We start from the raw sequence: 71,802 nt of genomic DNA, 5'->3' as shown, positions 1-71,802 counted from the left end.
ATTTGTATTGAATATCTCATGGTTGCGACGGAGTACAGTAGACGTTCGGTCGGTGCAAACGGTTTAAGTGCAACGCTTTTTAACTGCAAGTCCGGTAAGTGCAACAAATTTGCAGTTATCGCACCGCCAAACGTCAAAATGGTGCGCCATGTTAGCCCAACGAAGCAGTCGGATCACGTTCACGGTTATTTATCGTCGTTTGACAACTTGTTGACATCTGTCAGTCGTTGCTGTTACCGAATTTAGTTCGCTAAGTGAAACGTAAACATGTTGCAGTTATCGAACGTCTGCTGTACTATTCAATTTTCACACAGCGCTCATAGTGATTGGGATTTCGTCCTAAGAAAATTATTCTTTCACTCTTGTGGGACATTTTCGTAGCCCTTACAAGGGCTGTTTTACTACAAGCGCGATTCAGCGGTGTAATTTTGTTGGCTTCTGCAAAGCTGCCCGGACGTCCGATGAAGCCAGAATGAAGAAAGCTTCCGCTCCTGCCGCACCAGAGATCTGATCCGGTGTGAACTGGTTAGCAGCCCCACTGGTACAGCGTACAGTGATGCGAAGACGACTAGCATGCAACAGCCAACGACCACCGCGCCCGGCTAGCCAAAGCATACTGAAAGGAGAAGCAAACGGAGAAGTCTTCCGATGCGTTCCCCTCGAGGTGTGATTCACACCGTGTGAAAGAATGATGAAAGATAAGAAGAAGTTTGTGTGACCCGGCGTCTTTCTTGGAAAATAATTCGGTTCTCTCTAGTGGAAAACATTTTCGAAGCCCTTAGAAGGGCTGTTTAAATCTATATGCTTATGCTGAACAATAACAATTATTGTTCAATTATTGCGTACATGAGGTAAAATCCGGTAGTTATGACAATCAAATCCAGAACGGCAGCGTTTGCTTTGCGTGACGGGACAACAAGCCCTCGCTGCTGCCGTGTCGTGTCAGTTTTGCCGTGCACCAGTGTGAACCGGTTGGTGGTGGCTCCAGTAGCACCGCGCACGACGACGATGCGAAGGTGAACACACAAGAGCGCAACCACCGACCGACCACCACCGCGCTTGGCTTGCCAAAGCATACTGAAGGGAAAAGCAAACGGAGAAACTAGCTAGCTGTCCACCGATGCGTTCCCCTCGAGGTGTTACGAAAGAATGATGGAAGATGAGAAGAAGACAATAACTTATATACTAGGCGGCTGTACAGCAAAGAGGTTCAAATTCCCCTCTCGCACGTGATTGGTTAGATGAAAGAGGGGTGAAAATTAGTGATGCCATACAGATTTTTGCACAATGCTTTCGAATTATAATTATCTCATTGAACTTTTGCAAATCGATCAGCACAATTATAATGTTTAACAAATAATTTCTATAAATCATGCAAATTTTTCGGCAAAATTGTAAAGAACATTTAAGTATTTTGCGAAGACTTACACACATTGAAATATGGCAACACTGAGTAATACATTTCATCAAAATGAAAATTTCTTCATCATCTAAGTTGAAGAAAATGTTTTCCAATTGCCAAACAACTAGCACAGTTTTCGCACATTAAATTTTGAATTGAATATCTCATTGTTGCGACAAAGCGCAGTTCAATTTTCACACAGCGCTCATAGTGATTGACACTTATGTGTCCCGGGCTTTCCTCCTGAGAAAATTATTCGGTTCACTCCCGTGGGACATTTTCGTAGCCTTTACAATGGCTGTTTTAATTTACTTGCAGTATTACTGCAAGCGCGTTTCATGATTATGTTAATTCCGATGTTGGCTTGTGCTGCCCGGACGCCCGATGAAGAAAATTTTAGCAGAGATCCGATCCGGTGTGAACTGGCTGGCGGCCCCACTGGTACCGCGCACAGCGTTGCCATGACGACTAGCATCAGCCAGCCGACGACCACCGCGCACGCCTAGACAAAACATACTGAAATTATTCGGTTCACTCCCGTGGGACATTTTCGTAGCCCTTTCAAGGGCTGTTTTAATTTACTTGCAGTATTTCTGCAAGCGCGTTCCATAATTTTGTTGATTCCGATAGTGGCTTAAGCCCAACTAACAATTGCAAGTCACAAACAAGCAAGCTTGCTGAATTGTTGCTTAATAATGGTTATGATAGCTGAACTAGAATTATGCTCTACACATTACTGTTTAAATGATTTTTCAATTGAGAAAATAGTCAATGTTCGACTTTCCTCATCCGTATCAACAATGATATCTTAAAACACTTTTCAAAAGTTTAACAAGAAATTTATTCGACAAGCATAGATTCCTTAACAAAAGAGTTTAACAAAACATTTGCTGCATCCTAGGGGCAAGACACTGTGCAATCCGGAGCTAGGGGCAAGACACTGTGCAATCCGGAGCAACTCTGAGCAATCCTGAGTAACATTTTTTGATCGAATCCATTCAGAAACGTCTCTACGAAGCGGGAAATCGGGCAAGACTGCTCGATTTTTCACTGGTATCAGGCAACATTTCGGGAAAACCAGAGTGATCCAGAGCTATCCAGAGGAATTCTGAGCAACACTTCGATAACAGAGTTACTCTCGCTGTATCTGTCTTGCCCCTAGATCCGGAGCAACTCTGAGCAATCCTGAGTAACTCTTTTCGCTCGAATCCATTCAGAAACGTCTCTTCGAAGCGGGAAATCAGGCAAGACTGCTCGATTTTTCACTGGTATCAGGCAACACTTCAGGAAAACCAGAGTGATCCAGAGCAATCCTGAGGAATTCTGAGCAACACTTCGATACCAGAGTTACTCTCGCTGTATCTGTCCTGCCCCTAGGCTGCATCTTATTAAGCTGATGTATCGATAAGCATATGCTCCTGAACAATGTGCTTTTCACTTGTCAAATAAACGCCTTCAGCCCGTCATAGTTTGACTCGGAACTTTGTTCGGATTATGGGATAAATCATGGCTAAAACTGTTTAGACAACCAAGTTATTAAAGAAACAATACTTTAAACGAATCACATAAAATAAAACAGAATAACATTGAGTGCCAGACGTAATCAACTTAAAAATGAGGCATTTATTTATTATTTTTAGTCTATAACAAGATATCTTGTACCTTGATTATTATTAGCGCATTTGCCCAAAAGTACACGCGGCAAATCCCTGACGAAAGGAACAGCCGCGTTTTTTGCTCCCCTTTTACTCCATTCTTATGGAAGATAACATTGCGGCGTTTCCTCAAGTACGGTTGTTCCTTTCCCAGGGGATTTGCCGCGTGGAATTTCGTGCAAATGCGCGTTTGGAACATTACAAAGGCCGCGCGGTATATCATATTTAGCAAACCAGTCAATATATTTTTTATCTTCCGCAGCAGTGCGATTGTACGAGACGCTTTCAGTGCTGTCGTGTTTACTGAATATTGTTCCCACAGTCACCTATATATCTATAGATAACCAAACGGCATTCATAAATCGACACATTTCAAGTATCCATAAACATCCTTATGCACTATTTATTGAACATAATATCAAGATTTCATGACAAAAGCATAAATAAAAAAATGCTTAACGGATCTTCGACTGAGCATGAGTAGATTACCTGAACAGATGCTGTGAATGCACCATGTCCATGACCATACCGCACCACATATTGCCATACGATTTTAAAGATCGATATTTAATAATAAAAATAAAAACATTCATTTCGCAATTAGTACGTCTGGAAACAATATCTTCAATAAGTACCAACACTTTCTGGCCGCATTGGATACAAGTTTTCTCACCGTGCGATAAAAATACTGACAGCGAAATCAGAATGGAAAACACGTGTTTTGAGCTGAACAGCCCTTGAAGTATGGGGCGTTGTTCAGTTGATTACCACGTGCTGTGCTAATTCACCACTGCTGAACACAAGTTTAGGAGTGATCGTTATTGAGTCATGGGAAGATTATGTTTTGCTTTGGGTGCTGCATCTCACCATCTCTAGGATGGCGCAGATAGGAAGGCATGCGGCTGGCAATCAACAGGTCTCGAGTTCTAATCCGGATTTAGATAATTTTATATGTAATTCTTATAGGTGTTCTCAACATGAGAGCAAATAATTACTCTCGTGAGAGTTCAACATTTTTGCATTTTATTTATTTTCAGTCATTTTTGCCAATGCTTAATAACAACTTCCTTGTACATTTGTAAAACGCTTTGAACAACAAAAAATTAAGTTGGTGCACAACAAGATGCTTTATAACTTCTCCAAATTTGTGTGAACAAAACCCGAACATAGGTTGTTCATGAAAGTAGTTCAAATGTTATTCAACATTATGCTGAATTAATTCGTCATAATGGTGCCTGTTAAATGAGTGATTGTTAGTTGGGATTATGCGTAATACAATCTCAAAAAGGGATTATATAAAAGTCAGTGCACAAATATGCTTGTTCGCGACCGCAATATGATTGACATAACTTTATATTTTTCTCCGTGTGAAAGTTGGCAATCAACAGTGGATTGCGTTTCATGTACCTCTATTCAGTCAGAACCCTATAAATGTGTATTAAAACTCGGGGAATATTTACAAGTTAAAATTCAACATGCAACACAAAGAACGCACGTATATTGAACTTTAAACACAGTAAACAATTATTCTGTCTTATTATTTATTGTAACAAATATTTATACCCGTAACACAGACAAACGGACGTCTCACTCTACTCACTTCCCATCGTTTCACTTTTTAACGGATTATTCAAATATTTCGTAGTTCGCAAATCGCTCGCTCATGGCGCTCGCATCGTTTTTGCTACTGTTTGACGTTTGCTCACTACCGCCATCTACTCAGTAGATTTGCGTACCACAGCATAATTAGCATTGGGCGATTATGTTTTCGTGACGATGATTTTTATCGCATTTTCCTCCAAGTGACACGTCTGTTTGTCTGTGCCCGTAACATAATCCAACGTTTGAGCGAGAATTTTTCGTGAATCGTTCACCGATTCACGAAAAATTCAGCTCCCATATGCTTCATATCCTTCATAACAATAGTGTTAAGGCCATATAATTAACACTACGATAAAGATAAATAACTTAACCTAAACTCAAAACAAAACCAAAATGAGTTGTGCTACCCGAAAGCCACAATGCTTTCCAGAAACATAGCGGTGAACAGGACTAACAAGTCCCCAGAAAACACCTTAACTCAAAACTAAAGATTGTTACCCGAAAGCCAAACTGCTCTCCAAATCACGTAACGAATAAATCCAACCTAAACTAAACTTTACTTTTATGGAGGTTAACTGTCCACCTAGGGGCAAGACACTGTGCAATCCGGAGCAACTCTGAGCAATCCTGAGTAACTCTTTTCGCTCGAATCCATTCAGAAACGTCTCTTCGAAGCGGGAAATCAGGCAAGACTGCTCGATTTTTCACTGGTATCAGGCAACACTTCAGGAAAACCAGAGTGATCCAGAGCAATCCTGAGGAATTCTGAGCAACACTTCGATACCAGAGTTACTCTCGCTGTATCTGTCCTGCCCCTAGCTGTCCACAAAAATAAAATGGCCCTAAGACTGAAGTTATATAATCCTTCCGACTAGCACTCAATTGCATACACGGGGTTTTTTAGTTGGGCGCCATGTTGCAAAAATAAAAGAAATTAATTATTATTAAAGGATCAACATATCACGATACACATATAACCTTACAAATGCACAAATTAGGAACATTACAAATTGACGCAGCACAACACATAACATAAATGTGCCCTGTTATCCAGATGGATAACTCCTTCCGATCACAGGATGACGAGGTTTTATGTATTGATTTGGGTCTGTCAGTCATCCTGGAATTCTGGAATTGTATTTTTGTTGGCAGTATGCCTTTTAGTTCACAGCATTTGTTGCTGTGTTCATAGCTTGGTTTTGTCTAGGAAAACTAATCCTAATCGGGCATCCCGTTTCAGGGTTCGATACTTAAGCTCAAGAACTTGAAGTCCGTGGCAGGGAAAGGTTTACATGTCTAGTACTTGACCGCTGCCCGAAATAGCCTGAAAGTTGGCAATCAACAGTGGATTGCGTTTCATGTACCTCTATTCAGTCAGAACCCTATAAATGTGTATTAAAACTCGGGGAATATTTACAAGTTAAAATTCAACATGCAACACAAAGAATGCACGTATATTGAACTTTAAACACAGTAAACAATTATTCTGTCTTATAATTGTAACAAATATTTATACCCGTAACAAAGTCACCCATTATCTCCTTAATTCAAATCGATCAATGCTTTTTGTAGAAAAAATATTTATGAAACTTTTCTTCGAAGACCGCAAAACGATTGGATGCTTGTGGGAAAAGTTTTTGATTTATTACCGATTAGTGATCCAACGAACGGCCTTTTGTTTTATTATGGCGCCAGCACCAAACCGAATAGCGACGTTTTGACTACCGACACTTTTCGACTAGCGACACTTTTTTTCAGTACCGGGTGGGTTGCGCTGAGTGCGTTCATTATGTACTATGATATTTACTAGTTTTATTAACTCTATTGTTTTTTTTCGTGTGTGCATTTTTATCGGGTTTCGCGCGCGCTTCGACGTTCGGTTCGGAAAGTCTTCGTGTTTTGTGTTTGCTTTTCTCGCAAAGAACAGTGCCAAAACCTCGTGAATATGTCCCTCAACGCGGTTCCGGTGTGCACCAACTGTCGCAGCTTGTCCGAATTGTCCATTGCGTGTACCGAGTGTTTCCAAATTTGCTGTGTGTCCTGCTTCAAGAAGCGAAGCGGCGGGAACGACATATTCAACATTTCATCCAAGAACGTTGACGATTCGCAAGCTCGTCCCTGTCCAAAGTGCATTGATAGAGGAAACAGTAGTGATTTGCCAGCGATGGAACCAGATCAGAATACATCTTCGTCGGCGTGTATGGTCCCTGAATTCTGTAAGATTCACCTTGAGAAATGTAAGTTTTACTGCACCCAGTGCCACGTGGCCATCTGTGCCCTGTGCGTCGACGAGGGCCAACCGCACGAACAGCACCACATCGACAACTACTCCATCGTCTACCAAGACAAAGTATCGGAAATGAACCGCAAGTTGGACCAGGTCGATTCCTCGGCTAAATGCAGCACCGTTTACGAATGGAATCTGCAAATGCTGGAGAAAGAGGAGGCAGCGGTGCTGAAGGAGATCGAAGCCTTGTCGGAGTCGTCAAAATTGAAGGTAACGCGAATGACGAGCATCCGGAAGGAGCGGCTCCGCGCGAAGCTGCAATATCCGTTGCAAGATGGAAAGATTGTAACCGAAGCAAGGGACATGATTAGGACCTCAACCATGGATGAGTTTATGAAGAGTCTGTCGAAGTTGGATCAAATCTGCACAAATCTGGCCTCGTCCACATCGAAACCCGATTTTTGTTTGGAGACGGCGGATGACATTGAGTGGTAAGTTAGGTGCTTTAACCCTCTAATACCCAAATTTTTGATTTTGATCTAAATATCATTTTTCGTCATCTAAAATCGATTTAAACATGTTTTGGAAGATGATTCTTTTTAATTCTCGATTTCGTGAATTTCAGTTTTTGATTTTTCTAATTTTTATTCTTGAACATCCCCACACTTTTATATTTTTCCTGGAAGCCAATTTGGGGAACGGTTTTTTTGAGATTTAAACATTTTGAGATTTTATGATAATTGTTGAAATATTATTATTTTAATTTTTTTCACAGAAAATTTTATTTTCCGTGTAATTTTATGGAAAATAATTTTAGAGTGTATTCGATTCCCTTAAACTATTAAACAAGGATAGAATGATTTGGGAAAAATTTAAAATATGTTAATTGTAGCGATTCAATACAAAATAAACAATGACTTCTAAAAGGTGACTAAAACATCAATTATTCAATGATTTTTCAAAAATGTAAATACGCTTTAAAATACACCAAAAACCATTTTGAGATATACAGAACAGTCCTAAATATCAGCCAAAAATATAAAATAAATGATTTTCCACGCAACAAAAATTATAAAAATGCTCAAACTATACCCCGTCTAAAGGCGGGATTGGGTATTAGAGGGTTAAAGAGAATGCGCTAGAAACACATTAGAGTTTATCAGTGTGATAAGGGAACATACATCGTAGTTGAGAACTTGGTTCTGTTTCTCCAGACAGACGATGGCATTTGCAGCATCACTATGCTTGCCCAAGAACACTAAAAGCACAGAACAGATGTGTATCTACGAACAAAATGTGAAGTTTCGAGCTGGAAGCAGGTTTGGGATAAGGCAATCCATGAGACAGATGCGATCAGCTAATTTTTTTTGTTTACCATGTATTTTTGACAATCGATGATCGGGGTGACAGTTGAACACAAAGGAATTTGTTAAGCACCGACGACACTTGACGAAACTTTGTTAAGTTGTACTCACACTGTGTTTACAGTTTTGGCTGTCACCCCCATCGCGAAAAGTCGTCATGGATTGCCTTATTGATCACCGTTAGTGGTCATATTCGATTAACGAATGACACACACTAAGATTCAGATGTTCCAGCTCAGTAATTTTTTCACTGAGTTCAGTATTTTTTCCATCTTTTTACTGAGTTTTCAACAGCAGATTTATTTCGGTACACTCGGTAATCGTATTTACCGTTCACCAGCAACGATATTTACCGTGCTTCAGTAACTTTTGACAGTTTGTGAGCTGAGCTCGGTAACTCATTTACAGAATATCTGCAAAATAAATAACCGAGGGTACCGAGTTAAATCTGCTGTTGAGAACTCAGTAAAAAGATGGGGAAAATACCGAGCTGATCTTAGTGTGCAGATTTCCGTCTTCAATGAGCCATTTTACGAGACGTTTTGGATCAGCTGATCGCTCATTTCATGAATGAAAATTTGACAGGAGGTTGCGCCCGAGCCCGTGAGTGTTAATATCAATATCAACACTGTTGTCGTTTCGTAAAATAGCCTATATCGTGCAATCGCAATAGGACAGATTGGTGAAGTACTAGATTTGTAGTAATGAGCTGAATTTTAGTATGGTGAGAAGGTCAATTCTCAGTTTCTGCAATGAAATGGCGCAAAAAGTGTGGGTATTATGATTCCTTGCCTAATTTTATGCTGTTTGAGCAAAACTTTGGGTAACAGTGTTGTTGTTTTTTCTATTTCTGTTGAGAACCACTGAACAATCTCTCAACTCTCGCCGCTCTGCTTGCTCACCGATAGCATTTCAATATGCGATGCCAATTCAATATGCGTTACAATTTCTTGTAACATAAACAATATAGTTATCCAAAGTTTTGCTCAAACAGCATCAATTCAGGCAAGGAATCATAATACCCACGCTTTTTGCCCCATTTTATTGCAGAAACTGAGAATTGACCTTCTCACCATACAAAAATTCAGCTCATTACTACAAATCTAGTACTACACCGAACGTGCCCCATAGGCTCATGAAATCATCAAGTACGTTGCTCGAGAACTTGTTGTGTAGTGACCATGCATTCGAACGTTCTGTTGTCATAGAGAATACGATTGAAGTTTTCCGAAAAATGACCTTCACTAAACAGTGAATCGATGGTCGTGTCGTGAGGGTCGTCACAGCAGTATGCTTACAATCCAGAACAGATAAGGTTTGTTCGTTGGGTTAAGGGAAAATGGGCTACATTTTTATTAGGTTAGTGATAAGTGGTTTATAACCCGCCTAAGTCGAAGACACAGATCATTGTTTGACATGAAACACCTTCTGCATTGGCATTTTCTCCAAATTAGTATAGTCCCTAATAGTTAGACTTAAGCATCAGTTTTCGCCATGGCTGGTGTTTTTGTTTAATAGTCCCCCCGGAGTTATAAATTTATCTGAGCTTTTCGACCTCCAATATTGTAAAAAAAGATTACTGGCGCCCGACCGGCGCTCGGCCCAGAATAAGGGGAATAGCTTGGGCTTAACTCTTCATAGGAAAAGCAGGAGTTCGTTTGAAATTGAAAGAGTAGTGTTTGTTATCCTGAATTCAATTCATGTATTATTATTAGTAGAGACAATCACAAAAATTGACTTCTGAAAACGGGTCGATGAAACGTTTGTTTTATTGGTTCACATTTGAATTCGTTTAAAAAGTCAAGCGAAATTTATGAATTATTTGGAGAAACACAGATCCAAGTGATGAGTAAGCAAGGCAACTGAGTCATTATTGGAAATCCAGAGGGCGTACGGTATCGGAGGAATTCATCACAACCTATTCGGGGAAGTCATTCAGTCTAAATGATTTAGGACATCTACGCGGGGGAAGCCATTCAGGAGTCCTGAATCAGGACATCTGCGAGCGTCTGTTAAGATATCCTAAGCCGGCGGTACCGTCTGGGTCAGCGTACAAACAGGCTCTTTCTGTGCAGTATAACACGGGGGTGAATCTTCGTCACGAAAAGCACTGCCCGTTTGATAGCTCAACACTAGCGAACCTGGTGGTGGAAGTCAAGCTTTAGCCTGCAGCGAGCATAGGGAGGCGGCGCAGCACGCTTTGATGATTTTTTATTTTCCCATGGAAATTCATTCCAATCTAGTTTTCCAAGTGACAATTTTACGACTTCCACCTCGAAACTTCACATTTGTTCGAAGATACACATCTGTTCTGTGAGTATAATCTTCACAGTGAAACGCCTACCGCAAAAATGGAGCATCTTTTGCAACCGGGAGCGGACGAAAACCTTTCCAAAGCCGTCTTCCATCTGAGGAGCAAGGTAAATTGTGTTACTGGCACTGTGTTAGACTGGCAAGATGAAAAAATTGAATAACAAACCTTTAAAAAGTCCATTTTACATTAGGTAGTAACGTAGTAATTCGAAAAGGTGCTAGGTACTGCTCCTTCAGTCTTATTCAATGACGGTGGAATAGCCGATGGTCAGACTGATGGAAGGTCAAATAGCAAAACAGATCATGACGGTTGCCCATGGTTTCAAAATCGTGAAAATGTGCTTTGCCTATGTGACCTGCAGTTGCTTACTTCGCGCTCAATAGCGACGCTTGATTCGAGTAAAAGCGTAGCATGCTTGTGAACTTCATGACCAATGCCAAGCCTGGCTGGAAGTCGTGAAATTGTCACTTGGAAAACTAGATTGGAATGAATTTCCATGGGAAAATAAAAAAATCATCAAAGCGTGCTACGCCGCCTCCCTATGCTCGCTGCAGGCTAAAGCTTGACTTCCACCACCAGGTTCGCTAGTGTTGAGCTATCAAACGGGCAGTGCTTTTCGCGACGAAGACTCACTCCCGTGCTAAAAGTGTACCTAACTGATTGATGGTTACACCAGGTTAACGTTTTTATAATAAATCTAGACTAAAATTTGAAAGGTGCGTAACAACCATTGCGAGTTCCTGCTTCTCCATGCCCTGAGCGTATTTCCCATTATGCATGTAATCTCTAACCAGTAATAGGTAGAGCAGACTTTCCTCTATCTGATAACGGGAAAAGTTTGCATAAATAATTTGAGATACATTTTAGGAGAGACGGTAGAAGCTGAGGCGCGCAATGGTTGTTCCTACCTAATACAAGCTATCTTCGATATAACGTACCCTCGATATAGCGAATTCGATATAACGTACATTTTGCTTTTCTCCAACTTAAGTGTTCTTTGAACACTTCCACAGTTATTAATTGGAGGGCTTTCTTTGCCAGCCATTGCATGAATTCGTATATTGTGAGGCAAGCACAATGATCCACTATGCCCAGGGAGTCGAGAAAATTTTCTCGACCGGAACGGGAATCGAACTCGCCGTCTCCGGATTGGCGATCCATAGCCTTAACCACTAGACTAACTGGAGACTATCACGTAACATTGAAAATAACGTTAATAACCCCCCAGATAAACTACGAAATCATTCAAATCAATGCTTTGTTGTAGCATTAACGCCAAATTGGCTTCTTTAGAGGTGTTGAGATCAGTGCTGAAAAATTCATTTCGTCATATCTAAATTCAATCACCTACAGCTTATTTTAGAAGCTGAACCTGAGAATATGGTAGGTATATGAAAAACTTGTGAGTCACGGAAAAACCGCTATTTTTCGAATATTTAAGGTAAATGTCACGGACTACCTTCGAAAAATGCAAATGATATTCACCGTGAATATCATTTGGCATTTTTTAAAGGTAGTCGGTGACATTTACCTTAAATATTGGAAAAATAGCGGTTTTTCCGTGACTTTCTTGCAGAACTGTTCTAGCCGCACAAGTTTTTCATGTACCATATTCTCAGGTTCAGCTTCTAAAATGAGCTGTAGGTGGTTAAATTTAGATATAACGAAAAGAAATTTTCAGCACTGGTTGAGTTAATTCCATATTCTAAATCTTCATGCCAAACTGAGCCGAAATCCATTTTTTTATGAATTTTGGTGGCCGGGAACCTAGTCTAGTCTAGTCTACACATACACAGCCATTCATTGAAAGAATCCTGGAAAATGATAGAATCGACTAATTCTACCATTTTTCTTGTCATTATTAATGTTTGCAGTACATCGAAAATGCATTAAAGCATTAAAGCGGCCAGGCCTACTGTGCAGCGTTATTGGTTTTACAATTGGGTTTTTAAATTTTGAAAAATGTATTGATTTTTTGTTTTTATATGAAACTAGCTGTCCCGGCAAACTTCGTCTTGCCAAGCTGTGGTGGTTTGACAATTGTTGAGGTCATCGCAGCAACGCACTCTAGATTGATTTCATTTCGATCACGCTGAATTTCTTCCCGACTCATAAAAAGTCAGTATTTTCACAATTTTTATACTTTTTTAAATGATTTTCGTAACTTTTTGTACATATAAACACAGCCACCATGAATACGAATCGAACCATGCAAGAGTCATGCTGATAGGTTCAGCCGTTCTTGACTTTTGTTGCCTCATAGGAACTTAAAACTCATTTTTATATATATAGATAGATAGATAGATAGCACCTTTTTCTGAGCCACTGTGATTTTTTTTTTCAGATTTTTAGAACTTTATTTTGGTACCTAAAATCAATTACAAAGAGATTTTTTGAAATCACCTTCTGACAGCTGCGCCCAGTATGCAATGCGACGAGGGGTGATTTGACAAATCGTTCCCATACAAACTTCAAATTGATTTTTGAATAGGTTCCCGGGCACCAAAATCCATGAAAATTTCGGCTCAGTTTGGCATGCAGATTCAGAATATGGGACTATCTCAACACCGCTTAAGAAGCCAATTAAGCTTTTGAATGGGGACATCTCGTACCAACCACTCACCGTTTAAGAAAGCAAAATACGTAGAAAACGATGGGGGTGACGATGCTAAGAAGGTTAATGTCACCCCTTGGTCCTTCGCTTCCTGGGATGGAACACAGGTATTTGGTCCGTGTCCTGGCCCTTATGCCAAGGCTTAAGCGCCTTTACTCGCTCTCTGAAATGAAACAAAATGGATGCGAGGGATACGTTGCCGTAACCAAAAATTAGTTTTCGAAGTTTATAATTGCACCCTTAAGGGAAACGTAGTTTGAAACGGTCTCACCCATTTATCTGGAAACTGCTGTTCCAGTATTAACGGGAACATCATTACAGCTCAGTCAGGCTTGCTCCTCGTCACACTTTCGTCGCGCATGCAGTCAGTCAACATTTGAACATTATGAATTTTGGTGGCCGGGAAGCTAATCAATTTGAAGTTTGTATGGGAGCGATTTGTCGAATCACCCCTCGTCGCATTTTGTACTGGGCGGAGCTGTCATATAGTTGCCCAGCTGTCAGAAGATGAATTCTGTTGGAGACTGTCAAGAAGTCGAAGCAGTCATTGATTTTTGTTAATTGTTGATCTTAGTAACACACACCTTTGCTCACACCTACCTAGCAACACTACCATATAAAAGTAAGGTCCCGCGCTGGGTAGAGTCATTCTGTATCTTCAAGTTGAACAATAAACACCTTTAATTTGTAATCAATCTGAAGTACATCAGTTGGCGACGAGGATTAATCACGAATTCATCGCTTTGGAGGAAGAGCTGCAGTTCCAAGATCCAAGATGGAAGAACTTTATCAACAGATCCTGTGGCAGAACCAGCAGATGGCGGAGCAGAACGCTCGTTTGGTCCAGATGATGGAACGCTTCGGCTTTCAAGAAAGCGGTCCCATTCGGTCAGCGGGCAACCCGGAATTCATACTAGAATCTCTGGCATCCAACATCAAGGAATTCATCTACGATTCCGAAAACGGCCTGGTTTTCGAACGCTGGTACAGGAAATACGAAGACCTCTTCCTCAAGGACGGAGCAAACTTGGACGATGCGGCTAAAGTTCGGTTGCTGTTACGAAGCCTCAGCGTAACGGTCCATGACAAGTACGTCAACTTTGTCCTCCCGAAGCACCCTCGAGACTTTTCGTTCGGAGAAACAGTGAAGAAGTTGACAGAGCTGTTCAGTACCCGAATCTCTTTGTTCAGCAAGCGGTACAAGTGCTTCCAGATTACCAAGAACGAAGCGGACGACTTTTTGACGTATGCTGGAACGGTGAACCGGTGCTGCGAAGACTTCGAGCTCAACAACATAACGGCGGACCAATTCAAAAGCCTGATCTTCATATGTTGACTACGATCATCAAAGGACGCTGACATCCGGACGAGGCTCTTGTCTAAGCTAGAGGCCAACACAGAAGGTGAATGCACCCTGGAGTCACTCATTTCCGAGTGCCAACGCCTTCAGAACCTCAAGCACGATACGGCCATGGTGGAACAGAGGAAACCGGTAAGCTCAATCTGTGCAGTCAAGCAGACCAAGCCCCGACCGTTTCCAACCGGTTCTAAGGAGAAGATGAAAACGAAATCCGATAGTCCGAAAACTCCCTGTTGGCAATGTGGCGGAATGCATTACGTCCGGGACTGCACCTATACGAAGCATGTTTGCCGAGACTGCAAGCAAACCGGCCACAAGGAAGGTTACTGTGGTTGCTACACATCCAAGGCGACGACGTCCAAGAAGAAGAAAACCGTCAACGGCATTTTCTGCATCAACCAGGTGAGCTGCACATCAAGGCGGAAGTTCCTGACCGTGGACATCAACGGGTCACAAGCTACTCTACAGTTGGACACTGCGTCGGACATTACCATCATTTCGCAGAAGGTGTGGAGGAAGAACCTGGGATCGCCATCACTCAAAACCACAACACGGACTGCCAAAACAGCGTCGGGAAATCAACTCCATCTTCTCGGTGAACTCCAATGCTCAGTCACGGTCGGAGGAGTCACCAAAACCGCAACTTTCTATGTAACCAAAAACGGCATCAACCTGTTCGGATTGGATTGGATCGAGCTATTCGAACTGTGGGATTCACCGCTGTCTTCAATTTGCAATCAAGTCCAAGCCACTTCAGATCACATCAATCAAGTCGATCGGTACAAAGCTGCGTATCCAGAAGTCTTCAAGTCCGGCCTTGGACACTGCAAAAAGATGAAAGTACGACTGTATCTCAAGCCCCATGCTAGACCCGTTTTCAAGCCTAAACGACCAGTTCCTTTCACGTCCATGGAGAAGATCGACGCAGAGTTGGACCGTCTCCAATCATTGGGAATAATCGAACCAGTGGATTTTTCACAGTGGGCTGCTCCGATCGTTGTCGTGAAGAAACCTGGAGGAAAAGTTCGAATATGTGCTGACTACTCAACAGGATTGAACGCTGTCTTGGAGCCGAACCACTATCCACTACCAGTTCCTGATGACATCTTTACGAAGCTCAACGGTTGCCGGTATTTTAGCATCATCGACCTCAGCGACGCGTACCTTCAAGTGGAAGTGGACGATGATTCAAAGCAGCTGCTCACAATCAACACTCACCGAGGACTTTTCCGATTCAACCGGCTCGCACCTGGTGTCAAATCTGCTCCCGGGGCCTTCCAACACTTGATGAATACCATGATCGCCGGTCTCAAAGGAGTGGATTCGTTTTTGGACGACATTTTCATCTACAGCAAAACCGAAAAGGAACATCACCAGATTCTCAACGCACTATTCAAACGACTTCAAGAATATGGTTTCGTTTTGCGCGAAGAAAAGTGCAACATTCTTCAGAGTCAAGTGAAGTTTCTGGCACACATCGTAGATGAGAAAGGACTCCATCCTGACCCAGCCAAAGTGGATGCCATTGTGAAGATGCCGCCTCCCAAAGATGTCACAACCCTACGTTCATTCCTTGGTGCAGTAAACTTTTATGCGAAGTTCGTGCCCGAAATGCATCAACTGCGACGCCCGCTTGACGCAATGCTCAAGAAAGACGCAAAATTCGTTTGGACCAAAGAATGCCAGAGATCGTTCCAGCGTTTCAAAGAGGTACTCCAATCGGATTTGCTCCTGACCCATTATGACCCTTCATTGGATATCATTGTTGCTGCCGATGCATCGCAATCTGGAATCGGTGCCTGCCTTCTACACAAGCTTCCGGATGGTTCAATCAAAGCCGTGGCGCATGCATCTCGATCACTCACTCCGGCAGAGGCAAATTACGGACAGATAGAGAAGGAAGGACTCGCACTGGTGTTCGCTGTAACAAAATTCCATCGAATGCTGTTAGGTCGCAAATTCACTCTCCAGACGGATCACCAACCACTCCTGCGAATTTTTGGACAAAAGAAGGGAATTCCGGTTCATACGGCCAACCGCCTTCAACGTTGGGCTTTGACGCTTCTATGCTATGATTTTGAAATCGAGTACGTGTCCACAACTCAATTTGGATATGCCGACGTTCTCTCTCGCCTCATCGACAATTACGTCAAACCAGAGGAAGATTTCATCATCGCATCCATTCAATTAGAAGACGACATCGAAATTCCGCTTCAAGAAGCTATCAGCTCGCTACCCGTGACATTCAAGTCGGTTCGTGATGCTACTCTCAAATGTCCAGTCCTACAGCAAGTGACAAACTTCATCAAGAATGGGTGGCCTTCCAAACTCGACAACATCACCAGCACGGCAGTACAACCCTTTTTCGCTCATCGAGACGCACTATCAGTAGTAAAGGACTGCATCATGATGTCTAACCGTTTGGTCATTCCGGAAAACTATCGTCAGCGTATCCTCAAGCAACTCCATAGAGGACATCCAGGAATGGAGAGGATGAAAGCTGTTGCACGCAGCTACGTGTATTGGCCAAGGATCGATGACAACATTTCCGATTTTGTTAGAAGATGTGAAAGCTGCGCTATCCATTCGAAAACACCGACGAAAGTTCCTCTGCAATCCTGGCCACTAACCAAATCTCCCTGGGAACGTCTTCACATCGATTTCGCTGGCCCGCTCAACGGTTTGTACTTTCTGGTAGTTGTTGACGCTTTTTCCAAGTGGCCAGAAATTCGCATCGTACGATCCCCGACAACAGCAGCAGTAACCGAGTTCCTGAACGAGCTGTTTTCACGTTTTGGAATTCCCAACGTAATAGTTTCCGATAATGGCACCCAATTCACATCGGAACAGTTCGCAGTTCTGTGCAGAAGAAACGGCATTCAACACTTCCGGATTTCACCGTATCACCCTCAGTCCAATGGTCAGGCGGAACGATTTGTCGATACTCTGAAAAGATCTTTGCACAAAATCAACGAGGGGGAAAACATGTCAGAAACGCTCCAGACTTTCCTTCAAGTATACCGGACCACTCCAAGTCGTGTGCTGAACGGCAAGACTCCATCGCAGCTGATGCTTGGTCGGAACATGAGGACAACTCTGGATCTGCTCCATCATGAACAACCACCACCGGCAATTCGCAATCACCACCAAGAAGAACAGTTCAACCGAAAGCATGGAGTAACTACACGAGACTTCCATCGAGGTGACATGGTCTACGCCAAGGTCTACAGCAGCAATACCAAGTGGCAGTGGGTTCCCGGCGTTATCATTGAAGCTATTGGTCGAGTCAACCATAACGTGCTACTGGACGACTGGCATGGACGAAAGAAGCTGATAAGGTCGCATTCAAACCAACTCAAGCTCCGTTTCAATGAAGCATCGGTCGCAACGGATTCAACCGCCTTGGACATCCTGGTAGACATGTTCGGCCTTCAAACCAGATCACCGGCATCGCAAGTCCAAAGGATTCAACCCGAGCAACAGATGATTCCAATTCCTTCAACCTCCAGTTTTGAACCACACTCTGAAATGGACGATCAATTACCAGCAGTTTCAAATCAACCAGGACGCACTGAGGACGGTTCCGAGTCAATGATAGAGCATGGTCGAGCCGAACAGCCAGAACTAATCGATGACATCAATGATCCACCGGTCGAGGTCAATTTCGCACCAGCACGATCAAGCCGCCCTCAAAGAACAATTCGGATGCCTTCCAGATTTGAACCATACCTACTTTTGAGATAAGAAGGGAGGAATGTTGGAGACTGTCAAGAAGTCGAAGCAGTCATTGATTTTTGTTAATTGTTGATCTTAGTAACACACACCTTTGCTCACACCTACCTAGCAACACTACCATATAAAAGTAAGGTCCCGCGCTGGGTAGAGTCATTCTGTATCTTCAAGTTGAACAATAAACACCTTTAATTTGTAATCAATCTGAAGTACATCAAATTCAAAAAAACCTTTTGAAATTGATTTTAGACACCAAAACAAAAATTATAAAAATCTAAAAAAATCAGAGTGGCTCAGAAAAATGTGCTCTTTCGTATAAAATAAAATCAGTACATTTTTTAAAATTTAAAAATTCAATTGACTAACTGGGACTTTTTCCCACTTTAATTCAACTTTATTGGTACATATATACAAATATTACCAAAATACCTATTTATTTTTTTTTATTCTATTTCAGCGATCTGGTGCCGGCGTACACTTTCGGACTGTTCACATCAGAGGGCCTGTTTCGAACGGGCAATTCCGAGTGCAAATTCACCCTGTACGCGTCTTATGACATCGTTTGGAACGTAACTCTTCTGAAGTCGGATCAACTTCAAATCAAGGTCAGACCCAATGATCCCGCAATGCTGAAATTTCCCCACAAGCTGGTGGTGATAATACCACATCCCAATTCGGAAGAAGAAATCCGTCAAACGTTCGAAGTAAAGGACAACGTTTCAACTTTCGACGTTATACAAGTGTCCCGACTGGTCCTACAGGGGTTCCAAAAGGACAACAACGAAGATCTGGAGGTGAAAGTTGGAATTCGTCCTGTGAACGCTGTGGTTGAGAAGCAGATGTTGACCTATCGATACGAAGAAGAGAAAGACATTTGTACCGAATTGACCGAAAAAGTGGACTTGTGAGTATTATGAATTAAGTGTTGTTGCGAGCGACGTCACGTTTAAAATTTGTAAACATGTCGTCACTCCCATAGGAATAGGAATGGAATGGAAGAGCCGACTAGTTTTCTATCGCCGCACCTATGGGTAATAGCTTGGTACACGGTTTATATTAGCATTAGCATTAAGCGAGTCGCACAAATTCGTAGGTGGTACAGTCCTAGACCGCTGTCATGAGGGTTGCCTCCTTCCCGTCCGAACCAAAGCACAAAGATTTGGAACTAATCTTGGGACTCTTAGACAAGACTGACGCAATCATCCAATGGATTACTGCACGAATTTATTCTGGTCTGCTTACTCTCACACGAAATTTGGCGTTTGAGCGGTGTCGGCACCTCTCAAACGTCAAATTTCCTGTGAGAGTAAGCAGGCTAGCATAAATTCGTGCAGTGGACCATGGTCGAGCACTGTCCTGGCCACGTCCTTGCGACTGCTGAGGAATGGGAAAGGATGGTTAGTTTTGGACACCTATGAAAAATGTAGACAACTCTACGATCTCTCAGGCCTAGGTGTCACGGGAATTTGGGTGTTGTTAGTGGATGGGTAAACTCTAAAGGATACGCTTGGTTAACGTTCAGGCACACCATTGTTAGACTGCTTCGAATCAGTTGTCTGCCCAATTCATCCTGGTTTCCTCGTCATCTTGTTGGCATTTGGTTGAATTACTAGATTCTTCGGTCGATAATCTGAAATATAAAATAATAAGGGTAATCCACATCGCTCCACGTGATCCATCGATCGCTGGCATATGATGGTCAAGATCGGAGTTACTCACCGGCCGAAAACAAGGTCGATGTGAAAAAAAGGTGCGCTGCATCCCGTAGGGTTGCTACAAGGTCGCTCCTTCTAGTATCATTGCCGAATTGTTTTAAGCGCCAAAACTGCGAATATCATCTACCCCCGTTGATTTGATCGCTTCTAATCTGAATACTTTTTAATTTGACCCCCACCGATCTTCATATTGTTTAAATTGAAAATGGTTTAAAGAGTTTAAACATCACTCTAGTCATGGAACGGGGTGAAATGAAACGCAGAATCAAAACAAAATTCTGTAAATGACAGTTGAAAGCTAATAGAAAATGGGATCACAAACATAGCAGGTTCGGTTATAAAGCCGGATCAAATTTAATTGAAAGCTATAGAAACCCAAAGAAAACTAACTGGGACCTCTACAGCTTTTATTTAATGAATGGAAATTCATATAAGGGTGAGCAGATCTTGTCTGTTTCACAGTTGGAAAATGCCTCTGATGAGATTATTGATAAAATGATTTCATCTTATCATGCTAGCTGCCCAATCCGACAGAGGTCATCCAACAGCGATGTCCCTTGGTGGAATGATAAGCTGGCAGATCTGAGGAAGAAATCAAGATGGTTGTTCAATAGAGCAAAAGTTACATCTGATTGGGTTCAGTATAAACAAGCCCTTACAGAATACATCAGAGAATTGAGACTAGCCAAACGGAAGGACTGGAGACGGGTATGTGAAGAACGCTGATCAATAACGCTCCTACGGCTGCAAGGCTTCATAAAGTCCTTTCGAAAGACAATTCAAATGGTCTTGGAAGTCTTAAAAAGGAAGATGGCAGTTTTACTGTTGATTCTTCTGAAACATTGGAAGTAATGATGAGAACTCACTTCCCAGGATCGATTCCTTATTCGGATGAAGAACAGGACTCGGATAAGGCAGGTGGGGCTGGCTCACCGACACTTCCGGTCCGCTTTAGTGCTTTATGCATCATTGTGGCCAAGTGTTGCTCTAGTTTTTCCAACTGTATTGTAAAGCATGAGCGGTGATCCTTGACATTCTTGTGTAAATTGGGGTAGGTACTCGAAATGTTGATCGATCACCGATTATTGCTGGCAGATGCAGTGGAAAGTTTGTCTTAATACGTATCAATCGTCTCTGACAAACGAGAAAAACTGACTTCACTGATTACCTGTCTCTGAGCCAAATTTGGTATAGAGTCTTCAGTCTCCGATTAATCGCTTCATGTTTGATGGAGGTTTTTAATCCAATGGGTTACATAGCCGCTATCCGAATGAAGAGAGTAATGTTCCGCGTAATATATTCTCAATTTAGTTGAAAATCGGAGTTTTACACTAGCGAAGTTGGATTTTCCTCCAAATCCATGCGTCGGACCTAACTTCGGAAGTGGTGCGCTGTATAGTAAACCTGGTCCGCTATACAGCGCACCACTTCCGAAGTTAGGTTCGACGCACGGATTTCGAGAAAAATCCAACTTCGCTAGTCGAAAATTCCGGGTTCCAACTACACGGACAATATCACAAATCGAAAGAGGCACGGTACATTACGTGGAGCGGATATACTGAATTGGGTACCAGACCAAGTCCCTGCTGGGTGGCGCTAAATAGGTGAGCCATAGACAATAGAATCGTCAATGTCGTAGGGCATAGTATGTGACTATTGTCGAAACAACACTATATTTGGTCATTGTCCAACTAAGCGCATAACTATGTTAGGGTTAAGATTAGGATGAAATCATTTTTAAAATATAATAACACTTTTTAGCTTGTGTAGTTAGATATTCGCATGGTTAATTATGTTATGAACAATAATTTTATTGACGAATCCGATTTAAAATAATTGAATAGTTATTTTGTTAAGCCATATTATATTAAAATAATCACTATCATTATCAATGAATGCTATCCGCTCAAGATCTTCGCTACATTGAATTTTGAATTATTGGAGGCTTCACTTATCAACAAATTTACAACAAACACGCTATAACAGTATCTAGAGAATCGTGGAGGGTGAGAAATCTGAACTAGTAGCAGTGTTCATATAGATTAACAATTATACTCTACTATTTTCAATCATTGCAACATTATACTAATATGTGCGGGCCGCCCATTTGCGGAGTTGTGCGGCCAATTATTCTCTTTCCATTCCAGAAACGACCGTTTTGAAGCAAGAAGTGTCCCAATGGCCAACACAAACGGGACTTGTCAGAAACACACAAGATAAGTACAACAATTTTATAATCAGGCACCCAACTCTTTCTACTACTTTGCTAATAGATAATGCAATATGCATACTTCAATATCAATTATTTGTTTGTTTGCGCGTTTATTTATGACACTATTGAAGCATTCGTGTCGCCGCGGAATAGGCCACTGCACTGTTTTGATTTTGTATGGGATTTTGACATTTCTTGGCCTTGTTGTTTACAAAACTTCTGTAAGAGTAAAAGAGAAGGAGAGAATTTCGTGCAGTGCCCTATAGTTTACAATTTATCTTTTTTTTTTTTTTTTTTTTTTTTTTTTTTTTTTTTTTTTCAATATTTCAATTCACTTTAAAGTTATCTAACATTGCTTTTACAATTGTGTATGCAAACTTGTATCTTAAATATGGTCATTATTAATAGTAGTCTGATAATTCAAGTCTAGTGATTTTTTTCCCAAGGAATAGAAAGAGTTGGTGCCATAATCAATACAATACTTGAAACTGGAAACTCCTTATTTCCCCCTATGGGTTATAGGGAGGAGCGGGACATTAGAGCCTACTCATCAGTGGAAAGGACTTGATATGCTAATCGGTTTAGCATAGGGCAGATACAAGTCTACTGGTAGACGTATCGCCCAGCGAAACAACGCAGATTGGCCACGGCCCGGGGGTGCGTTGATTATAACAGAATAACAGAATAACAGAAGAACAGGACTCGGATAAGGCAAGACATGCGTGGTCGACCAATGCCTATCAAAAAGCTTGTGAAATCTTCACACCGTCGAGGGTCGAATGGGCATTGATTTCTTTTCAACCTTTCAAATCTGCCGGGAAAGATGGAATTTTCCCAGCTTTACTTCAACATGGAAAAGAGGCGATTTGTCCGCTCTTAACCGAAATATTCAGAGCCAGTATTACTTTAGCTTACATACCTAAGGCATGGCGGAAGGTTCGTGTTGTTTTTATCCCAAAAGCTGGCAAATGGGACAAAACAACTCCAAAAGCCTTCAGACCCATAAGCCTTTCTTGTGTTCTGTATAGACCATGGAGAAAATAGTGGATGACTTTGTCAAGTCTACCAGCTTAGTAGAAATGCCTCTAAGCAAATTTCAATTTGCTTATCAAACAGGCAAATCTACTATAACAGCGCTACAGTCGCTAGTCGGCAAAATTGAGAAATCGTTTCAAGCCAAGGAAATAGCCGTGGTTGCTTTTCTCGACATTGAAGGAGCATTCGATAACGCATCCTACAGCTCAATGCGTTCTGCAATGGAAGCAAGGGGCTTGGATAAATGCATTATTGAATGGATAATATCGATGCTTAGAGATCGAGAGATCTCTTCCGTTCTTGGAGGTGCGCAACTATCAGTAAGATCTGTGAAGGGCTGTCCTCAAGGAGGATTACTATCGCCCTTACTGTGGTCTTTGGTAGTGGACGAACTCCTTAAAAAACTCATCAATCAAGGCTTTGAGGTTATTGGATACGCAGATGATGTAGCTATTCTGATACGTGGAAAATATGACGACACGATATCTAGCCGGCTACAATCTGCGATGAATGTTACCATCAAATGGTGCCGAGAGGAGGGATTAAACGTAAACCCTTCAAAAACTGTAATTGTACCTTTTACTAGAAGGTTAAAAATGAATCTTACTGAACCTTCTTTAGATGGAGTTCAAATTCAGTTCTCAGAAGAAGTTAAACATCTTGGGGTAACTTTGGACAAAAGACTGAATTGGAATTCTCATTTAAACAATGTTTTAACCAAGGGTACCACCAATGCCCTTTGGGTCTGCAGCAAAGCCTTAGGAAAAACCTGGGGTCTTAGACCTAACATGATTCATTGGATCTATGCTGCAATAGTCCGGCCTAAGATTACTTATGCTTCACTTCTTTGGTGGCCCAAAACAAATGAGGTAACCTGTCAAAAGAAGCTAAGTAAGTTACAAAGACTTGCATGTATATCTATGACAGGAGCAATGAAAAGCACTCCATCAGTTGCTTTGGATGCCCTTCTTAATTTACTGCCATTGCATCAATTTGTTAAACTACAAGCGGCAAAAAGTGCCCTGCAGTTTATAGGTTCCAATAAAGTCCTAGACGGGGATCTTGTTGGACATTTGAGGATCATCAAAGACTTCAAATTAAACATGGACATAAAAACAGTAGAAGATTGGATGATAACGAAGACCAACTATGATGTTCCATTCAAAGTGGTGAAACTAGTAATCCTACATTATAGAGATCTGCGGAGGCGGCCATTGTAAGCCAATCGTGCAGAAAGAACTGTCAAAGTGTGAGCCAAATGAACAGGCTGATCGTTCGTAAGAAGGCGTCGATTGAACAGTATTGCAATCCGAACTAAATAAATTAAAATTATTTATTTTTAATATCGAGAAATTGACGGTATATGTAAGTTTAGTAAAAAGATAGAATTTAATTAATTCTGCTTTCAAAAGCTCAAGCTTATGACGAAACTTTTGTTGCTGCACTTCTCGAAAAAACTTTCATTGCTGCTTCTTGCTTCATTTCTGCCGATATGTTTAGCTTAACACTTTGCAATAAATTTCAGATTTCATCGATTGCTCCGCTATTTTTTTTTTCAAAATTTTGAAAAAAAAATCTACCATAATTAGAAAATGTAAACAAAACAACTTGAACCACTACGAAGTCACGCACAAAGTTTGAACATCTAGCTTTGCAGTAAGTGTTGGCAGCTGATGTAAACAAAATGAACAGCGTTGCCGAATCGACATATGTAACTTCCGCTTATCTCTATGTAGAGGATTTCTAGGTGAAACCATGTCGCTATGTTTGGGATGCTGGTGGGCCAAGTTTACGTCCAGGTTCTATTGCATTTTATACTGATGGGTCCAAGATGGGAGAAAATACTGGAGCTGGTGTTTTTGGCCCCGGTATCAGTAAGGCTATACCAATGGGATGTAGTCCCACTGTATTTCAAGCGGAAGTTCAAGCCATTCTAGAGTGTGCCAACATTTGTCTGAAAAGAAATTATAGGTTTGCCAAGATCTGTATTTTTTCGGACAGTCAGGCGGCTCTAAATGCGCTAAAAACTTTCACGTGCCAATCAAAGCTAGTGTGGGAATGCATTATTTCTCTGAAGCAATTGGCCAGTAGGAACGAGGTAACTTTATACTGGGTGCCCGGTCATTGTGGAATTCTGGGAAATGAAAACGCCGACAATTTAGCTAGACAGGGTGCGGCATCAAGCTTTGTAGGCCCTGAACCTTTCTGTGGAGTTCCTGAGTGTGCTCTTCGGATGAAACTAAAAACTTGGGAAATGTCCTCGGTAGAATCTAATTGGAATGCCACGGATACTTCCAAGCAAGCAAAAAGGTTCATAAAACCCAGTGCAGAAAAAGCCAGGTCCATACTGAATCTAAACAAAAGAGATCTCAGGGTAATTACTGGTCTGATGACTGGCCACTGCCCGAGTAAATATCATCTAAGAAAGATTGGAAAAATCCAATCCTCAAGGTGTCGTTTCTGTCAAACGGAAAACGAAACTGCCGAGCATTTACTCTGCAACTGCGGAGTGCTGTACCATCACAGGTTGGCGATATTTGGTAAAGGGTTTCTAGAGCCCTTGGAAATTTGGAGAAGTAATCCCAACAGGGTAATAAACTTTATAAAACGAGTTATGCCTAGTTGGGATCAGGTGTTACATAAACCATTGTCCATCACAGCTCTATTGTGACAGGATACTTGACTAGCACCAAATTAAATATGGGACCACAATATTCCTAAATAATGGACGCAGTGGTTAAAAGGCTCTACAGATGAGGGAAAAAAATAGAAAATGGGTCATATTACCGCTCTCATCTTAAAATTTGGTCGACCCAATTTCCAGCGACACTGCCGTGAATTTATATTCATTTTTTAGATAATTTGGCAACTTTAAATTAAGTTTACATACAATTTTTTTTGGAGAAGTTTCTTTTAAATTATGTTCAACGTTTCTTTGACTTATTATCTTTTGAATGAAGCCTAGGGTTTTGAAAACGGACGCAAATTGGCGGAGATATGGGCCTAAAAAATGGCATGTTTTTGAGGGGGTGACCCCAAACTTTTGATCGGGAGTGTAAATATTTCTGTTATAAATGTGTACGCAGAGCGAAAGCGGTTTATTTATTGTTTGAAACTGTTTGCCTATCGATTTGAATTACCTTATGACAACTATGTTGTCGGGTCATTAATTGGCTCGGTAGCTTAGTTGGTAAAGCACTTGTCTAGCGAATAAGGGTCGTGAGTTCAAATCTCAGCTGAGCTGTGGATTTTTTCCCCAATTTAACCAATAATTTACCCATCTACATATGTACGTTGAGTTGTTTGAAATTCATAATTGACCGCACGGATTGGTATTGCCGAAAATTTGCACTTTGAGTGAGACAACAATAATTTTAATAAATAAATGTAAGAAGAATGTTCACTATAGGTGGATTAAATCGTTCTTTTTTTATCTTTACAGCAACCACCAATGTATGCATTACGTGATGAAAATGGACAAAACCACGAAGTATCCTACCCGGTCATCGTGCACAACGGACGAATCGGACAGAGAATGGCGTTTGAAAGTCTACCTCAACGACGATCTTGGAGCCTATATCGAGCTGTGCAAAGGTTCACCCGCCGAGATAAGCTGCTTTGTCGAGCTGAGACATGAGGATCCCATGAAGACGGTTGTTAAAACTCGCGAGTCATTGCACTTTGATAAGTTGGGCAGGGAACGGGGATGGAAATTAATGAAAAAGAATGAGCTGATGGAGGATGAAGGCTTCTATCGGGATGGATTTTTGCGCTTTCGGTTCGGCGTACAATTGCTACCTGATTGAATGCAAAGCATTTGGTGTCGGTTGATTATTGAGCTGGTTGTCATTTTATTTTCAAAATGAATTCGATACAGCAACTAATGTTATAATTTCGAAAATGTTCTTACCGTTATGTTTTTTTTACACTCCCTGAAATAATTTGTGACTAATGAACGTTCCTTATTTCAATAAAATTCTTCTATTCGATTTAGTCAAGCAAATGATTCAGAAGTTGTTATTAAGCACTATTTTTTGATTAGTTTTTTTTGTGGTCCAATAGGACGCAATCAGTGAAGTGTTAGATTAAAAGTAATGAGCTGGATTTTTGTTTGGTGAGATCATCCATTCTTCATTTCTGCAATGGACACGGAGCAAAAAATAAAGTCAAGTCAATCATATTGCGGTCCCAAACAAGCATATTTGTTCACTGACTTTTATATAATCCTATTTCGAGATTGTAATGCGCATAATATAATAGGTCGAAGAATAATGGAAGCTTGAATTAAGCAGAATTGATGATCTCTTTAGAACAAGAAGTATGGTTGATTCAATCATAATATGCTTACATCAACAATATTTATGGTTGATGATTTGACAGTTCACTTATTGTCATGGTAGATTCAAGCATGTTTGTGTTTAACTTGACCCTTAACTTGAGGCTTGCACTAACTATACCGGATGATTGATTTAAGGTGCTTCAAGCATACATAGAAAATCGCTGTTATTTCATTCAAAAAATAATGAAAAACTTCAAATTTTTGCATGAACGCTTCCGTAATAGTAGTATGTGTGTGCGATACGTTCTAACAAGTCTATTTAACCAAAGCTTACGCTCACTTCAACAACATATAGCAGGAAAATGGGAGAATCTTGTTGAAAGAATGACTTCGTCAAAAAGGCTCTTTCTCCGTTGCAAAGACCACTTTTCTCACTTTTTCTTATCGAAATATGCACCTCAGAGGATGAAGCAAGCCATTTCTTGAGATAAAAGTAAATTTTCTTCTAGTTGTGCTTGGATCCGATAAGTACTTGAAAACAAATTGGGGCAAAACTTGAATTCATTTTGAGAATGAAAAATTAAAATTCGATTTAAACAAACGATTAACTTTAACTTTATCTCACCATCTCACCTACCGTTTCTACAATGCAGGCGTTTCCTAATTCACATAATAAAATATACATATTGCACTAAAACTCCATATTAGAGAAACGTTTACACAATTAGCACAACCTTGGAGAACATCGTTGTCGATAGTTTCAATTGACGCCGCCATGATGAATCCTTGTAGCTGAGTAGATAGCATCCAAAGTAATGACATATATGCTTGGTTTAATTGCATTATGGTTGGTATTCAAAATTGTTGATTCAAACAAAACTTATGCTTACTATAATCATCAAATCGTTGTGAAACAACCATTTGAAATAATTATACCAAGAATATCATCGATGCTTAGGCGAACTATCAAAAAAGTTATATCAACCAGACGATATTTCTGTCCGTGTGGTACAAACAGCGTGGGTATTATGATTTTTTGCCTAATTTGATGCTGTTTGAGCAGAAGTTTGAGTAACTGTATTATTGTATTATTTATTTCTTGCATCTTCAACTTGTCGAGTTACATGATTTCAAGCATTTGGTCGAGTTTTGGTCGAAAATGTCGTCCTTTCAGACTTAAGGGCTGGTCACGTTATTACCGTTACTTACTTACCGATCAGACTAAGGCCGGGGTGGCCTCTGCTGTACATAGTAGCCGTCTCCATTCCACTCGGTCCATGGCTGTTTGTCTCCAGTTCCGTACTCTGCATAGGGTCTGCAGATCGTCCTCCACTTGGTCGACCCACCTAGCTCGCTGCGCACCACGTCTTCTTGTACCGGTCAGATGACTCTCGGGAACCATTTTAGTCGGGTTGCTATCCGACATCCTGATGACGTGACCCGCCCACCGTAGCCTCCCGATTTTCGCGGTATGGACGATGGTTGGTTCTCTCAGCAGCTGATGCAGCTTGTGGTTCATTCGCCTTCTCCAAGTCTCGTCTTCCATCTGCACTCCGCCGTAGATGGTACGCAACACCTTCCGTTCGAAAACTCCAAGGGCGCGTTGGCCGTCTGCCCTCTAAAAAATTATTTGATTCACATTAATGACCATCAGTAAAGCTAGTGCACATTTGATTCAAATAGCAAACAATACATATATTGTTTAATTAAGATATCAATTAAGAGCAAAACAAACGTCAAAAATAATAATCCTTTAAACTACAGAAGGATTTTTGGAAATCTTAATGTAAACATTCGGGACGAACATGGGAAACAGCAAATATTCACTCATATTTCGTTACAGACATCGATCTACACGTTATGGTGTCATGTGTATTATACGAGTATATAACCACATTTAGGCGGATTCTACACGTCTTAGTGAGCGAAATTTGAACCCTTTTTGAACGAAATTTGACACTTTCAAACAAATCAAAACTAATACTGTAACCACAGACAAACAGACGTAACATCTTGAACGATTTTCATCGAAATCCATCGCTCAGTTCACACTACCATCACCTGGTGGAAAAGTTGCACGAATCACTGTGTTGTGCCATATCGTCAACAGAAGGCGCTAGTGTGAAACGTCAAACGCATAAAAAAACGATGTGCGCGCCTCTGGTTGTGAAAGCCACAACTATGAAAATTTAAAATGATCGTTAAAAGCGTGGTCGATGGAAATTTCGCAAGTGTTACGCCTGTTTGTCTGTGCTGTAACTATCTCGTATAATGTGAAGTTGTCTAATTTATATTTTTCTTGGGAGCTACAGTGCCAGCACTAAATATTATTGAAGAAATTAATCTGATATACTTTATGGTAAAATTTCAGTCGTTCATCAAACTTCGAGAATTCTTAAGTGCACGAAATATGAGCACCTCGCGGTAGGTACTTAGTTAACTTGTTCTGCTAAATCACCAGAACTGGGGGCCTTCTAAAAAGTCAAACCAAACGTGGCATTATATTTCATTTGTTCATTATAATGTGTATTTCATAGTAGTTTACCTACACAATTTCTTACTCCTAAAACAAGTTAGTGTTCGGCAAATTTCACAGTTTACGTGTTGTGTTCTTTATAGTATATTTATATAACAGCTATGTACAATTAATAGGATTCGCTATTCGCTTCACTCTTCCATGCTACGTCCGTGGCTTCTAGCCTACGTGATTTCTCTCGAATCGCTCTTTGTTAACCTTTTGCTTGTTCTAAATACGTTTCGTCTTTGTTCTCTCATTGGAAAATCTTTGAATAAATAGATGGTTGCTCTGCTAAATGTGTTTTCTTTTCAACTCTGATTGATCCGCGCTGAGTTGCTCAAACGCTCGTCACGTGACGGTCCATAAATCTAGATTGCAGTACACGTTGGATAACCTCGATTAGATAAGAAAAATAAACTTTTCTCTAGTCATTGTAGTCTTACTAAAAAAGGAGAGAATACACTAGTCACAAACAGTGCGGTCCAAATTTTATACACTTTATGGTAGAATATACTTTAAAAGGAAGGAAATCTCAGCGTTCACTATTCCGCCATAACGGCACAAAATGGTCACTTTTTCCCCTCTAACTGATCTCCCCTACGGATTCGCTACTTCGGCTATTACCGCCGCTGTTGGGATTGATCGCAAACGAAAACAACGGAAATGAAGGGAAAAAGGAACCCAACTCCTAGAAGGTCGGTGCCGACAGGATAAACAGGCTGTTTTCCTCCTTCTTGATCCACTTCAGCAGCTTGTTGACCAGGTTGATGACATCGTTCCGGTGGACGGTCGGTTCGAACGCGGCGAACAGTTCGTACGCTTGGGTGACCTGTGAATGAAGAGAATGAAACGTTGTTAATACCTACAATAACCGATTTTGAAGAACCGTGTTTCCATTGATCTTCTATATTCGTTGGTTTTCATTCTCAAAACGGAGTTAAGTATTCCTTAAAATCGAATTCAATTTTGTGTTACTGTGATCTTGTGTTATCTTGCCGGTTTGTCAGGCTCTCCCCCAACTGAATAAATCCAATGATCAGTTCTTAACAGTAACAATTTCGTAACGAAGAAACTCCTTCAGTACAGTCATAGCACAATCATGGGTCACCCACAATAATGGGTCAATTATATTTGAACACTGGGAATGCCGGACAACTCTCCGACGGCAGCAGCATATTGTCACGCTCCGTATCATCCTGGAGCAAATAAATGAACAGAGTCTCTCTGCAAAACGGTGAGTCGATAAGGAGAGCGTCCAACATAGCTCTGGTCCTCACAAGTTCCTACCTCATGCTTCCAAGGGTCAAGCGATGACAAAGCTCGCCAGCTAAGAGTTGTGTGCTTAGCTGGTAGTGCAGCCTGGGCACCAAGGATGGGAAAAAATCATTCATTTATTGCGTATCCCTTACTCACATGCACGCACAATCTGATGCGAGTGTGCTTCTCCTCTAGCCAAGCAAAATCTTTCCACTTCCATTGCCCGTTCTTTCCAATCGCCGAGCACCGAGCGACGCAAGCAACGACGGCCGAATGAATCGCTACCGAATCTGAGTGCCGAAGGCGAATAAACCAAGATCGAACGAATGTTTGCGTTCTGAGTCGGGTGCGAGAGCATTCATGTTGGAACGTTCATTTAGCGTTCAGTGGAAGCATTCAGTACTGGGAATTGAATCAGTGAGTGCGTTTTGATTCAATCAGCTGAATGCCACTCGGTAGTTGAGAGAGCGAAAGTTCTTTCCGTTGTACACCGATGCAAGCTGATTCGTTTCGCACTCTATTTTTTTCTCTCCTGATTCGCTTCGGTGGCGTCGGTTGCGAACCGTTCGTGTTGCGTTCGTTCTTAGTGCGCCGTGCTCTCACTCAGTATTGGGTTGTTGGCGTTCTTTTTGCTATTTTGCATCGCCGGTATTCGGGTGAGCGAATGAGTTTTCCCATGCTTGCTGGGCACTGTTGTCCTTCTGACTTCAGCTAGATTGAGGAGGTGCGGCTCAAACAGCGTCTGTTCTGGCATCCAGCGGCTGAGTAAGAAATGCTACATCACGCCCAGCTAGATTCAAGGTGGTAGCCCCATTAGCGTGATCGTCCCAGTGTTGGTTGGGACGTTAAACAGAACTGGCACGATGGCCCTCCGGCGAGACAGGAGTGTTGGCGTAGGCTTAATAAGCCACCCGTAAAATTCCCATTGCGAATAACATAGGAGAAAATACGACTCGATACAATCGGAAAAGACCCACGCGACGAAATAAGGACTACGATTGGAAACTTGGAACATGGAATTGCAAGTCACTAGGTTTCGCAGGATGTGACAGGATAATCTACGACGAACTACATCCCCGCAACTTCGACATCGTGGCGTTGCAGGAACTTTGTTGGACTGGACAGAAAGTGTGGAAAAGCGGGCATCGAGCGGCTACCTTCTACCAAAGCTGTGGCTCCACCAATGAACTGGGAACAGGATTTATAGTGTTGGGCAAGATGCGACAACGTGTGATCGGGTGGCAGCCGATAAACGCAAGGATGTGCATGTTGAGAGTTAAGGGCCGTTTCTTCAACTACAGTATCATCAACGTCCACTGCCAACACGAAGGGAGACCCGATGACGAGAAAGAAGCGTTCTACGCGCAGTTAGAGCAAACATACGATGGTTGCTCGCCGCGTGACGTGAAAATCGTTGTCGGCGACATGAACGCGCAGGTAGGAAGGGAGGAAATGTACAGACCGGTAATCGGGCGAAACAGCCTGCACGCCGTATCGAATGATAACGGCCAGCGATGCGTAAACTTTGCAGCCTCCCGTGGTATGGTAGTCCGAAGCACCTTCTTCCCCCGCAAAGATATCCACAAAGCCACCTGGAGATCACCCGACCAACAAACAGCAAATCAAATCGACCACGTTCTAATCGACGGTAAATTCTTCTCGGATATAACCAACGTCCGCACATACCGCAGTGCGAATATAGATTCGGATCACTACTTAGTCGCTGTATGCATGCGCGCAAAACTTTCGACAGTTATCACCACGCGTCGAAGTCGAACGCCGCGGCTCAACATCGAGCAGCTGCGTAACGTAGAAGTGGCTCAAGACTACGCGCAGCAGTTAGCAGTGGCCCTACCAACGGAAGAGCAGCTTGGCGCAGCTACACTTGAAGATGGCTGGAGGGACATCCGATCCGCCATAGGTAGTACCTCGGCTACAGCACTAGGCTCCGCGACTCCGAATCACAGAAACGACTGGTACGACGACGAATGTGAACAGTTGAAAAACGAGAAAAATGCAGCATGGGCGAGAGTGCTGCAACGCCGTACGAGAGCGAATGACGTTGAGCACATAGAGGCTGAGGTGCGATGCGAAGAGATAAGAGATCGGATAAGCGTCAAAGCACACTCTGTGGAAACTATATGCAGAACGCATGAACCGTACATAGTAGATGAGTTGCGATGAGTGCGGAGATGCGATGGAGCTGCTTCGACGCATGTGATCGCAAGAGAACGCAAGAGAATGCTTGTCGGGTATGGATTTTATGATTGCGCTCGTTCTGTACGTAAAGCAATGCGGATTTAATGTGTTGGTAATGCTAGTAGGTAACATAAAATGCGTTAATATGTTGTTGTTTTTAAACATAACTCAATGTTTTTTTCACATGACATGCATTTTGATGGACCAGACGTAATAAAAATTTATCATACTGTCTATCGATCACCATGTAAAATAACATATTTCATTGCATATAAAATAGTATTCCATCAAATCGTTTAAGTTTTTTACAGCATAATTTTGTTTTTATAAGTGTATAAGAAAACATTTTATTTTCTTTGTTCGAGATTTGACTCAAGTGATCAATGTTTGATATGGTCGTATGTTCAGTACATGTTATTCATGTGCAAGTTAGAAAGTTTATGGTTTTATGTTATTCAACTTAATTGCTAAAAGGATTCTTATTGAAAAGTTCTGCTTTTTTTGTCAGGCAAATTTTGTCAGGATCCCTTAACGAAAAGAGTGTGACATCAATTTCGATTGATACTCTTTTACCTAATATAAGGACTGTATCGTTCATTATGAGTACACCTGAAAATTGCTGTATCTGAAAATGTTTTATTTGTTTTGTAAATTAAATTAAATGGTATATCATTTTATATTTAATTTTTCGTGGATCTTGCCAGCTCTCGCACCTTCTTTTTGATGTTCTTCATAAGGTTTTGGACAACCGTTCCGTCGATGGTTTTGCTTGGGTTGGCCCAGTTTTTCTTGAATTTGATGACGTCCTCTGCTCCTCTATCCTTTTGCCGTAGTTTCCCTTTCATCAAAGCTAATATGCCTAATTTGCGGGCAATTTGAAGGGTTCATTGCCTTTTCTTAAAATTGGACATTGTTTTCTTCATACCAGTCAAAGGTGTCACGCGCATAGTGGCAGGATGCCAAATCCGATTAAAATAATGTAGGACCTTTGTGCTTTCAGATGAGTAGCAGAATTGGTTTCTGGAGGCATTCTTTCCGGTATGTTTCGACGTGGGACGGTGAAGAAAGGTGATGATTTCATACCACTTTGGCCAAACTAATACATTTTCCCAACTTTTTTGCAAAAAATCGATTTCTCTGAATTCAGAACATCAGTGCCACGCTTCACAGTGAAAAACTGTGCCCCTGGAAGTGCCTTGTTGTCCAATGACATACGTTTCATCATCCATGATTATGCACATGTAATTTTTGCTCAAAACATCGTCGTACAGTTTCCGAGCCCGAGTTTTCACATAATCCGCCAGAATTTGACTGTTTTTGGACATTTCTGGGTAAGTCTTCAGGGAAGTACGCTCCTTGGCGCGCTGAACCATACCAATAGTCGTTCCACACTTTTTTGCGCAATCTATGATGAATACCTCCTTTTTTCTTTTGAAGATTTTGCAAATTTTGCTGTCCAAATTTGACTTGGACGCATCTGGTTTTCTGTCGCGTCCGGGTGAGTCTTCTATCAGTGTGTTATGCATACCGAATCGTTAGACAGCATTTTGGACAAGAAAAACGCTAACACCTCCAACTTTTGCTAATTTTCTTAGCGATAATTATTTTTCATAGCAGTACCTGGTCACAATCGATTTTCGCTTCTCATCCGTAAACACTCGCGTTGCTCCACTTGAGGAAAAACTTTAACTTTTAATGAAGGTTATCTTTTGTTTACAACGCTAGCAACACATAAACACACAGCAGTTGTCAAAATAAGACTTAGGGCCGATTTCTTCACCCTGGCTTAGGCGTTAAGCCAGGTTTAACTATATGGGTAAGCCTGGCTTACGAGTTAAGCCGAGGTGAAGACATTTTTAATACTGGGTCTCAAATGTGTACTCTTAATTAACGATACAGTCCTTATGATGAATATTGTGTACTTATTAGAGACATCTTTTCTCGTAGATATCGCCGAAAATTTTGTAATAAAAAAAACCTATACCCAATAATACTTAATTGCCGAATTTTTGTTTCTTTTTGCCGAGGTCAGCACAATCAAGTAATGTTTTAATGCCGAAAATCAGTATAACAGTCTCATATTAATTTAAATTGAAATCAACACTCAGATAGCCCAGTTCGGAAAGTCAAAACATGTGTATACATCGCTCACGCGGATATTATTACATGTCGTACAGTTACACCAGTTTTTTTTTTTAACTGGTCGGTTTTTGCTATTGCAACAGGATCAAAACTGACTAAGTTATAGCAAATAAAAAACGGCCCGCGCAAAACAAAAAGCGGATGCATTTTATCTTTCCGCTCTAAAAGATGAAACGATCATTTCACTACCCACATCCAAAGAAGCGCTTCAACATACAAGCGACTTCATCGATCAAATCACGCGAGTCGTTGATGCGCACGAAATAGGCGAAAAAGGATGTGAAAACAACATGCGCACCCTCATTAAAAACCTCATGCACTATGGCCTATCAAACATCCCTCTTCTCATCTCATAACTTATCGCATCCGATCGCATCTCACCTTACCCACTATGGTCACAGCCTGAGGCACGTTACAGACAGGCGCGGAACAGGCTGAGCTCAGTCTTCCGGATGAAGAAGCGCCAGCAGGAAGAACGAGATCGCGAAGCGATGGAAAAGCTGTATCGCGCTAAGGACACACGAAAGTTCTACGAGAAGCTGAGCCGCTCGCGCAGAGGCTTTGTGCCACAAGCCGACATGTGCCGAGATAATCACGGGAATATTCTCACGAGCGAGCGTGAGGTGGTCGAAAGGTGGCGGCAGCATTACGATGAGCCCCTCAATGGCGACGCTGCAATTACCGAAGGTGGCGTAGTAACAGATCTAGGAGTATGTGCACGAAAGACTTCCGGCCCCTGACCCCCAAGAGATTGAGGAGGTTGGCCAGTTGAAAAACATCAAAGCCGCTGGAGCAGATCAACTACCAAGCGAGCTTCTAAAATACGGTGGAGAAGCACTGGTGAGAGCACTACACTGGGTCATTACCAAGATTTTGGAGGAGGAAGTATTACCGGAGGAATGGATGGAAGGTAACGTGTGTCCCATCTACAAAAAGGGCGACAAGTTGGATTGCGGGAACTACCGCGCGATCACACTACTGAGCGCTGCCTACAAGATACTCTCTCAAATTTCATGCCGCCGACTATCACCGATTGCAAGAGACTTCATGGGGCAATATCAGGCTGGATTTATGGGCGAACGCGCTACAACGGACCAGATTTTCGCCATCCGCCAGGTGTTGCAGAAATGCCGGGAATACAACGTGCCCACACATCACTTGTTCATCGATTTCAAATCGGCGTATCGAGAACAGCTATGGCAGATTATGCACGAATACGGATTCCCCGATAAACTGATACGGTTTATCAAGGCGACGATGGATCGAGTGATGTGCGTAGTTCGAGTATTAGGGACACTCTCGAGTCCCTTCGAATCTCGCAGAGGGTTACGGCAAGATGATGGTCTTTCGTGCTTGCTGTTCAACATTGCGTTAGAGGGTGTAATAAGGAGTGCGGGGATTAACACGAGTGGAACGATTTTCACGAAGTCCGTTCAGCTGCTTGGTTTCGCTGATGATATTAATATTATTGCTCGTAAATTTGAGACGATGGCGGAAACGTACATCCGACTAAAGAGTGAAGCCAGGCAAATCGGATTAGTAATTAATGTGTCGAAGACAAAGTACAAGGGATCCAGGGAGGAATCTCCGCGCCCACCACCCCGAATTTATATAGACGGCAATGAAATCGAGGCGGTTGAAGAATTAGTGTACTTGGGCTCACTGGTGACCGCCGACAACGACACCAGCAGAGAAATTCAGAGGCACATTGTGGCTGGAAATCGTTCTTACTTTGGACTCCGCAGAACTCTACGATCGAATAAAGTTCGCCATAACACGAAGTTAACCATCTACAAAACTTTTTCGGATTTCGGCTTATGCAGTCTTTGGTTTTAGACTGCATAAGCCGAAATCCGAAATTGTAAATTACTACAAACAGTCGTTACACACAAACCATCTACAAAACGCTGATTAGACCGGTCGTCCTCTATGGGCACGAAACATGGACCCTAAGTGCAGAGGACCAACGCGCCCTTGGAGTTTTCGAACGGAAGGTGTTGCGTACCATCTACGGCGGAGTGCAGATGGAAGACGGGACTTGGAGAAGGCGAATGAACCACGAGCTGCATCAGGTGCTGAGAGAGCCAACCATCGTCCATACCGCGAAAATCGGGAGGCTACGGTGGGCGGGTCACGTCATCAGGATGTCGGATAGCAACCCGACTAAAATGGTTCTCGAGAGCCATCCGACCGGTACGTCTTCTTGTGGAGCGCAGCGAGATAGGTGGGTCGACCAAGTGGAGGACGATCTGCGGACCCTACGCAGAGTGCGGAACTGGAGACAAACAGCCATGGACAGAGTGGAATGGAGACGGCTACTATGTACAGCAGAGGCCACCCCGGCCTAAGCCTGATCGGTAAGGTAAGTACAAGGATGATTTGATGGAAGGAACCATTACCGGGATCTGAATTGCTTGTATCGATGAAGAACAGCCTATATACAAAAGCTGGAACATCCCCCTTCCGAAAAAAATCAAATTCATAAAAGCAAAAATAAGAGATCCAATATAATGCACCAACAGCATGTTTGCCTTCTTTCCCTTGAAGGCTGTTCTTTAATTTTTCTCCAGAGGGAAAATATATTTCACATATTCATATGCCAAACGTCACTTTATGCCAAATGTCCTTTATGCCAAACGTCCTTATGCCAAATGTTCTTATGCCAAACGGTCTTATGCCAAACGTACCAGACCCTTGTGCGCTTACAAATGCACTTCAAAGCTTCTCTGGGAATGCATTTTTTCACTGCTCAGGTTGTGCCAAGGGTTCTCAGTAAACTTATACTGGGTTCCAGGTCACTGTGGCTGAAGGGAATGAAATGGCAGACAAGCTTGCTAAAAGTGGTTCCAATTTACAGTTTGCTGGCCCAGAACCATTCTGCGGTATATCAAACTATGCTGGGCTGAGCAGAGAGTGCTATCAAATTGGATGGATGTCAAAAATTGCAATCAGTCAAAACGATTTATAACACCAAATGCTTATAAAACCAAAAAGCTCTTAGAGCTCAACAAGAGAGCTCTATGTACGTACTGGCCTAGTAACTGGACACTGCCCGACCAGGTATCACTTGAAAAATATTGGCCATATTCAGAGTGATATCTGTGGTTTCTGTAATACGGAACGTGAAACCTCGGAACATCTGCTTTGCAGTTGTGATGTTTTATACACGCGCAGGCAAAGATTTCTAAATAGTGGTTGCTTGCAACCCAGTGAAATCTGGTCTGCAGAACCTGGGAAGATCTTGGGGTTTATTAATTCCATTGCACCTGACTGGGAGACGACGCGTAGTGGCAGAAGCTGATAACGTAACACATGGTAATTAGCTGGCTAGACGCGAAAATCAAAACGGGACATGCCACAAATTGAACGGTCATCTATGTTGCGTAGCTAAAATTAAAGTCTAAATCGATCAGTGATCACTTACCCACGCCAGCAGTATCTCCTTCTCCTTCATCTCGTAGATAAGTTTGACCGGCCGCCCGGAGTTGTGTATCCGATGGTGCAGCTCAAAGTACATACCCTCTAACCGCTTGAACTGCCCAATGCTCGAATAGGGAACGGTCGGCTCGGAGCACAGTAGCTGTGCGTTCGATTTGCTTTTGTAGATAAAATGCCGAATCTCTGGAATACCTATACTTTGCAACCTGACACCTTTGTTGTTCATTGCTTCGTTAATGGCTTCCAAACAGTTGGATCGACGCAGTTTCTGGAAGGAGCAGCGAGAAGTTTTATAATTATGAATTTTTCGTATAGTGTGTGTGCTTGATCAACTTACATCTGTGATCTTACGCTTGGCCTCAGACAGCACGAAGAATACCTCCTTCTCGATCGACAACAGCAGCAAACAGGCCTGGCAATCCTCCGCCAGATAGGACACGTGCGCATGCAGGAACCCACTCGAATCGAACTTGGGCAGACAGATGGGCGTCCAGCTTTCGGCCGACTTGAAACTTTCCGAACATTCGATCAGATTGAATATGAGCCTCAGGTCCGCCGGATGGATAAAGTACTTCTTCATACGAACCAGCGCGATCAGTTTGTTATTCGCGATCAGCACGGCAAACACCAGGTTCTTTATTTTGGAACAGTTGTTCTGAATGGCTCCGATGATGTTGTCCCGGATGCTCGGCTGCAGCGGAAGGATTCTCACGGAGTGGGTCATGAAACTGAACGGGTTGTTGCTGACTAGCTTGTGGTCGCATTTGTCGTTGATCAGCAGGTGATCGATTAGGCGTTCGCTGCCGGCCAACAGTCGACGCAAATCAAAATTCTTTTGCCTTTCGAAGGTCTTCTGCATACTGGTCAGCGTCAACGTCGACAGGATCTGATTGTAGACATCCCTGAATTGAGATAAGGATAATCAGACAGCTTAAACGAAGGTATTCATTGCATAAGTAACATTCACTCAGTAGCGGTCGATGTTTTATTGTGCTTACACAGCTTTTGGGTAGATTATAGCAGTATAAATCTATATTACCATAAAATTATTTATGTTTTCGAGACCCGCCTGTTATTATTAGTTTAGTAGAATAGATATAAAAAAGAATAGCAATTAGAACTCACGTCAGCTGCAGCTGCACCTGTTGTACGCTGTGGCTTGTCCTCGAGATGGCCACCAATATGAGAGGCGATTTTACCAGAAACACAAACTTGACTCCCATTGCGTGGATCGATTTGATCGAATCGTTATTACTCTGCACGAAGCTGACAAGCGCTTGCATCACCCCGAACAGAGTCGCCAGCTTGTGCTCGTTCCCGTGCATAGTGTAGATCGGTTTCCCGGCCGAACTCAAGATGAATACATGCTTCTTCTTCGCCAGAAACTTCGGATCATGCAGATAGTCCTCAGCGTCGGCGGCCTCCTCAGCTGCGCTTCCGTCATCCCCCAGGCTCGTGCAGGAAGCCGACATATCTCGGCTCTTAGCACTGCTAAACGAACTGGATTTGCTCACCGCACCCTCACTTTCCTTATCAGCGACCGTCAATCCATCTTGAATCTTCACAATGTTGCCCCCGGTCATTTCTGCCGCCGTTCCCTCCCCCTCACTCACAGCCTCTTTCACCGTCGTCGTTCCGTTCTGATCCGATCCGTCTTCCGCCAAACTGATGCTGATTTCCTGGGAGAACTCTTCGATCGAGTCCGTGGTGATGAGCATACTTTCCTGGCAACTGCCCGGCTCGCAGCAGCGATCCGATTCTCCACCGATGTCCGCGGATTGCGCTTCGCTCATGATCACCCTCCAAATCTTCGTCGTTCAACCTTGATGCAATGAATTTCAACTACGGCGACGCACTTTCCACCTCTTCGCACACTAATCGAATTAATGGTTGCAAAATCTATTGCTCATCGTTTCGCAATGATGCTTTTATTGGCCTTTAGCGCAATCACAATAAAAACACTCGAGAAAATGAACTGTTTCTCGGCTGGCCTGGCGGTGGCATTAAATTTTTGACTTTTTTTGCTGCTGAAAAATGTAAATAAAGAGCCGAGTCGAAAAGATGTTTGACATTTCGCGACAGGGGGTGATTCGTAAGTTCGAAAACGACACGACACCACAGATGCGATGATGAAGTTCTTGCTTGTGGAATTGTAATTTTCCGATCCACGCAGCACTTCTCTCGCCTGCGACGAAACCATGCCTCCGGGCAGTCTCGTTCCGCCAGCAGGCGCACCGACACTGCGACCATCTCCAGCATCTTGGGCTCCTAGGCCTCCAGCAGCTTGATTGGACATCATCTTCCAGAACTTCTTGAATTTCATGAGGGTGAAAAAATCTTGAAGCTCCAAACAAAGACCGTTTCTATGGAAACTCTTCTGGGCCCATAACCTGATAAAGTAGGTCTTACTCAGGCGAGGTTCGGGCAGCCAATGACAGAGTATATTTCAAATTATCATGACTTACTGCGATCTATACAATTCAATTCAATTCAACGATTACTTAGTTTCTAATAATCTCAATACCGCTAAAGAAGCCAATTGGGTTTTTAAATTTAAAAAAAATCAATGATTTTTTTATTTTTAAACAAAAGAGCACCTTTTTCTGAGCCGCTATGATTTTTTCAGATTTTTAGTACTTTATTTTGGTATCTAAAATCAATTTCAAAGAAATTTTTTGAAATCACCATTTGACAGCTGGGCAACTGCTTGACAGCTCCGCTCAGTACAAAATGCGACGAGGGGTGATTCGACAAATCGCTCCCATACAAATTTCAAATTGATTTTTGAATAGGTTCCCAGGCACCAAAATTGATGAAAATTTGGATTTCGGCTCAATTTGGCATGCAGATTCAGAATATGGAATTATCTCAACACCACTAAAGAAGCCAATTGGGTTTTTTAATTTGGAAAAATGTATTGATTTTTTGCTTTCATATGAAAGAGCATCTTTTTCTGAGCCACTATGATATTTTTCAGATTTTTAGAACTTTATTTTGGTATCTAAAATCAATTTCATAGATTTTTCGAAATCACCTTTTGACAGCTAGGCAACTGCTTGACAGCTCCGTCCAGAACAAAATTCGACGAGGGGTGATTCGACAAATCGCTGCCATACAAACTTCAAATTGATTTTTAAATAGGTTCCCGGGCACCAAAATTTATGAAAATTTGGATTTCGGCTCAGTTTGGCATGCAGATTCAGAATATGGAATTATCTCAACAACGCTAAAGAAGCCAATTGGGTTTTTAAATTAAGAAAAATATATCGATTTTTTTATTTTATACCAAAGAGCTCCTTTTTCTGAGCCACTATGATTTTTTTCAGATTTTTAGAACTTTATTTTGGTACCTAAAATCAATTTCAAAGAGATTTTTTGAAATCACCTTTTGACAGCTGGGTAACTGTTTGACAGCTCCACCCAGTACAAAATGCGGCGAGGGGTGATTCGACAAATCGCTCCCATACAAACTTCAAATTGATTTTTAAATAGGTTCCCGGGCACCAAAATTCATGAAAATTTGGATTTCGGCTCAGTTTCGCATGCAGATTCAGAATATGGAATAATCTCAACACCGCTAAAAAAGCCAATTGGGGGTAGACGGTATAGAAGTAATATCCCGCATAGAAAAATACTATTCATGGCATCGTTCATATTATACGATGTCCATTGGTGAAATGATTACTATACAAATAGTAATAGGTTTATAATAAAATGATTAGGGTTGAAAAACAGCAATTTTTCAGAATTTTTCAAGTATCATTGTACTTATAATAATGATACATTGAATAATACATGAATAATTTTAGTTATTAAAATTTCCCATAAGTGCCGCGACAAAAATAACATTTTGACTGTTTTTTATCATATTTGGACGACATCACGTTAGGCTGCCATATTATCTCACTTGTAAAGCAGCTTTTCGGCATTTTTGGCACAATAAACTGTGTTTGCACTGCGTGTCACAGGGACAATGCGTCACATGAAGCCGGTACCGCATACTACAATAACTCTCCATCTATCAGGCTTGAGTGGATGCACCACCCTTTTCTCGCTCGCAAGCGGATCTTTAAAATAGGAGCCCTCGGCAGTCGCTGCTTCTGGTCATTTTCAGATTGAATACCACTTGCAAACTTACCGGCTAAAAAAACTGGAGGTCCTTGATGTATTCACAGATGTTGCTCTGAGTTCCTGTTTTCCGAGCTGCGAAATTCACTTTTCAACCAAGTTCAGATCATTATTGACTTCGAGTCACCCGCGAGCACTTCTAAGCTTTGGTCCAGTACGTAAGTATCGCAAGAGGAATTGCGTAGGATGATCGGAAACCACGACCAGTTCGAATCCCAAACACACCAAAAAAGATTAAAAAACAACTACAAAAGTAAACAATGATTCTCTGAATGGTAGACCAATTTGACAGAATCCGGCGAAAATCCGCAGGGGTGTTTTATTTTTCATGTCGGTAAAGCAGATATTCGCCCCTTATTTTTATGATTTGCTGTATCATCAAATCAATGATAAACTGATTATAACATGTATAATTCCCGAAAAATTTTGTTCGCGAAAAAAGGCATTTTTGAATGGTAACGATACTTACGACCTATTCGGTCTATCATTGAAACGTCAACAATGATAACATCAATCATCGATTTATAATCCAGTTTATGATAAGGTGAATAATCTGAAAATCATAACCTGTATGACAGACATATGATACCGTTTTATTCGGCATGTGAAAGTGTTGATTGAAATGATGGAGAAATTGTTCATTTCATAATGATTTTTTCAAGTTTTACATAGAAAATGAGTTTTTGAATTTCAAATGCCGTTTTCTCATTCACCACTTTTTACAGATGGGACTGTTATGCGAGTTGGGACCTCAGTTGGGACAGAATTACAATTCAAGGACATTCGAAGCAACAAATCGACTTTCGTTCAAATAATAGCTAGGGCTTATCTCGCTTTTCCATTAAGTCTCGTAAAAATTTGATTACCTCTGGATCTCGCATTAGCGAGCTCTTCTTCTCGTTCAAAATCATCGTAAAAATATCCGGTTTCGACGTAGCCTTGTTACCGGATCCACCCGGACTGGATTTGTCCGCCGAGGGACCGTCGTTCGACAGGTTTGCATCCGGATCCAAATCGACGGAATTGAAGCTACTGTTGGTGGTATCGTTACTGTTGCCACCGCCAAGCGCCCCGGGCGAGAGCATCAGATGTTCCGCGGTGGGCGGTTTGCCGCTGCCGGAACTTCCGCCCGCGAGGTTGAACGATGAACTGGTGGTGGCAGTACTGGCGGTAAGTGCCACTGGTGAGTGCTTTGTCTTTTGCTTTTTAGTCTTTGGTCCTGAAGACGGCCCTGGCACAGGGGGTGGCGCTGCAGCCGACGTTGATGGACCCGCTGAGGAAGGTGGTGGCGGGGGAGTGAGAGGTTCTGCTTTTGTTGAAGTTTTAGCCGTTTCCTGGATGCGTTTTTTCACGTGGAGATTTAACTTTTCCTTGATTTTGTTGTCTCCGCGAGGCATCGAGAGATCGTCCGGTTGCATTATGATGGATTTGCACGACAGTTTTCCGCGATTTTCAATTACATTTTGTTCGAGACGGAGGAGAAACGATAACACGCACTTTTCCCGATTGCGATCACAACAAAACGACGATAAGAGAATAGAGAAGGGTGGTGCCGAACGACTTCGAAAACACGGCGGCGCCGACCGATAATGTTCGAAAAGCCGAACGTTTGACAACTGCTGTCAGGTGTCAGGTCAGGTAGAGAAAAAGAAAAAGGCAAAAAGTCGTCAACGTTTTCATTCTGCGTGCGTGTTGGATAAAAGTGGAAGAAAATTTGGAATTTCTGGTGGATTTGCGGCGCCCTCGTCATTGGAAGCAGTTTCTAAACCGGACCAACGATGTCGGCTCACGATCAAATGCGGGCTATGCTGGATCAGCTCATGGGAACGGCCAGAAATGGTGAGTAAAAGTTGGTGGGGTCCTGGCGTACGATGGGAGAAAGCTCGTCGTCCATGTTTGTTTTGCGTTGTCAACACTGAAGTTTTGCTAAAATTGATTCAAAAAAAATATATTTCGTTATTTATTGTTAAAAACTAGTTCAAATGTTAAGAAATCATCGTTATTTAATGTTATAAGGAAGGATTCCGTGATTTTAATACATATTGAGCATTTTTCTTATAAGCGCCCCATTGCGAAGCGCTAGTGCTCTTGTACGGCCTATTGTAGCTGCTTAGTAGAGCCTCAGGTCGTATAAGAACTGTGAAGTGATATAACACAAAAGGCCCTAATCTATACAGTTATACATGTATTGAAACAATTGTGTCTAACACTTCCTTTCTGGCAGATATCATATAGGGTACTGGTTCCCTTATTAAGCATGTGGCTCCCATTTTCATCCTACGAAAAACAAACGATTGAAGCGTTGTTTGTTTTGTTTCTTATTTTTGTATTTTTTGTTAGGAGTGAGCACGCATGAAAACAAAAAGAACGAAATCAATCGGTGCCGTAATCGCTTGTTTTCGAATAGGATGAATATGGGAGCGTGAGATTACTGATGGAACACATACCCTATGTTGGGCGGTTGCATATGTTAAGTAATCCAAGATCTGTATTACTAAGTCTTAAGCAGTCCATCAAACTGGAGCCTCTCAAGAGCTTCCCCAGGTGATATGGTGAGCATTAGCATCACTGCCAACAATTAGCGGAAGGCCTTTTGAAGTGCAGTATGCTTTGACTTGTTTGAAAGCATCCGTATTGTAGATCATGCGGTAAATAAACCGAACAATACACGTATTTCCTGTTGATGAGGTTTCCAACGGACATACATATCTGGTGATTAATTCAGAGCTGAGTGTAGCAGCGATTGTGCTGTTGACACAGGCTAGAGGCAAGGCACGCGAGTGTGCTATTTGTTTTTTTTTTTACTGAAAGTAGCAAACACCGGCTTCACAAGATTTCCTAGATATCAATTCCCTTTACGATAGTAAAATTCTTGGACTAATGCCACTTGGGCTATATCATTTTGCATAAGTCTGCAAAGAATAATCGTTGTTGTTCTTTTGTACTGAAACCCAACCAAACTGAGCAAGATCAGACTTTTAACAATCAACACACAAAAAAGAACAGCAGTTAAAAACATTGATACACAGACAATGTGTGTAACTGATAGGGAAGTGGAACCATCTCGACAGGGCTCCTATTTTGGGCACTATAACTCAGCCTTGAGCCAATTGACACAATTTTTGGAACGCGGTGAGATACGCGTAGTATCTAGCCGTGTACAAAATTTCAAGTCAATTGATTTGGAAGTGACCAAGTTGTAGCGAAGAGTGTCCAAACTACCGGCCATTGCCCAAGTGGCTCGCTACCCTATATGTTGTTCTTTACTGGCATTTCCCTGATTTGCTGGTATGTCATAAATATACAGAAAAACTTGTAGTTAGGAGGCAGAGAATGTTGCTGATTGACAAATTGAGACATGAATTTGTGAAAAAAAAAACGCGTTCTGGTGAGATTTGAACCCACGACCACGATCCCGGTGCTTTAACCAACTAAGGGGCGATTTCTTCACCTTGGCTTAAACGTTTAACCAGATTTAACTATATGGGTAAGCCTGGCTTACCGGTTAAGCCGAGGTGAAGAAATCGGCCCTAAGCCACAGAACAGGTAATGATTCGCGGAACAGAAAGCCAAACTGAATCCGAGCCCACACCATGAACATTCCTTTTTTCACGAAGCAACTCCCGAGAGTTTCTCTCGGGATTCCTCTTGAAATTTCTACTAAAGTTTTTTTCCGTATTGGGGACATTGCCACTGCGACCATTACGGCCAATTATAATAAAGTTCCTCCAAAGGTTCACTAATTTTCTGTAGGATTTCTTTTCGGGATTCCTTGTAAAGTTTATTCTGCTGTGATTTTTTTTTTTTCAATAAATATCCGCTGGCTTTCTTCTAGAGTTTCTCCCTCGGTTTCTCCATAGATTTACAGAAGTTTCAGCTTGCATATTTCCCAAAGGTTCTCGCGAGTTTCTTTTTGAGATTTCTCTTGAAGTTTCTCCCAGAACTTCTCTCAGAAGATTCCTTCCGATGTTGATCCTGGGATGTCTCAGTTTTTCAGAATTTCTCCTGGACTTTATCCTAAGATTTTTTGAAGAGTCTTCTGGAATTTCTACAGGATCTACTGTTGGCATTTCTCATGGAGCTCGTCCAGTTTTTTCGGATACTGGAAAACTTTGCCTTGTAGTTAATTATCTAATTTCTTGCAGTGATCTACCTGAGATTATTGTCTTACAGTTTCTCTCGGGATTATTCCTAGAGCTCTTCCCGGAATCTCTACCAAAAATTATCCCGAGATTCTGGATGCCCCTTCGTGGGATTTCTTTAAAAATTCCTCCCGGAGCCTTTTTAGGCTTTTTTCGGAGTTTTTCTTGGAATATCTCCTGGGATAACTTACGAGATTTCTTGTAAATAAATCGTAGAGAAATATCTGAAGGCATCCCGGTCAAATTTTGCAAAAATTCCCGCATAGAAAGAAATCCCAAGAGTAAATACTAAGGAAATTTAAGGAAGAACTGTAAAAACCTCTAAAAGGAATACCGAGAAAAACTGTTTGTGAAATCCTGCAAAGAAAATACACGAGAAATATCTGAAAACTGTCCCTCGAAGAAATTCTGCAAAAATCCCGAGAGAAACTGTTGGAAAACTATCCCGAAAGCACTAATATAAATTCGTGGAAGAAATTTAAAAAAAAAAATAAGAGACCTCCGGAAGGAATCCAGCGAGAAACTCAAGAAGGAAATCTGGGTGTACATTGTAGCAGTTGGAACCCCGTGGAGAACATCGAAAAACCTTAAATCGTGAAAATCTCGGAAGGAGCTATTTTATGAAAGCAAATACGTAAAAACCTCTGGACATACTTGGAAAAACTGTTGGAAGCCAGAAAAACATTTTTTTCATAATTCCAAGGAAAAAAACTCTGCGAGAAACTGTAAATGAATTTAAAGGAGGAATTCCGGAAGGATTTAAAGGAAGAATCATGGATAGAATTTCAAAATTTCAACATTACTACACCACCAGCACAGAGTACAAATATCCAAGTTCATATTCAAAACTGTATATGGAATTTACCGGTCATATAGTCTGTGGAACTGCTGATTGAACTTCTGAAAGATTTTTTTTTATTTTTTTTATTATTTGGATGTCATTGTAAGTGGAAATAAATATCAAAGCAAATTCTTACAATTAACCCAAAATAACTCTGGGGAAAAAATAGAAATATTCCTCTACCGATTTTTGTATAATGTTTTGTTAAACAGTTCTTGAAAGAATTCAGCGATTTGTTGGAATCTCTTTATTAATATCTTGCGCATTTTTCCTTAATTTTTTTAACTTTAGTTCTGAGGATATTTTTGCAAAGTTTTTCGAGAAATATGGAAATTTTATAAAATTTGGGCAAATTTTTTAATAATTACTCATTTAAAATTTCCCGTTGGAAAAACCTGGAAAACTCAGTAAATTTTGTGTTGCCTTATGAGTAGACACCCTGCTTAAGAAGGATAGCTGATTATCTGGGAGAAACACAGGTTATTTGCTCCGGTTACTGCAGTAAGCATTCATTCCTAGCCATGGTAAACATATAGCCGCATCACACCATGAATTAGGGGTCACTTTTTAGTGGACTCTTACCGTCGGAACAGGCGTGTTCTTAGTGTTATTTTTAGCCAAATGAGGCAAACCGACACTAGAGAGCTACATAATTAGGCTGACTGAGGAGTGAAGTTAATATTGACGTTCAACTTCATACGGTCCCGGAGACATTCTAATCGCCAATCATAATCGATTGTATTTTTCTTTTCAGGTGAATCCAACCGGTACTCGACCAAGTTCTACGACAACAAAGTATGTAAAAGTTTTTTGTTAGGCTGCTGTCCACATGAGATCCTTGCTTCCACGGTAAGTACAGCTGCGTAGAATTCATCTTCTAAATTTTCATCCACTTGAGAGGGCTGCATAAATCTGTCGTCGAACAAACCTCCCTCAAAATGTAGAACCCCCTGCCTTCTAACCGAATCCGTAAAGCCGCCTCCCGAAGCCTCTTTCACTGAAGTCGTCGTGTCCGTAGATTTTGTTGCACTCAACACGAGACATGGTCCCCGGAATGCGATCGCAACCAAAAATCTGTCCCTCATCTGATTCTATTGCAGACACGACAGCGCTACTTTTCCTCCAAAACTGAATCTCTATAGTTGCTTGTTCTTTGGGGATCTCCTCCGGATAGGGTTCCGATAGAGACAATTTAGCCGATGATCGTAAGTACTTTTTGTTTTTGTTTTTGCGCTGTTGGATCGAAAATTGCGAACTTTGATCTTTGATCTAAAACCTTTCCAACCCGAATCGAATTGATCGCCTCTCAATGCTTAGGGTTCGTTTGCGTGTCTATTCCGACGGCAAAAGGCCTGGGTCGAGTGAGTTCGTGTTACCTCGCTCCAGGAGCGCATAAAAGCATATCTGGATGGTCCCGCACGATGGAATCAGTTGAGCCGTAAGTGTTTGAATAAATTCTAAATCGAAATCAAAATTTGTGTACGTTTGTGAAGTATATTTGACGAATTTCGCACCAAACGTGGAGTAATTGGTACAGTATCCTCTCGAAATGCAACGAAACTTTGTTCCACTTTTACAAAAATTTGGACAAACATAGTATCGGTAGATAAATTTTCTTGCTTCAGTTTGACATCCGATTACTTCATACGTTTTGATGGTAATACAGATTGTAGACCTTACGTTGTATAAAAAACAAATAAATAAGAAAGTTGATCTCAGAAACATATCGTAGAACTAGTTTTATCCATCGATTTACCTATTCCAGATTCTAATGAGTCTAATTCAACTAAATGTAATAGCAAATATAATAAACAGTTAGTATTTTTTTTAATATTCAATGATAAATGATTTTGGAATTAGTAGAAGCTCCTTTGCAAACATTCAAATTGTAGTCATAAGTTTGTATTGATCACAAAGCTTTATTGCATGAAAGAGTATCATGCCAATGCTATTATAGCATAGACGAACGAGTTGGCGCGAAATTTATCATTTGTAGCAATCGCGAGTCGAAATTACTGTTTTACCGCGCGAAACATCAATATATAAGCTTGATCAAAAACAGAGCAGCAAAATAGTTGCCGTCGAATCATAGTTTCCTAATTCCCAAGAGTTTTGTAGTTCGTGTCTCCAATAGTAGTCAGACTTTCAATCAATCCAACACCTATGCCAGACAAATGGGTACGTATTAACATAGCAAAAGAAACGCCTTCTCACCAACATCGTCGACAAAGGGCTTCCAAGCGCGTGATTGGGTATGTACAAAAACCACAAACCGATTTTTAATTCTTTCAATTAAAAAGAACAAACAAAAACCCCTTCATTTCTCTTCCCGTCGTTTTTCGCACGGCTACGAAAAAAAGAGTCTGCCTACGCAAGCGGTGTCTTTCGGTTCCGATCGACTGTGGAGACTGCTTAGCGAGGGCTTCCCAAGATTCGCTGTTACGCCACAGGCCGAACAGGATCCGTCCTCTTGTACGTACGTATGCAAAATTTGATTTTAGTTGTTGGTTGAAAAACGCAATAGGAACTCCACGAGTTCCCATTATCTAATACTAAAGAAAGGCTGCACTACTCGAAGCAGCGTATGTATCGAACAAACTTCGATTGCGCGTCCTCATTGTTACAGTTTCATGAACTTATAGAAGGTTTTATCATAATTACAATCGGAAAAGGTTACAAACAAAAATGCCAAAAAAAACCTGCTGCTGGGCAGATCTGGGTTCCACCTCAGCTTCACCACCTTGAGTGTTGTCTATTTTGGTGAGTAATTACAACATTGTTAAACAACTGAATCTATTGACAATACCTACACTGATATTCCTAGTTGAATGTTGTTTGGAACTAGGTTGAACTAAATTAAACGAAAGAATGTTGAAAATGAACAAATAAAAAAAAATGGAAGCCGTATGCATTGCTTGATAGTCCTGAATCTTTCATTTGAATGTATCGCAAAAGACTTGACTCGTGTCGAGATTTTCTTTAAAAGCATTTGAAACAATTACTAGAACTACTACTTAATGGAACATATTTAGAAATTCTTGTTGGAATGCCTTCCAAGACTTTGTCTGTATTTTCTCATGGCATTTTGCTTGGTATTCTTTCTTAAATTCATCCGACACAATTTCTTGAAGAATTGTTCGTGCGTTTTGGTTTAGACAGAAATTCTCCTGGAATTTCTAGACGAATTTCACCCGGAATATTTCTTAAAGGTTCTCGCGGATTTCACTCAAAGTTTCACCTGAGATTTCTCTCCGAGTTTCTCCTGGGTCTCTCTTAGCAGGTTCCTTCCGATGTTGCTCCAGGGATGTCTTCTTAGTATGTATCCTAGACTTTGTTCCAAAATGTCCTGCAGTATTTCTTCATGGAGAAGCAAACGTATAAGTTGCTCTCGACAAACTCACGCAATGTGGGTTCTACGTTCTTCCTTCGGAAGGGAAGTGAAGCAATGGATCCCGAGATGAACTAGCCTAGTGTTAAAAATCTTCTCGCTATTTCTTGCGGAGTTTTTTTTTCAGGCTTTCCGTGGTATTGGAATACACGAATTTGGTTGTTATTCTTCAAAGATTTCTCTAGATAACTTCCAAGAGTTTTTTTCGGAATCGCTACTGCAAATTTCACTGGGTTTGCCTCGGAATACCTTCTGGGATAACCCACAGAATTATTCGTGAAAAATTCTCGGAGAAATTTCGAAAGGAATCCTGGAAGAACTATTGGAGAAATTCGGAGAAGAACTTTGGTAGAACTCACGAGAAAAATCTGGGACATCCCGGTAAAACTTCTTGGAGAAATCTCAGGAGAATATGTTTGGCAAATTTCACGAGGAACTCTGCAAATCTCTAAGAAGCATCCCGGGAGCTCATAGAGAAATCCCAGAAAATTCTCTATGAGAAACGACTGGAAGAACTTCTGCAGAAATCTCGCAATGATCTCGGGAAAATCTGTTGGGTAGCTATTTATGAATCTTTAAAAAAATTTCGGGCATTTTTTGAACATGAATCCTCTTGGAACCATATCTTATGCGGCAGAAATACCCGTAGAACTTGTGTAGAGTTCCTGGGATGAACTTTGGTCGAAATCCCAGGAAAACTCTCTGAAATCCCGGAAGAAACGCCGCGAAAGTCCCGAAAAAAACTGTGAGAATACATCCTGGAAAACTCCTGGATTGAATATTTGGAAAAACTCCTGTAGAAATCAAAAACGAAACTCCGGAAAACCTCCGGAATAAAATCCCTAGTGAAATTCAAGGGAAAATTCTGGGAAATATTACGGAAGAATTCTGTAAGCAATTGTGAAAGCATTCAAAGAAGGAATCGCGGTAGAAAAGAAAGAAAAAATCACGGAAGGCATTTCAGAAAGAATCCTGGATAGATATTCGAGAGAAACTCTCAGAGAAATTTTGGAACAAATTTTATACAGATTTCCAAGCAAATTTCTTAGGAAACATCTGAAACCCGAAAGAGTTCTTGAAATCACAAAATGTCAGCCTTTACAAATTTGACATAAAATTAAACAACAAATACAGAATACCGTAATCTGGGGTCAAATTGATCACTTTAAAACAACTTTTGTGGATAACATTAGTGAAATTCCAAATATTGCCAAAAGAATTTCTGTAAAATCAGTACCCAGTGGATCTCCATGGAACCACGTGACAGAATTTTGTTCAACAAATTAAAACTTTAAGTTAAATAACTCCAAATATCATTAAATTGGAAATGCCACTTTGGGGCGAAATTGATCAGTATATAATTAAGCATCGGTTGGAAAGGAAAATTTCCTTGTCCGCTTAATTTTGCCCTTCTAAAACCGAATAACGCGTTTAAAATCTTACAACTAATGAATTTATAACTTTAAATGCAAAATTAAATTATGAAATTTCCCCTTAAACGCCTACAGGTAGGCAATTTCATTTGAAATAAGTGATTTCTGTCACAATAAATGACTATTTCAACAAAAAATGAACTTTTTTTATACTATTTAATGTTCTTATTAGCTACATAGCTTTCCAACCAAGGCTCCACAAAAATGTTAAAACAGAGAATTGACGGGAAGTCCTATTAGCAATCGATTGTTTAGAAGCAATGATTTCAGCTAAATGAGACATACATTGCAAATTCCTTAAAAAAATAAGGCAAAACTAACTTTTTCTAAAAAAATTGAAAGTCTACACTCATCTCTAGACAGTTACGAATCAGATGACGTTAAAAGTTTAAGATCATTACGACGCTTAAGAGTTCCTAGTATGGAATTACAATGCAGTACCCGAATGATCAATTTCACCCCGCTGATCAATTTGACCCCGGTTTACGGTACCTATATGAATACAAAGCGTAAAGTAAAAATTTATCATTATTGCTCAGAAAATGATTCGATCGCGATCTGCATTAATTTTCAGAAATCATCGATTCTAAACACGGTTGAATGTAGGCGGCGCGATTTTGGTATACTGAAATCGTTTTTCATGTTATGTCAAACGGCATTATGCCAAATAGCATTACGCCATGCACGATACTCCCGTTCATCTATATCAAGCAATGCTGAGGCATAAAACATTTGAATAGAACTACTGTTCAAAATAGGTATAACTATAAAAACAGAATAACCGAAACGCTAATTTCCGAAAAGAATCAACTACAGCAAGAACTAACCGTAATTTTTTGAACCGAAAGTGGCTGCATTTCATTTCGTCTGATCGGTTACCTAATTCATCTCGTTTGTTCCCATTCTCTCTCTCTCTCGTTCTCGTTTCCCCCATATGACCACCCCTAGCGTATGGACCTCGGAGAATGCCCCAAAGTGCACGATCTTGCCCTGCGAGCTGATTATGAAAATGCTTCCAAGAGCAAGGACTACTACTACGATGTGGACGTGAGTATTACACGCCAAGAAATTCTAAACGCCTCACTTAAAAACTAATTGATCGCACTGCGATCTTTTTATCCCTCAGTCCATGGAACACCTGCAGGCATTCATCGCGGATTGCGACCGGCGAACGGAGGCGGCGAAGAAACGGCTGGCGGAAACCCAGGAGGAACTGACGGCGGAAGTGGCAGCCAAGGCCAACGCCGTGCACGAACTGGCGGAGGAAATCGGTAAGAAACTTGCTAAGGCAGAAGCTCTAGGTGAGGCAGGTCAGGTCGAGGAAAGTATGAAGCTGATGTCGGAGATCGACGAACTGCGGGCGAGGAAGACCAAGGCCGAGCACGAGTACCGGAGTGCCATTCCGGCCAGCAGCTACCAGCAGCAGAAGCTGCGAGTCTGCGAAGTGTGCTCGGCCTACCTGGGAATCCACGACAACGACGTTCGGTTAGCGGATCATTTCGGCGGTAAGCTGCATCTAGGATTTCTTGCAATTCGCGAAAAGTTAATTGAGCTGGAGAAAACTGCCGGTCCGAGGCAGAAGGAGCTGCGCAAAAATGGCCGTCGCGATGGTGGCTTCGATGATGATCGTCCTCGATCGCGGTTCGTCGGCAGTCGCGAGCTGGACAGAAGATCAAGGGCTCTTGTTCGCGATAAGGATCGTGATCGACGTGATAAGTAAGTTCCAGTATATACTATCCTAGTTGATTTTGTTTAACCCATTGCCTTTTTTTTCAGTCGTGGCGAACGCAAACGATCGTCTGAGCGAACCGAGCGATCGGAACGAACGGAGCGATCGGACCGATCAGAACGATCGGAACGTCGTCGATCGAAAAGCCGTGAACGGCGTTCGCGTAGTCGCGATCGTCACTCACGCGAACGGGACCGTGACCGGCGGGATCGCGATCGCGACCGCGGTGATCGTGACCGTCGTCGTCGTTCGCGCTCCAGGGAGAGATCTAGACGGTAAGCATTGACCTTTAGCTACTTCTACTACTACTACCACAAACAGAACATCAGGACATAAATGTGCAAACATTACAACGGATGCCGGGAGTTTACGTCCAGGAGGAAGGAGAAAGCAGCTGATCAGCTTGAAAGCCGTAAGCAATACCCCATTTAATTCATCTAAAACGATTTAAATGTTTCTCCGATTCTCTTTTCTTCTGGTGTACTAACAGTTGTAAAATATGAAGAAGTGTTTTATGTGTAGTGCAAAAAAAAAGAAGGAATGATTCGCATTTGTATGGGTATATGCCGGTTTACCCAACAAGTTAACAAAATTATCAAACGAAGATACAACAAAAGCAGAAGCAAAATAGTAGAAATTTTAAATTCAAATGAACTGTTCTATTTGTAAAAATCAAGTGGCTGCGTGACGAGTTTTCGATTATTTTGTCGACCGAATCAAGTTCTCATCAGGATGTCTCATGTTTCGCTCAGCAGTGCGCGCGTGCGTGCCGCCGGTGTGTTCTATCAGGAAACCAATTCGACTTTCGGTAAGAATGCTTTTTACTTTTCATTTACGTTTTTTTATGATTTCCTTAGTTGGTAGATTGTAAACAATTGTGAGAATTGTAAATTCTTTCCTGATAAAATTCACCTACCTCGTCGGTACAGGAAGCTCTGTAATAGTTTATTATTTCTTATCATTACTTATCAGTTTTTTTAAATAATGAGTACGGATCAATAGATGCTCGGTTCGGGCTATTTCGTTGATTGTACTAATGAATGTTTATTCAATTTCAGCAAATACAGATTAGAAAGTTTTATTGTTGTACTGAATAAATAAAAGTAATTCACCATTCTTACAGCCCAATATATACACACATACATCCCAATAAAATGATCGTGCTTAGCTCCTAAGTGTAGACTTTTCCGTTTATATGGATAATGAATAAAATTGCTACAATTACTATTACATAGGTGTACATCTGGAAACAGACTATTGAATACTGAATAAAAGGGTGAATCAATTTCAAATGGCGTTTTGTCTTATTTCGTTGTGAAAGCTTTGTTGTTTACTTGGCGTGTATTTGACATGATCCTCGATCATGGTCCAAGCTTTGTGTCCGTATTATAGGTCCTGGGCTCGTTCTTGAGGGCTCATAAGAGTGATAAACACGCGGATCCATGGTGCGATGGTTTAGAGGTAATCATACCATCTACCAGAGCTGCGATAATACATGCGAGCCAGGAACAGCTTTTCTCGTGATGGGCGACATGCAGAGGCGCGTGATCGCTTGATGGCTGATCGACGAAAAAATGCAGGTAGAGGATCAAGGGCCGGTTCTTCAACCTCAGCATAATAAACGTGCACAACCCTCACTCCGAAAGCACTGATGATGACAATATCGGAGAAGTGTCGTCCGCACTGATGATGACAATATCGGAGAAGTGCCGTCCGTCAATCAGAACGTGGTCAATTTACGATTTTATCTGCTATAGTGATCTCCGGTTGCAACGATAAGGGAGGGTTGTGCTGAAAAAAGGAGTTACGTATTGCCAAGTCGTTTTCGTTCATTAGCTGGTTGGCGCTGAACTTTTCAATCGTCGGTCTGAATTCCTCCTCTTGGCCTTCTAGAGCATTTAGATCGCCTATGATGATCTTGATAACGTGGCTCTTGCAGCGTTCGTAATCACGTTCGAGCTGCGCATAGAATTCATCCTTTGTGCTCATTCTGCGAATGGAGTGACGTGAGAAAAGTCGGAGTCGTATATCGAGATGAGGAATCCACTCTCGAATGAAGTGACTCGCCGTGTAAATCAAATGGAGAGTCACCTCATTCGAGTCGAGATTTCTCACCTCGATATACGACTCCGACTTTTCTCACGACACTCCATTCGCAGAATGAGCACAAAGGATGAATTCTATGCGCAGCTCGAACGTGATTACGAACGCTGCAAGAGCCACGTTATCAAGATCATCATAGGCGATCTAAATGCTCTAGAAGGCCAAGAGGAGGAATTCAGACCGACGATTGAAAAGTTCAGCGCCAATTAGCTAATGAACGAAAACGACTTGGCAATACGTAACTCCTTTTTTCAGCACAACCCTCCCTTATCGTTGCAACCGGAGATCACTATAGCAGATAAAATCGTAAATTGACCACGTTCTGATTGACGGACGGCACTTCTCCGATATTAACGACGTCAGGACCTATCGTGGCGCTTTCATCGACTCAAGACAAGTATGGATACTAGACCGGGTCAACATGGTCATTTTTTCGAAACAAAGTTTTTTCGATGCCTCTCATGGGTCCAAGCAACTGTGCAAAATTTGGGCGCGATTGGTTGCGTCCCCGCATTCCGCATTGCATTTAAAATTTGTATGGAGTTTTACATTGGAAAACCTATGTTTTAGCATTTTTCTCCTGAGAGGCCCAACTTTGTTTTGAACTGTGTAACCAACGATGTTAGAGCCGATGCACACGAGCGTTAATTGACGCCGCGTGAATTCACGCTGCGTCGCCGCAGCGTTCCTGTGGGGCATGCGTTGACATTGCGTGCCGCACACGGTGCGGCGCGGTTGCGGTGCGGTAGCGTTGCGTTCTCGTGTGCATCACCCCATTTGATTGTGTGTAACTCAGGACGCACTTGCGTGCACGCTGCGTGGACGCGCCGCCCGTGTGCATCGGCTCTTAAAGTATATAGCCAAGGGGATGCTGATAAACTTTGCCGAAAAGAGTAAGGTGCTAGAGTGACTCTGAAAAAAGTTATTAATGTTCAAAGCTTGATACCTCAGTGAAACTGCTGAAAATCATTTTTTCTGCCAACACTGCTGGTGCTTAAAAGGATCAGTTCATCCTTGCTTTATATTCTGACATTTCATGGTACAACAACCCCAGTTTTCATTAACAAACATCAAACAAGCTAGTAGTTTTCAGTTGATTTTCGAATAATTTTCCAATTCAAAACAAAATTCTTATCATTTTAGATCAGCTCTGCTCTTGGGGAATTCCGAAAGTATTTTAGAAGAGTAGAGGTGTATCCATCTTTCTGTGACCTGAAAGTAATCCATATCAACATATCAACATGCATCAACCTCAAAACGGACCTTCAATCGGCATGTTATGATTTGTTATGATCCTCGATCTGACCACGGTTTTAGCGGTCGTCCAACCATTTCCTGGCTATCGGATCGACCGCAGATACCAATGATGTACACTATGATGCCCGTTGGACCAACCACACCAGCAAACTTCGTTAATTAGACGCCAAACGTACCGATCATAGACTAGGAACCAATTTCAAAAGATGATTGCGTGAGCTCTTCATACAAAAACCAACTTACCGACACATTGGTTAACAGCAAGGGGCTGCAGTATCGGTTACGTGTTTGAATTAAATATTTCTAATTAGTTCAGCTTACAAACATTTTATTCATTACTTCTTAAAATTAAATATTAATAAATGATAGTTATCCAATTATGTTGGAATATTTTTTTAAATAAAACTAGAATTCGATCTCCCTAATTGGTTCCAGTAGGAGGCAAACCTTTTCCACCGGTCGTTTGAGCTCCCCAGTAGCTGTCCGCAGAACAAGGCCATCTGCTCCAGGGTGGGTTTGCTCGATTCGGCTTAGCTTCCAGGGCATGGGCGGAAGATTATCGTCGCATATCACCACCCGCTTGCCAACTTCAATGTTAACCGGGTGCCGCTTGTGTGGTATATATCTGACAATAAGCATCTCTCAGTGTGTTTAGAGTCTTATCCCCCAATATGTCAACAGACAACTGATAACGCACGCACATTCCCCACCCAGGGTAACGCCCACGCTATCGAGTGATAGCTGCTGACGACATCACAGCAGGCCACGACTCTTCCTCTTTCTTTGGTCAGCGTTCGAGCACGTCGGACGTGCTGTGTATCGGGTCGCTGCGCTGGGCGATTCTCATCGAGAACCATCAGCTAAATTCCCACAATGGCAATCCTGCCAGGCTTTATTGCGATTTTTTTTGCAATAAACTCAAACATAGGTGAGAATCGCTCAGCCAGTTAAGTGAAATTAAAAGTGAAAATGATTTGAAAAATGCAGTATCGTGATGAAGCGGCAGGTATGAGTTTGTTTTTTTTTTAGTTCAAGATGTGCAAAGGAGTGTCACGTCGTTCACCGAATAGAAGTTTTGGTTTGAAAAATATAAAAAACGCGTCCCGAGGAACGTCCGAATGACCTGATTTTCCAGTATGCCATGCTAAGAGACGTGTCTCGAAGACCGTCGGATAGGTTATGTTCGATCTTCGGAAAAGAAAGACGCGCCTCGAAGGCCGTCGGAAATGCGAAAAAAGGGCGCGCCTCGAAGGCCGTCGGAAATGCAAAAAAGGGGCGCGCCTCGAAGGCCGTCGAGAAATGTAAAAAAGGGCGCGCCTCGAAGGCCGTCGGAAATGTAAAAAAAGGGCGCGCCTCGAAGGCCGTCGGAAATGCATAAAAGGGGCGCGCCTCGAAGGCCGTCGAGAAATGTAAAAAAAGGCGCGCCTCGAAGGCCGTCGGAAATGCGAAAAAAGGGCGCGCCTCGAAGGCCGTCGGCAATGCGAAAAAAGGGCGCGCCTCGAAGGCCGTCGAGAAATGCGAAAAAAGGGCGCGCCTCGAAGGCCGTCGGAAATGCGAAAAAAGGACGCGCCTCGAAGGCCGTCGGAAATGCGAAAAAAGGGCGCGCCTCGAAGGCCGTCGAGAAATGCGAAAAAAGGGCGCGCCTCGAAGGCCGTCGAGAAATGCGAAAAAGGGCGCGCCTCGAAGGCCGTCGGAAATGCGAAAAAAAGGGCGCGCCTCGAAGGCCGTCGGAAATGCGAAAAAAGGGCGCGCCTTGAAGGTCGTCGGAAATGAAAAAAAAAAGAGCGCGCCTCGAAGGCCGTCGAGAAATGCGAAAAGGGACGTGCCTGGAAGGCCGTCGAAAAATGGAAAAGAAAGATGCGCCTCGGAGGCTATCGAGAAAAGGAAAAGAGTGACGCGCCTCGAAGGCTGTCGAGAAATTCAAAAGAGGATCGGGGAAAGAGGGACGTGCCTTGAAGGCCGTCGAATTGATTTTGAACTTCAAAATAGCGAATGAGGAACGTGTCTCGAAGAACGTCGTGTTTTAATGAAATGGTTTTGAAGAACCGGAAGTTTTACCGCGAAGATCGTTACAATCACATGTGTTGTATTCGAGGTAATATTTGCCTCAAAAGTCGCAGGTTGGGTTGACTTTGTTTTGGAATAATAAAAAAGGAATCGACGGACGCGCCGTTGAAATGTTTAGTGTTCATTTTGCGAAATTGGACGACGCCTCTAGGAAACTCGTGAGAAATCTTTGGTTTTGGACATAAAGAGGCAAAAGGACAAATGTAATCGACTAGTAGATACATTCCTTGACATTTGGATCATCGACCGTGTTCGAATCCCAAAACCGTTACAATAGTCATATGTTTGATCACTTACATTGCGTAATGGACTATTTTTCACTATCATCTAAATATATAGTTGGATCGTTAAGCTGATCGTTTTCCAAAGTTTCCTGCACTTATAATGTGAGAGATGATGTATGAAGAAATAAATACGTAAATTTATTGTAAATCGTATAAAATTGGTTATCAAGCACGAAAAAAGGTATTGCAGTATGACGGCGCTTTTAATTGATGACTTTATATTGTTCGCCAACCACAAGGCTTTAAGCCCATTTTTGGGTTTCTACGCCGAAGATCCGACGCAAGATCCGTTGACAATGAAATAACTATGACAGCAGTCGCCGGACAGTTGGTTATTCTGATATTTGACGGCGGTTACTCGTTAGTTGTGTGAGTGCATTAATGTCATACAAATAGAGCATTTGCTTTGTGCTATAAGTTAATGTTGACAGATTTCTTGGTGTGTTATTGAGGAATTTAACGATGTGCTGTACCGCGTAAACCTTTGTTAAAACGCTCATGTAATTTAGCGAAGCAAAGAAAATTTTCAGTGAAAAAGGCAGTAATGCTTTGCATTTGTGAAATCCCTTGGTAGGAGCATTTTTTTTCTCGTTTTTCTTGAGGGAAGAAGGGGAATGTGTGGTATGACAATAAGCATCTCTCAGTGTGTTTAGAGTCTTATCCCCCAATATCCCGAATAAAAATTTACATTAGCCTGACGTTAAATTTCGATGTATACATCAACATCAAGGTTTGATGTACTTCTGATGTTGAACATTAGAAAACATTACGATTCAGATGTGTTTATGCAAGGTAACATAATATATACATCAGGAAATTAAACGTTTTTCTGATGTCAAGCAAATAATCCGAAACATCAAAATCTGACGTTTTCAAATGTTTTTTGATGCGCAAAAAACATAAAACTCTAACGATTTTCTTTTGTATGTTGATGTAAAATAACAATAGATTTGGACGTTTTCAGATGTTTCATGATGTGCAAAAACATTAGATTCAAACGCTTTGTTATGTATGTAGATGTAAAAAACATTAGAATTATACGTTATATTGATGCAAATTGAGACATCGGATTTAGATGTTTTCAGATGTTTTTATGGTGTGCAAATACATTAGATTCAAACGTATTTCTGATGTATGTTGATGTAAAAAACATCAGATTCAGACGTTTCCTGATGTATGTTGACGTCAATTCTGACATTTGTTTTAGACGTTTTTAGATGTTTTATGATGTGTAAATACATTAGATTCAAACGTATTTCTGATGTATGTTGATGTAAAAAACATCAGATTCAGACGTTTCCTGATGTATGTTGACGTCAATTCTGACATTTGTTTTAGTCGTTTTTAGATGTTTTATGATGTGTAAATACATTAGATTCAAACGTATTTCTGATGTATGTTGATGTAAAAAACATCAGATTCAGACGTTTCCTGATGTATGTTGACGTCAATTCTGACATTTGTTTTAGTCGTTTTTAGATGTTTTATGATGTGTAAATACATTAGATTCAAACGTATTTCTGATGTATGTTGATGTAAAAAACATCAGATTTAGACGTTTCCTGATGTACGTTGACGTAAATTCAGACATTAATTTAAAATGTTTTTAAATGTTTTATGATGTGCAAATAGATTAGATTCAAACGTATTTCTGATGTATGTTGATGAAAGAACATTAGATTCAGACGTTTTCTTACGTTCTTTGATGTACATAACCATTTGATACCAAGATGGATACTCATATTTGCAAAAAACAAACGTGTTCTAATGTTCTAGATTACATACCACAGTTATATTATAGACACTATAGATTCCATAGACTCGCGAAGGCGAAGACAACTGTAGCCAAACGAACTGTCAGTTCGTGTAGCCAAACGAGCATGACGTCACGATTTCAATAGCGACAATGGATTGCGTGACGTCATATTCGCTCGGTACACTCTAAATTCACGGAAAAACACACTAAAATCGTATTGCTCAACCATGTCTCCGCGAGTCTATGGAATCTATAGTGTCTATAAGTTATATGTATTGCGATTGATAGATATTGATAGATTGAAGTCTTATTCTTAAATACTCGTTTTCCTTTCGATTGTCCGTCTCTAGGTCCGTCTAGAATGTCTTAGTAATGCATACATTTTGATCATAGCAGTAGCTCCCGTGCCCCATCAGTCAGTTAACTGACCTCAGCTTACCTAACATCATATGTGGCAACTCTTTAAGCGACATATTGGAACTAGTGCCGAGAACGCGAAGAGTCGTTAGACCACTGATGTAGGCGCCAAATCATGGGTGACGAATTTTACGGCGTGCTTGATCAAATTTGTAGCATTTTACACAATCTATTGGACAACAAAAGAAATTCGAATAGTTAATAACAACTTCTCATCAATACACCTATTGTCTACACCTCTAACTACATAGCACCTTACCTTACTTCCGACATGATAGATTGAAGTTATATTCTTAAATACTCGTTTTCCTTTCGATAGTCCGTCTAGAATGACCAAGAGAATGACTTAGTAATGCATACATTTTGATCATTGCAATAGCTCCCGTGCCCCATCAGTCAGTTAACTGACCTCAGCTTACCTAACATCATATGTGGCAACTCTTTAAGCGACATATTGGAACTAGTGCCGAGAACGCGAAGAGTCGTTAGACCACTGATGTAGGCGCCAAATCATGGGTGACGAATTTTACGGCGTGCTTGATCAAATTTGTAGCATTTTACACAATCTATTGGACAACAAAAGAAATTCGAATAGTTAATAACAACTTCTCATCAATACACCTATTGTCTACACCTCTAACTACATAGCACCTTACCTTACTTCCGACATGATAGATTGAAGTTATATTCTTAAATACTCGTTTTCCTTTCGATAGTCCGTCTAGAATGACCAAGAGAATGACTTAGTAATGCATACATTTTGATCATTGCAATAGCTCCCGTGCCCCATCAGTCAGTTAACTGACCTCAGCTTACCTAACATCATATGTGGCAACTCTTTAAGCGACATATTGGAACTAGTGCCGAGAACGCGAAGAGTCGTTAGACCACTGATGTAGGCGCCAAATCATGGGTGACGAATTTTACGGCGTGCTTGATCAAATTTGTAGCATTTTACACAATCTATTGGACAACAAAAGAAATTCGAATAGTTAATAACAACTTCTCATCAATACACCTATTGTCTACACCTCTAACTACATAGCACCTTACCTTACTTCCGACATGATAGATTGAAGTTATATTCTTAAATACTCGTTTTCCTTTCGATAGTCCGTCTAGAATGACTTAGTAATGCATACATTTTGATCATTGCAATAGCTCCCGTGCCCCATCAGTCAGTTAACTGACCTCAGCTTACCTAACATCATATGTGGCAACTCTTTAAGCGACATATTGGAACTAGTGCCGAGAACGCGAAGAGTCGTTAGACCACTGATGTAGGCGCCAAATCATGGGTGACGAATTTTACGGCGTGCTTGATCAAATTTGTAGCATTTTACACAATCTATTGGACAACAAAAGAAATTCGAATAGTTAATAACAACTTCTCATCAATACACCTATTGTCTACACCTCTAACTACATAGCACCTTACCTTACTTCCGACATGATAGATTGAAGTTATATTCTTAAATACTCGTTTTCCTTTCGATAGTCCGTCTAGAATGACTTAGTAATGCATACATTTTGATCATTGCAATAGCTCCCGTGCCCCATCAGTCAGTTAACTGACCTCAGCTTACCTAACATCATATGTGGCAACTCTTTAAGCGACATATTGGAACTAGTGCCGAGAACGCGAAGAGTCGTTAGACCACTGATGTAGGCGCCAAATCATGGGTGACGAATTTTACGGCGTGCTTGATCAAATTTGTAGCATTTTACACAATCTATTGGACAACAAAAGAAATTCGAATAGTTAATAACAACTTCTCATCAATACAATGGTTAGTTTTGGACACCTATGAAAGATGTACATATATGCTTATAGCTTTACGATCGCTCAGGCAAAGGTGTCTCGGGAATTTGGGTATTGTTAGTGGGAAGGTAGACTCCAAAGGATACGTTTGGTGAACGTTGAGGAGCACAAAATATTATTTGGTTGTGTTGAAACAGCTGCCTGCATAATTCATCTGATCTGTTTCTTCATATTGACCGCTGCAGAACTGGGTGGCCGAAAATCTGGAAAGGAAAACTGTATCAACATATTTCATTGAATAAGCTATTCGTGATACGCTTGCAATGGTTATACACCATAGTTCCTGTATTATATAATAAACCTACCTGAATCCTCCCGAAAGAATATGTTCATGAGCCTCTGTACGAATTTGCCCTGTCCTGCTCACTCCCACAGAAAATTTGAAAACAGCGCGCACAGTAAAAGTCACATTTGACTTTTACTGTGCGCGCTGTTTTCAAATTTTCTGTGGGAGTGAGCAGTACACCAGATTCGTGCAGAGGCTCATTATCAGCAAACACTAAACACACCAACAGACACACCGAAAAAAATCACTACATCAAATCTTGATTCTGGATTGTTCCTACAGGAGCCTGACTACATTTGTTAGGAAAATAGCATGATCAAATTTTAATGTGGTAGTCCTTGCGCCGTAACGCACTATTCCAAGGTGATATACTCACCTTAAGGGTTCCGAAGAAAAAAAACATTTAGGTACATACAAACTTTAAATTAATTTTATAAAGACGCGGACACCGTCTTCAGCCAAAGGCTGCACAGACTGAATGAAAATTAACACTAGACAAGGGACACACGGAGCATGTACCAGTGGATACGGAGAAGAAACTATTCTCAAGAAAAATCCCGGAGCGGGAATCGAACCCTCACCCCACAGCATGGTGCGATTAGAAGCTTGGTGACCCTAACCGCACGGCTACGAGGCTCCACATTTGTTGTTTGTCTGTATTAACGAGATTTTTAACCCTAGGCTAGTTCATCTCGGGACCACGCATAACCACATTATGTGAGTATGTCGGGAATGGGATTCGATCCCAGATCCTCGGCGTGATAGTCTTGTGTTCATACCACCACACCAGGTTCGCTCCACATAAATTAATTTTAATTTAATTAATTTTAAAGTTTCGATTTAGGGAAATTATTCCATGGATTCCTTTAAAGGACCCAATGAAGGCAGATTTAAAGTGGAAATGAGCAATTATAGAATCAAATTAAAATTATCCTGGTATAATCGCAATTCAGTCGCATATTTGAGTCGTTTCAGATAATCTTTTTGGTGAAAAACGGGTAGAAAAAATCGATGGGGAACTGGTATTTCCCTTTCAAACTTTCAAAATTACACGACATAACCTCAATTTTTAATCGCCAATGCAGCTGTAACTTCTTGCTTACTTGGAAGGGTCACCATGAAATAAGATAGGTCAGTCGTTCTCCATGAATTCCTGGAGCAATCGTTGAAAGAATTCACTGGAAGCATTGCCGGAAAAATCTATGAAGTAATTCCTGGATGAATCTCTGGTAGAAAGCCTACAGGAATGCATGGATGAATTTCTGAAGAAACCCTAAAGGAATTCCCGGAGAAATCCCTGGATGAATTCCTCAAAGTATACCTGGAGAAACTCCTGGATGAATTCTGGGAGGAATCACTAGAGGAAATGCTAGAGGAATTTCTGAAAGAATCCTTGGAAGAACTTCTGGAGAAATCCCTGAAGCAATTCCTGGAAAAATCTTTAGAGAGAATCCTGGACGAATGCCTGGAGGAACTTCTGGACAAATTCCTGGAGAAATTCTCGGATGAATTCTTGGAGCAATCAATGGAAGAACTCATTAAGGAATCCCTGGAGGAATTCGTGGAGAAATCTCCTGAAGAAGTCTGGAAGGAATCCCAGGAGAAAATTCTGAAATAATCGCTTGAGAAATTTCAGGATGATTTCCTGGAAGAATCTTTAGAAGAATTCCTGGACGAATCTTTGAAGGATTTCCTAAAGGAATCCCTTGGGAAATCTCTGGAGAAATCCCTGAAGTAATTCCCTTGAGTTTCTTGAGGAATTTCTGAAGGAATTACTGGAGAACACCTCGAGAGAATTCCTGGAGAAATCCCTGGGGGAATCCTTGGAGAAATTCCTGGAGGAATCCATGAAGCAGCTCCTGGATGAATTCTTAAGGGAATTTCTGGAGGAATCCCTGCATCAATTCCTGGAGGAAAATCTGGAAGAATTCCTGGAGGAATGCCTGGAGGAATCCCTGAAAAATTCTAGAAGGTATTGGTAGAGAAAATCCTGGAAGAATTTCTTAAGGAATCCCTGACGGATTTCCTGAATAAATTCCTGGACTCCTGGAAGAACTCCTGGGGGAATTCGTGGAAGAGTCTTTGAAGCAATTCCTGGAGAAATAGCTGGAGGAATTTTTGAAGGAATCGCTGAAAGAATTCTTTGAGGAACATCTGCAAGAATTCCTGGAAGAATGTCTGGATAAATGCCTGAAAAAATGCCCAGGAGAATTCCTGGTGGAATTCTTGGAGGAATCCCCGAAATATTTCCTGAAAAAATCTTTGGAGGAATTACTGGGGGAATTCCAAAAGAAATTCCTGATGAATTCCTGTAGTAATCTCTGGAATAATCCATGGAGGAATGCTTTGAAGAATTCCAGGATAAATTGAGAATCCCCTTGATATTCGACGACTGTTCTGAACAGTTTTACAAACAGTCGGGATAATCCAACTTTGAACTGAATACACAATAATCTGAGGAAATTTTAAAGCTCAAATGAGTGCAACTGTCTTATGTGAACCCATCTTTTGTTTACAACATATTACATGTTGAGTTACATTGTAAAAAGTTTAAAATCGCCTATGGCCAATTTGAGGTACTAGTCATAATTGGTACACTTACCCTACTTTCGCTCCCTAGTTTCTGTCGCTATTGGATTTGACGGTGGGGCTCCGCGTTAGAGATCCAACTGTGAGGCCACTATGCCGTTGGGAGCCAGAGCAGACGCTCGGAACACACCTCCTCCTCGCCTTTAGTTGGTGCTGGTTGTCACTGATTGCAGCACCCTAACAGGTCGGAAATGCATTCCAAACCATTATGTTCACTCGTTAACACCACTCGCTGATTCCCTCGCCGTCATTAAAGCACCTCCACACGGGGAACGAAGGCAGCGCGAGAAAATGAAGAAGCGGCTTGCTGCCTCCGACTGGCATCTTCACCGCGAAACACACAAAAACTACTCCGGACCCACACGGGGACAGACGACGCGTACACAAACCGACGACAGCACGAGCAAACAAGAAAAAGCGGCATCTTGCCTCCGACTGGCATCTTCACCGCGAACCACACACAAACTGCTTCGGATGACGCGCACACAAACCGTAAGTTACCTACCACTCAACGCACGACGGAAGAAAATGGGATGGTGAAAATTTACTTACTTTTACACGCACAAAACACCTCCGAAACGGCACGGAATCCACAATCTGCCGTTCGCCAAATGTTCTTCCTGGGCCAGACTTTCCTTTGGCACTTCTTTTGGCCACCGAAAACTTTTTTTACACTTGAAAAAACCGAAAAAAAAACTTGAACCCACTCCAGAAAGGCTTGACGTACAACGCTAAATTAGAGTCACACATTTTCAGAAAAAAATCCATGGCACTCAAAAATGAGTAACATTCACATACATTCTAAATAAAATATCTCGTTCGCTCACGGAATTTTAATGTTTTTCGGTACTTATGGTAAACAATATTGCCATGCCTAAATTATTGCAAAATACAGGTTTATGCGGATGCCGAGGCGGATGCACGAGGTGATTTTAAATTTGTGTCTTTACAGAAAGTCCAACGGAATTAGACTGATTTTGTGTAGGTATCATGCATTTCTGTGTTATGAAGTTTACACGTGTGGGGAAAGTTATCTTTCGTTGCACAAATTCATGTGTTTACTTGTTTGACTTTTGAGTGGCGTCGTGTTATTTAGGTGGCTATGGAAAAAAGTTCATTTTCTGTAAACACGGCACCGTTCAAACGTCAAGTTAGTGAGATTATCTGTGATGTTTCATTCTGGTGTAACATTACTTTCATCTGTCGTTAGATGTATGCTGATGTTCCAAGATTTCAAATGGGAAACACTTGACATTAATATGAAGTTTATTTCTAATGTAACGTTTTATTTTGCTGTCGTTACATGTTTTCTGATGTTTCAAGTGAGCAACACTCGACATCAATATGATGTTTAATTCTAATGTAACATTTCAATCGTGTGTCGTTAGATGTATTCTGATGTTTCAAGTGAGCAACACTTAACAACAATATGACATTTAATTCTAATGTAACGTTTCATTCTAGTGCCGTGATATGTATTCTGATGTTTCAAGTGAGCAATACATGACAACAAAATGATGTTCGATTCTGACGTTACATTACATTTATCTGTCGTTAGATGTATTCTTGATGTTTCAAGCGAGCGAAACTCGACATCAATATGAAGTTTGATTCTAATGTTACATTACATTCATCTGCCGTTAGATGTAGTCTGATGTTTCAAACGGCAACAATTGAAATCGATATGACATTTGATTTTGATGTAACATTAGAAGATGTTGTATTTGGATGTTATGTGATGTTAAATTCAACATCACATTGAAGTTTGACTTAAATGTTACATGTAAATCTTATGTATCACTGTGTACTTAGATGTTACATTGAAGTCTGAGTACATTAGAAGAACAACGATGTACATTACATGTTAAGGTTTTATAGATGTATGCTGATGTTTTCTACATTACAATTTCTATTCGGGATGTCAACAGACAACTGATAACGCACGCACATTCCCCACCCAGGGTAACGCCCACGCTATCGAGTGATAGCTGCTGACGACATCACAGCAGACCACGACTCTTCCTCTTTCTTTGGTCAGCGTTCGAGCACGTCGGATGTGCTGTGTATCGGGTCGCTGCGCTGGGCGATTCTAATCGAGAACCATCAGCTAAATTCCCACACCGCTAACGTTTGTTCCGTCCGTGGAGCTGGCTCAGATACTCCTGACTCGTTTACAAAAAAAATCGGATCTCCCGTTGGACTAATTCTAACTGGGTGAGGCGATTGATAGGAGTTGTGGTAACATCAACCTCCGGGAATGCTTACAGCACAGAGAACAGACATCCAAGTCAAGTTCCGAAACTGTGTAAGGAATTTAACGGCCATTTGAAATCGGCAACACATGTGGCAATAGCGTGGCGCTGCAATCGGTTAATTTCCCATACTAATTTAATTCACCACTTGAAATGTTTCAATTCACCACTGACTGTGGCAATATGGTGTTTGGTGGCGTTGGTGTTGTCATCGTGTATTGGTTTGTAACCTTACTCAAGTAAAGATTCAAATCCTTACACAACCTTCCGAATGAAATTTGTTCTAGCCTGGATGTCTGTTCTCTGTGCTTACAGTGACCCTCCCATCCCACTGAAAAAATGTGCAGGTGTGAGCGGTTGAAGATAGTCAGGATTCTCTGAGAGGCTGGTGATTGGTCTGGATTTGAGACATCCCTCAATCTGGACCAACAGCGTAGTAATGACACTGGGTTATCTAAAATGATTCTGTGGAGGCGGAATTCCGGTGTGTTTGAGTATGGCACTGCGTTGATAAACCGCCTAGTGCATCATCACGAAGAAGAGATCAAGCTAACCAAAGAATGCATGCGATCGAAGGATTAGTGGAACTAACGTCGGAACGCACCGGTACTCCTCTAAAATACCTCCAGCACCATTCCCCAAAAGCAGAGTTGACCTAAAATTATAAGAATTTTGTTTTAAATTGAAAATTAATTCGAAAATCAACTGAAAACCACTAGCAGCACCACGGTGCTCCATTTACCGTTATTATAAAATAAAATATACCATCAAAACCTGAAACGCCATTCTCTTTATTTATCTATCCTACACCTCTGGACAAATTTTTAAAATCATCGTTGGGCGAAATTTTGAGTTACGCCCTTTTAAAGGGCCTAACCTCTAAAAAATCGAGTTTTCTATAGAATAAGACCACATTTCATAACAGAATCATGAATTAAAGGGATCAATAACAGAAATTATCATGAACAACATTGAAATTTGATAGTATGCATCCATATGAATATCCCTGGAGTGCATTTTGTATCAAAATTTGTCATTACGTCAATATACGGTAGAAGTTCTTAGGACCTATAGAAAGCAAACATTACATTGGTGTAACAAATACAATTAAAAGTCTATTGTATTGTGATTCCATATGTCAATAGATGTTCATATTACTATTCGCCAAGGCGATAGTATTTACATGCTCACCACCAACATTTCAAAAGGACGTAACTGATCTTCAACACAATATCTTCTCCCATAGCAGATCGAATCTCATGTTTCCCAGGACACCAACAACCACTTTGTGGAGCGGACCTGGTGTGGTGGTTAGAACACAAGGCTATCACGCCGAGGACCTGGGATCGAATCCTACTCCCGACATACTCACAAAATGTGGGTTCTTCCTTCGGAAGGGAAGTAAAGCGTGGGTCCCGAGATGAACTAGCCTAGGGTTAAAAATCTCGTTAATACAGACAAAAAAAAAACCAACAACCACTATCGGAAAGAATTACATTTCCTCCATCCAGTAAGTAATTGTACATTGCAGTGGAGAGATAAAGGTTTGGTTTCGGCAAGCAGTTTTGCCATTTCGAAATGTTAGCACCAAGCGTACACTCTCTATACAGCAAATCTGCCTTAAAACAATAGTCAAAATTTGCCAAAAATATTTAATATGAGCAACCACAAGTTAGACAAAAAGAAATATGTCCGTGTGCCACATATCTTAAGTTATAAGAAAAGAAATTCAAAATATCGAAAGGCCAAAAGACAAAAAGTCGGAACAGGCAAAAAATAATCAAACATAATATTCTGGGTGAAAATTCTTTCTTCTATTAAAATATGTAGGTAAGACCATTCGTTCCTACTAATTTAACTTTCCTTCGACCTATTGTCTTTCATTTTTTTATTTTATTCCTGGAGCAACATTTGAAAAGGGCTCAACAGGTTTTGTGCCTTTTTTTTCAAAATTGCTTCGAGGGCCTAACAGCAGCCCACCCACGCAAATGAACACCGTTATCCGAAAGATCGATGTTTGCTCTATCTGAAAACAGCCTTAGTTTGTGTGAATAAGTTCATGGGGGCTCAGGAGCGACGTGTGAAGTCATTGTTTACCAATGCTTGTATGCCCTTTTCAAATGTTGCTCCAGATTTGTACGATTTATCTTTTCAGCTTCAGCATTTCAGAAGGGCGTAACTGATTGATGATACGGCACCTTCTTCTATGGGTGTAGATTGCATGTCACCCCTCTAATGTAAGC

The 71,802-nt window shown here is 41.4% G+C and overlaps 5 protein-coding genes across 6 annotated transcripts; 3 read left to right on the top strand and 2 right to left on the bottom strand.

Moving 5' to 3' along the window:
* Positions 1-6,493: 6,493 nt before the first annotated feature.
* On the top strand, positions 6,494-27,116 carry LOC109405694 (uncharacterized). Its single transcript, XM_062850538.1, has 3 exons — positions 6,494-7,377; positions 18,728-19,174; positions 26,675-27,116. The coding sequence occupies exons 1-3, from the start codon at positions 6,605-6,607 to the stop codon at positions 27,036-27,038; spliced, it is 1,584 nt and encodes a 527-aa protein (XP_062706522.1). The 5' UTR covers positions 6,494-6,604; the 3' UTR covers positions 27,039-27,116.
* On the top strand, positions 22,894-26,666 carry LOC134287742 (uncharacterized). The gene is made up of 2 exons (XM_062850536.1): positions 22,894-24,401; positions 24,980-26,666. Exons 1-2 carry the CDS (start codon positions 23,229-23,231, stop codon positions 25,901-25,903), a joined length of 2,097 nt encoding a protein of 698 aa, XP_062706520.1. The 5' UTR covers positions 22,894-23,228; the 3' UTR covers positions 25,904-26,666.
* A 2,894-nt stretch (positions 27,117-30,010) lies between the features above and the next one.
* LOC115258629 (vacuolar fusion protein MON1 homolog A) lies at positions 30,011-41,105 on the bottom strand. The gene is made up of 4 exons (XM_062850537.1): positions 40,191-41,105; positions 39,403-39,967; positions 39,052-39,333; positions 30,011-30,858 (listed from the first exon to the last, which is right to left on the bottom strand). The coding sequence occupies exons 1-4, from the start codon at positions 40,856-40,858 to the stop codon at positions 30,718-30,720; spliced, it is 1,656 nt and encodes a 551-aa protein (XP_062706521.1). The 5' UTR covers positions 40,859-41,105; the 3' UTR covers positions 30,011-30,717.
* Positions 41,106-44,005: 2,900 nt separating this feature from the next.
* On the bottom strand, positions 44,006-44,734 carry LOC115254020 (uncharacterized). The gene has a single exon (XM_029859229.2). The coding sequence runs from the start codon at positions 44,609-44,611 to the stop codon at positions 44,012-44,014; it is 600 nt and encodes a 199-aa protein (XP_029715089.1). The 5' UTR covers positions 44,612-44,734; the 3' UTR covers positions 44,006-44,011.
* Positions 44,735-44,837: 103 nt separating this feature from the next.
* On the top strand, positions 44,838-56,018 carry LOC109410191 (putative RNA-binding protein Luc7-like 2). 2 transcript variants are annotated; one of them, XM_062850530.1, is made up of 7 exons: positions 44,986-45,032; positions 48,931-49,025; positions 49,277-49,381; positions 49,494-49,614; positions 53,946-54,044; positions 54,124-54,713; positions 54,774-56,018. In XM_062850530.1, exons 5-7 carry the CDS (start codon positions 53,949-53,951, stop codon positions 55,003-55,005), a joined length of 918 nt encoding a protein of 305 aa, XP_062706514.1. In that variant the 5' UTR covers positions 44,986-45,032; positions 48,931-49,025; positions 49,277-49,381; positions 49,494-49,614; positions 53,946-53,948; the 3' UTR covers positions 55,006-56,018. The 2 variants fall into 2 exon arrangements, with proteins under 2 accessions (XP_029715088.2, XP_062706514.1); XM_029859228.2 differs by lacking the exons at positions 49,277-49,381; positions 49,494-49,614 and having other exon boundaries at positions 44,838-45,032.
* Positions 56,019-71,802: the final 15,784 nt, after the last annotated feature.

Source organism: Aedes albopictus, chromosome 2, assembly GCF_035046485.1.
Source record: "Aedes albopictus strain Foshan chromosome 2, AalbF5, whole genome shotgun sequence".
NCBI lineage: Eukaryota > Metazoa > Arthropoda > Insecta > Diptera > Culicidae > Aedes > Aedes albopictus.
This window is presented reverse-complemented; position numbering and strand designations above follow the sequence as displayed.

Bases quoted from the DNA above. Each gene is read 5' to 3' on its own strand.
- LOC115254020 (XM_029859229.2), bottom strand. From the start codon at position 44,611: ATGCAACCGGACGATCTCTCGATGCCTCGCGGAGACAACAAAATCAAG.
- LOC134287742 (XM_062850536.1), top strand. From the start codon at position 23,229: ATGGAGAAAATAGTGGATGACTTTGTCAAGTCTACCAGCTTAGTAGAA. The intron at 24,402-24,979 runs GTGAAACTAGTA...GAGGATTTCTAG, and splicing joins ATGATGTTCCATTCAAAGTG to GTGAAACCATGTCGCTATGT.
- LOC109410191 (XM_029859228.2), top strand. From the start codon at position 44,972: ATGTCGGCTCACGATCAAATGCGGGCTATGCTGGATCAGCTCATGGGA. The intron at 54,045-54,123 runs GTGAGTATTACA...TTTATCCCTCAG, and splicing joins ACTACTACTACGATGTGGAC to TCCATGGAACACCTGCAGGC. The intron at 54,714-54,773 runs GTAAGTTCCAGT...CTTTTTTTTCAG, and splicing joins GATCGTGATCGACGTGATAA to TCGTGGCGAACGCAAACGAT.
- LOC109405694 (XM_062850538.1), top strand. From the start codon at position 6,605: ATGTCCCTCAACGCGGTTCCGGTGTGCACCAACTGTCGCAGCTTGTCC. The intron at 7,378-18,727 runs GTAAGTTAGGTG...ATTCTATTTCAG, and splicing joins ACGGCGGATGACATTGAGTG to CGATCTGGTGCCGGCGTACA. The intron at 19,175-26,674 runs GTGAGTATTATG...TTATCTTTACAG, and splicing joins TTGACCGAAAAAGTGGACTT to CAACCACCAATGTATGCATT.
- LOC115258629 (XM_062850537.1), bottom strand. From the start codon at position 40,858: ATGAGCGAAGCGCAATCCGCGGACATCGGTGGAGAATCGGATCGCTGC. The intron at 39,968-40,190 runs GTGAGTTCTAAT...ATCTCAATTCAG, and splicing joins CAGGTGCAGCTGCAGCTGAC to GGATGTCTACAATCAGATCC. The intron at 30,859-39,051 runs GTAAGTGATCAC...CTTCATTCACAG, and splicing joins AGGAGATACTGCTGGCGTGG to GTCACCCAAGCGTACGAACT.